Source organism: Panulirus ornatus, chromosome 29, assembly GCF_036320965.1.
Source record: "Panulirus ornatus isolate Po-2019 chromosome 29, ASM3632096v1, whole genome shotgun sequence".
Classification (NCBI taxonomy): domain Eukaryota; kingdom Metazoa; phylum Arthropoda; class Malacostraca; order Decapoda; family Palinuridae; genus Panulirus; species Panulirus ornatus.
The window spans coordinates 11501060-11572991 of NC_092252.1; the positions used below are offsets into that span (position 1 = coordinate 11501060).

At 43.2% G+C, this 71932-nt stretch overlaps 7 protein-coding genes and 2 pseudogenes across 11 annotated transcripts; all 9 read left to right on the forward strand.

The window, feature by feature from the left end:
• The first annotated feature begins 1114 nt into the window (after window positions 1-1114).
• On the forward strand, window positions 1115-6053 carry LOC139758104 (cuticle protein 19-like). The gene is made up of 4 exons (XM_071679192.1): window positions 1115-1178; window positions 1464-1553; window positions 2600-2737; window positions 5548-6053. Exons 1-4 carry the CDS (start codon window positions 1167-1169, stop codon window positions 5707-5709), a joined length of 402 nt encoding a protein of 133 aa, XP_071535293.1. The 5' UTR covers window positions 1115-1166; the 3' UTR covers window positions 5710-6053.
• A 4900-nt stretch (window positions 6054-10953) lies between these two features.
• On the forward strand, window positions 10954-13351 carry LOC139758106 (cuticle protein 8-like). The gene is made up of 4 exons (XM_071679194.1): window positions 10954-11029; window positions 11909-11992; window positions 12428-12565; window positions 12914-13351. Exons 1-4 carry the CDS (start codon window positions 11018-11020, stop codon window positions 12992-12994), a joined length of 315 nt encoding a protein of 104 aa, XP_071535295.1. The 5' UTR covers window positions 10954-11017; the 3' UTR covers window positions 12995-13351.
• Window positions 13352-17059: 3708 nt separating this feature from the next.
• LOC139758105 (pupal cuticle protein Edg-84A-like) lies at window positions 17060-20021 on the forward strand. The gene is made up of 4 exons (XM_071679193.1): window positions 17060-17145; window positions 17853-17924; window positions 18491-18628; window positions 19733-20021. The coding sequence occupies exons 1-4, from the start codon at window positions 17134-17136 to the stop codon at window positions 19859-19861; spliced, it is 351 nt and encodes a 116-aa protein (XP_071535294.1). The 5' UTR covers window positions 17060-17133; the 3' UTR covers window positions 19862-20021.
• A 4565-nt stretch (window positions 20022-24586) lies between these two features.
• LOC139757949 (pro-resilin-like) lies at window positions 24587-27697 on the forward strand. The gene is made up of 4 exons (XM_071678887.1): window positions 24587-24710; window positions 25311-25388; window positions 26841-26978; window positions 27392-27697. Exons 1-4 carry the CDS (start codon window positions 24699-24701, stop codon window positions 27518-27520), a joined length of 357 nt encoding a protein of 118 aa, XP_071534988.1. The 5' UTR covers window positions 24587-24698; the 3' UTR covers window positions 27521-27697.
• A 13940-nt stretch (window positions 27698-41637) lies between these two features.
• LOC139757951 (pupal cuticle protein Edg-84A-like) lies at window positions 41638-45800 on the forward strand (annotated as a pseudogene).
• Window positions 45801-49961: 4161 nt separating this feature from the next.
• Window positions 49962-51108, forward strand: LOC139757950 (cuticle protein 7-like; annotated as a pseudogene).
• A 2271-nt stretch (window positions 51109-53379) lies between these two features.
• Window positions 53380-54481, forward strand: LOC139757952 (cuticle protein 7-like). The gene is made up of 4 exons (XM_071678888.1): window positions 53380-53446; window positions 53828-53899; window positions 54012-54149; window positions 54263-54481. The coding sequence occupies exons 1-4, from the start codon at window positions 53438-53440 to the stop codon at window positions 54410-54412; spliced, it is 369 nt and encodes a 122-aa protein (XP_071534989.1). The 5' UTR covers window positions 53380-53437; the 3' UTR covers window positions 54413-54481.
• A 2224-nt stretch (window positions 54482-56705) lies between these two features.
• Window positions 56706-57788, forward strand: LOC139757953 (pupal cuticle protein Edg-84A-like). The gene is made up of 4 exons (XM_071678889.1): window positions 56706-56757; window positions 57127-57198; window positions 57320-57457; window positions 57570-57788. Exons 1-4 carry the CDS (start codon window positions 56746-56748, stop codon window positions 57717-57719), a joined length of 372 nt encoding a protein of 123 aa, XP_071534990.1. The 5' UTR covers window positions 56706-56745; the 3' UTR covers window positions 57720-57788.
• A 3046-nt stretch (window positions 57789-60834) lies between these two features.
• On the forward strand, window positions 60835-71087 carry LOC139758108 (pupal cuticle protein Edg-84A-like). Of its 5 annotated transcripts, none has more exons than XM_071679197.1 (4): window positions 60835-60900; window positions 61275-61346; window positions 61482-61619; window positions 61803-62021. In XM_071679197.1, exons 1-4 carry the CDS (start codon window positions 60889-60891, stop codon window positions 61950-61952), a joined length of 372 nt encoding a protein of 123 aa, XP_071535298.1. In that variant the 5' UTR covers window positions 60835-60888; the 3' UTR covers window positions 61953-62021. The 5 variants fall into 5 exon arrangements, with proteins under 5 accessions (XP_071535298.1, XP_071535302.1, XP_071535299.1 ...); XM_071679201.1 differs by lacking the exons at window positions 61275-61346; window positions 61482-61619; window positions 61803-62021 and adding exons at window positions 70429-70500; window positions 70632-70769; window positions 70882-71087 and having other exon boundaries at window positions 60840-60900; XM_071679198.1 differs by lacking the exons at window positions 60835-60900; window positions 61275-61346; window positions 61482-61619; window positions 61803-62021 and adding exons at window positions 66021-66083; window positions 66516-66587; window positions 67071-67208; window positions 67321-67487.
• The last annotated feature ends 845 nt before the right edge of the window (window positions 71088-71932 follow it).

Consider the following 71932-nt stretch of genomic DNA (forward strand, 5'->3'; position numbering starts at 1 on the left):
GCATCTTTAAGAGAAAATCTAAAACAACTAACAGAAGGCATCAACCGCTGAATTTTGGCACAGGAGTGCAATTACAGCAGCAGTTGCAATCCACTGGATTATCAAACTATATCATACGAGGCTCGAAGGAAAAAATCCGATTTAGGAATCAAATCCATAATATCGCATGCAAATTGGCAGGCTCACCGCAGTCATCTATAATAGCAAACACAATTCCAAATGTATCATTCAGCTCACGGTAATATATGCACGAGCTTTATCTATGTGAATAATTGGAAGAGACACGGACAAAATCCATCCCACCTAAACAACACAACAAAATCAGGTGTAATGCCGTTATCAGACACAACACAGTCTACCCTAATCAAGTCATCTACTTGAATCACTGTCATATTACTAAAAACGATTAAATAATGTTATTTATATATATATATATATATATATATATATATATATATATATATATATATATATATATATTTTATACTATTCGCCATTTCCCGCGATAGCGAGGTAGCGTTAAGAACAGAGGACTGGGCCTTTGAGGGAATACCCTCACCTGGCCCCCTTCTCTGTTCCTTCTTTTGGAAAATTAAAAAATGAAAATGAAACACGATAAGTTCCCAAGTGCACTTTCGTGCAATAATCACATCATCAAAGACAGCAGGGAGCCAGAACTGTGTCGGTGCTTCAGGACAGAGACGAACACTGGCCAGCGGGTCGTCGGTTCACGACCCCCTAGGATTGCCACACTGATCACCACCGAGCCTTCACGAAGCCCTTCATCACGCGGGTCAACACAGGCGAGACATAGATGAAGCATGAATTAACGAAGCCGGGGCTCCTCATTAGGAAAGAACTCGAGGTACTTTTTCTCGTATAGCATCATGGATGGGACGCATCATACACACCTCCGGCATTTGGCAAGTCTCTAGATACAATGAACGTGTTCATACTCTTTTCTATTATCATTCTTCTCCACACCGGTGATCCCGCCTTTCATCCTCAGTGTCTGGGCGCTTTCCCCCCCTCTTGTTGTTCTTGTGACGTCATGAACAAACAGGCGTTAAGGCAGGTGGTATATAAGGAGCGGCGGCGGCTGGAAGAAGACACCAGTAGTCCTTGGCCCTCCGCAGCAGCACGCTACTCCTCCATCCACCAGGATCATGAGCCCAAAGGTTCGTATCTCACCACCTCCTCCTCCCACTACACACAACACACACACACATCCCCTGAAGCAATAACGCGTGTAATCATCCCCCAAAACCCGCTCCATCAAGAACAACTGTTTGTTCACTCTGCTTGCACTGTGACTCGCTGATATCCTGAACATAGATGAAACATGAATTAACGAAGCCTAGCCGATATTTCAAGCGCGTGTGTTTTTGAGAGAGGAGGCGGGGGGGACGGACGACGTAACGTGGAAGCTTTTCAATCCATGTCCTACGTGTTGTGTGCACCAGGTCAGTGCTCTCGTAGCGGTGCTGGCGGTGGTGGGCGTGGCAGGGGCCCGGCCTGCAGATCCCTACGGAGTTCAGAACTCATACAAAGAGGTCAGTACAGGTGAATCTTCTCCCTAAGGCACCCACACCTAAAGAAAACAGTCCTTTCAGTGTGTGTGTGTGTATGTGTGTGTGTGTGTGTGTGTGCGTGCGTGCGTGCGTGCGTGCGTGCGTGCGTGCGTGCGTGCGTGCGTGCGTGCGTGTGTGTGTGTGTGTGTGCGTGTGTGTGCGCAACATCTTTAATCACACACCTGAGTTTGGGAGGATAATGAAGATTGTATATAACGCTTCCAAAGAAAAAAAAAATATTATCTAAGCTGTTTGTATCCCAAACAAAAACACTCCATAAAATTGCAGGTTTTTGTAGCGCACATGCACACTATACACAGCGCACACATAATCTATGTACCGCATATATATATGCTTTATGTAGCGCACACATACTTTATGTAGCGCACACATACTTTATGTAGCGCACACATACTTTATGTAGCGCACACATACTTTATGTAGCGCACACATACTTTATGTAGCGCACACATACTTTATGTAGCGCACACATACTTTATGTAGCGCACATATACTTTGAAGAAACATAATTGTTTATGGGACTGTGACTTTCGATTCGCTGGAGTGTCCTTTTAAATACACGTTACACATATTGTGAAAAATTGCCCGATGTTGACATCACGGAAGGTTTTTGCCTTACTTGGAAAAAAAAATATTTATATACACATCAAATCAAATATACATCATCAAGGATAATTTTACCTAACATTCGGCAATTATATACGGTTTTTGTACTCGCATTATCATCATTAACTCTTGAGCATTCGGCAGGGCATAAAATTCTGCCAGCTGTCACTCAGGGCAATTTTCCAAATCATGCTCAACATACGTACATTACTTCCATACACCCAGCCATCTAATCTTACACACACACACACACACACACACACACACACACACACACACAGAAACTAGATTTATTATTCATTTCTTTTTTTTTGGAAGAAATTCGTATGTTACGTAATGTGTTGAGTCACATCTCCACACGATGATCCAGTGGTGGTGCACCACGCTTCCTCCCCACACAGGCGGGGATGCCTTACGACTTCGCCTACGGCGTCAAGGACGACTACGCCGGCACCGACTTCGGGGCGGCGGAGCAGTCGGACGGGCAGACCGTCCGCGGCTCCTACACCGTCGCCCTCCCTGACGGCCGCAAGCAGACGGTAACTCTCACCTGTCCCCGTCCTTGTTATGCTCTCTGTCTCTCTCTCTCTCTCTCTCTCTCTCTCTCTCTCTCTCTCTCTGCACAATACGTGAGCACATCAAAGGGAGGCCAGGGTTTTTCTGTGGGGGGGGGGGGGGTGATCACCCCTGCTTCACAATTTTCTCGGAGCCAATATTGATCGGGGCATGGATTTGAAACAGGAGAAAGGGGTCAGGGGTTCAGGGGAAGGAGGAGGAGGTGGAGGGATTGGTGAGGGGAAGGGAGAGAGAGAGAGAGAGAGAGAGAGAGAGAGAGAGAGAGAGAGAGAGAGAGAGAGAGAGAGAGAGAGAGAGAGGAAGGAAGGAAAATGGAGTACGCGGGAAGAAACAGATAACGGGAGACCTGTTGATCTATACCTTCATCCCCTGAAAGGTTCCTACCTATTTGTTTCAGGGAAAATATATTCTTTTTTTCTTTTTCTTTTTAATCAGACATTATCGATATATTCAGAATGAACATCTAGTCCTCTTCGTTTGTTTGAAGTAGCGCTTTCGTGAACACTATCTTGGAGAAATACATCACAGCGTTCAGTAATTCTGTTAGCACAATGACTTCCCCTGACTTCCCTCTTGAATCTTTCTCCTTAAAATTTTAAATCCATTTACTTCCACTTACTCGTTGTTCTTGCGGCGGAGGTCTGTCTTCATAACTGAAGTGGTCAATTTTCTTTTAATGTTTTAAAATCCACACAGAGTTGCCCCTTAATCTCCGTTTTCTTTTTCTTTTAAATAAATTTAATGATGCGGGGTATTTCCTTGTATGGCTCCCTTCGCAACCATCCTCTGAACTTTTAAAAGCACTTCTTCCTCACTTTCTATACTTCGGAGACGGAAAAAAAAACAAACCAAAAAACGCATATTCGAGATGAAACCTGACCACTGCATTAAAGTCTTGCACACTGTTTCTGGGGTTCAGTACGTGGAATTTCCTGATTAACGAGTCCCACCCATCATTCTCTATGCTCGTATTTCGGCGTAGTTCTTATAGATCTGAATTCACGACTGATAACCAACGCAAGACGCTTCTCTCTACACCCAGCGATGACGGAGATTTACCAAACATTGCTTAATAATATTCATACGATGATCATATGTGTTACATTTTCCCCACATTAAGGTTCACCTGCCACGTCCCGTAATAAAATCATAATAATAAATAATAAATAATAAATAATAAATAATAAATAATAATAATAAATAATAATAATAAATAATAATAATAATAATACTAAATAATAATAACTTAAAGATCATTTTCTATCCATGTTTACAACTCGTCTTCGAGTGCCGTCTCTACCGCCGTAACTTCGTACCGTCGACAAACCTGGAGACTCTTCTGCTGGCCATGTTGTCTCTGGATCAGCGATAGAGACTAAAGGAAGGCTTCGGCTGAGTCCCGATCCCCGTGTTATATCGCAGGAGCCACTCGCTCGCTCGACATGCGCCTTTCCGTATGAGACAACCACACCTGTGTCTCGGCTGTAGTAGGCCAGTCACGAATCTAAAACGCTACAGTTACTTATTAGAGCCAAGGAACTGGACTTCTGGTAACAGATTTTCTGCGTAGTACCTCATTAGAGATTTTTTTGAAAGCCGATGGAAACCACATCACGGGTGGAATTAGAGTCCCAGTTCTTGTATATAGAATAAGGAAAAAACTAAGATGTTTGACGGTAAAGTCGTGTGTTGGTTATTCGCTATCAAATGCTGTTCCAAAACCACTATAATCTCATCCCGAATGATGGGTTTCATTAACGTTTTCCTATCACTGATGTGACGTTACCCAGCGGTTATGTAATGGTTGTCTTGAACATGTCCCTTTTTAAATACCAGTGAGACATTTCCACGCCTCTAGTCACTGGAAGGGAGAGAAGGAGGTAGGAGGAGATATGGAAGGGATAGAGTGTGTGGAAAGGAGCGAGGGTGTGCTTTCAAATCTTTCTTATTTGAGCTTTTCCTTTACACTCAGAATTTCTTTGAGAAAATCACAGGTGTCTGGGCCCCTCTGGCCATCCCTAATCCCTAAAATCTGGCTTCAGTACTATAGTTCCAAACCTCTGATATCAACAGTCTCAGTAAAGGCTTAATTAATAGCATCTGTTCTTACCTGGTCTCGTTAATGGCAACGGATAAGTACCCTCACGGGTCCACCAGGCTACACGCTTGCGCTTTTATCTGCTCTTACGCCCACACCTAAGAAATCAACCTGAGCTAACTCAAACTAACCAACTGTAACATTAGTATACGATGGCCTGACATGAACAGATCTTCATGCGTAGCCACATGCACGTAAATATGCACTCACCTGCATCCCCCTAATCAACGCTTCTGTATATCAATCATGTTTGAAACTGTCTTTGCGTGATACCCAATGGACACGGCCACTCAAGTTCAGCACTTGAAACATCTGCTCTACAACTAACCTTTCCAACAGAGGCAAGTTCCCTCATGGCTTACACACTTGGAAGACCAGTTTAGCGCGACTCTACGTCTGTAATCTGGGGGAATCCTCACCTGTAACATCGTACATGCTGGTATAACCACAACGACAACAACAAAAAAATGTTCCGGCCGTAAACCACACGATCAGCTAAACTCTAAGCTTTATTTCCACCTCGGAGTATGACTACAATGTGCGCTGAATACTTCAAGAGACGCTGAGCCAATTCAAAAACGCGTCACTATATAACATATCGACCGCGCAGTCGTGTATTGCGTCTCGTCCTACCGTCAGGCATTCATCTGTTCATCACTCCTCTCTTTCCGGCAGGTGAATTACGAGGCCGACCACCACAAGGGCTTCGTGGCGGACGTCCAGTACTACGGCGAGGCCCAGTACCCCAGCGACTACGGCCCGGCCATCACCTTCAAGCCAAAGAACACCTACCAGAACTCCGCTCCGGTGTACCAGCCACAGACCGGCTACCAGTAGTGTAGTCCCCAGACCCCCTGACCAGTACCGTGTCCTTCCCACCAGTGCTCATAGTCCAGCCATTCGTACTTTCAGTCCGGAAGCCAGTACATGTAGCTGGCATTCGGCCACCTAAAGTAAAAGCACGAGTACCACCTGCTTCAATGTTCCTGGCAGTACTCTCTCCATCAGCTTGCCTTACGTGTCGAGTCTAGCTATCGGTCGTGTGACTTCGACACACACCAGCCTGGCTACCAGCCTCTCTCTATTCGGTCACCATCACTCCCATGTTTGGCTAGTAGCCTAGTCGATTTCTGCCCCTCTACATGCAAGATGAATTTGTTTAAATTTGGTAAAAATAATAATAAATAAAAGGAACTGAGAAACAAGTTATCTTTATAATAAACAACAAATGGATCGTCTGTCCTTAAGTAAAGGTATGGAAGGTCCTAATTCATGGAAATTATATATGACAAAAAAAAAAACTTATCCAGCCTATGGTTATACTGCGAAGCTGTATCATCGTGGTGTGACGACAGGCAGTCCAATCTCCAAAGGAGTACATCATCTCCCTGCTACTGAGAGCAGCGCAGCCTTGGAACAGAGCTCCTGGATGTTGGGTACTGGGGCAATCATATATAAATAGTATAGCAAGGAAAATACACAGATTTTATGACATAAAAAAAAAAACCAGGCGGTCGTATTTCTTACCTACACCAGACTGTGGTACATTGAAGGCAAAAACCTGTGTCTTTAACCACTTCCTCCAAGTTCTTTTCAACTAGACATCCACCGTATTCGGCCTCGACTGTGTTACGGGCTGCTAACTCAAAACCTAGAAACCCTGTTACTGATGCGGATGCGTACAGCAACGAGTATGTTGATAACATCCCCCCTCCGTGTAACGCGTGTTCGTTGTCCTCGAATCGCTAAACGTTCTGCAAAGTGAAACAGCGTTAACTAAAGAAAATAACACACACACGACGCGTAACCCGCCTAGCCCTGCTTGTCAGTGATGGCACGTGCTCCGTTTAAGGGGATCAAAACACAATGCAAAAAGCAACATCAAAGGGGTAAATTATTCAACACTAATCGTTATGCAAGTGGTGGCACACACACACACACACACACACACACACACACATGGAATACGAATATGAAATACAAACACCCACTACGTTCACGATGCTCCGCAGACTTTGAATGATGGTGCCTTCCAGTGTCTCCATAACAGTGACGTGAAACAGTATCTCGCGAACGAACATCGCCGTGGTATCATACGTTCCATAACACGAACTTCAGTACCAAAGTAACTCACTCGCAACGGACGGCAGGGGTAAACTATCTTAAAGATCTACATTTCACCCGATTTCATGGAATGTGGGATGTCTGTCATCAAGACACATCGTTGAATGACACTAAACACAGATCCCACATCGCTTCCATAACCAACCACAGTCGACTCCATTCGATACCCTGAGTAGAATCACTCCATCAGTACAAAAGCCAATATCCATCGAGGCATTACATCCTTCCTCGTCGTCAAAAAGAAAAAAAAAAAAAATCAAGGCCAATATGCCAAAAAACAACGCAAGATACATTCCATCTTAAACCTGCAAAGAAGAAAAAACTATTAGACTCTCTCTCTCCCTGCCCCTTTGTCTTGAGAATAATTTCTTGAATTTCTTCTCAACGATGCACTACAGGGATATAACCTGATTAGGTGGGTGGGGTGAGGAGGGCTATGAAAATATAATTCACCAAAGCATGTTTCCCAACAAGAGAAATGCATTTCATAACATGCAAGATGATATTGAGTTATAATTTCTGGAGAACAAGACTTCAAGAAGCAGATGTTGAGAAGTATCACAGTAAGAGAACATGACCAGTATTAACGTGTTCCTTTTTTTTGCTACTAGAGCCCCAAACTCTTCCAAGTCTTGTGTTCTGGAAACGAATACACTAAAAATAATTCCACAACTTGGGTAAAAAAAAATAACGACATATTACGTCTGGTGACCAAGGGGAATTATAATACCGCAGTAACCCAGATTCATGTGACGACCCTTAAATGTTTTCAAAAATAAAATAATAAACCAGGCTACAGACACACTCACAGATGAAGCACAATCACATAAAAAGAGGCTAGATCTCTCTCTCTCACACACACACACACACACACACACACACACAATGAAGCAGGTTTTGCTGCCACACGACCTAAAGCTACAAAAAAAAAAAAAAAAAATGGGAGTTCCCACATGGCTGGAGGGGGAGGGTAAACCTCATGACCTGCTACACAGGCGGAGCCAGCAACACCAGCTTGGTAACAGAGGCATACCACACACACATACACCTACCACTTGAATACCTCATGCAACCTAAAAATGTCTGCTACTGGCAAATCAAACTGCGATCTACATGTAACGTGATCAGGAAAATACAGAAAGGACTTCAGCTAAATATGGGTGGAAGGTAAAATGACAAAACTTGGCGCAAGAAACATTGTCGTCAGTCGTTACCCAGGGCCTTCAACAAAGACCTGGTTGCTCAAAATTTCCTTGTCTCTTCTCCTTTCAATGCATCAAAAAAAATTTACCGGTACGCTGGAGTTACTGCTGCGAGTAAACTACGATTATTTTACACGGTAAAGTTTTAAGTAAAGGCCTACAATAGATTAACGAGCATGGAGCATGGTCTCCCATAGCAGTCAAACACAGAAAACGAAACTGATATCTTCACGGGTAACTAATACACTTTCCACCCGTTCGCAATAAAGAACCATTTTACCAATTCGTATACCTACTTACTGATACATTACTTATCAAAACCTATTCATTACTTGTGATAATTCAATTTGGATATATTGTGCACTGAGATGACATGGATATATATGTTCAGAGGCGCCAATAGAAGTATTTTCAAAGGGGAGGGGGGCAAAACACACACACACACACACACACACACACACATATATATATATATATATATATATATATATATATATATATATATATATATAACTGGAACGATGTGGTATACTGGGTCGATGTGCAGTCAATTGAATCAGCCAGGTCATGCAAGGCAGCCCGGGGTAAACAATGGAAAGGTTTGTGGGGCCTGGCTGTGGATAGGCAGCTGTGGTTTCAGTGCATTACACATGCCTGCTAGAGAATGGATGTGAACGGTTGTAACCTTTCTTTGTCTGTTCCTGGCGCTACCTAGACAACGCGGAAACGGCGATCATTTATGAAACAATATATATAGGAAACGAGTGTGTGTTATGTGTGCTTGAACGCAAACACAACCAACTGTACAATAATTCCTTTATTTCAAACTGAAATAATGCAAAATAATCACTGTATAAAGTGATTAAGTCTTCAAAACAACCAGCTGCACAGTAATCTTTTTCATACTTAAATAGGATGAAATAATCATTGTATATGTTTAAGACTTGCACTTACTTGTAGGGATAAGAATGTGCTACTAACATTTTTATGGCTAGCAATAGACAGATCTCAACCAAACTGTATTTTCATGTAATTCAGAGGCCACCATGAAAAATGTTTCCCACACGAGATGTTTGATCCAATCGTGTCAACGACATTTGGATATCCATGTCCACACACACACACACACATGTAATCAACTACGCCTATGATCATGCCATATGTGCATTGTTCTGTAAAACGTAAGAGACAAGGAATAGGGGCAAAAATATCCCCCCCCCTGCGCCCCCTTTTTCTCCTACCTGCAGAGCGCTATGCATGTGCTGGTAAATCCCCAACGCAACTGCTACGGGAACTATAATGAACCTGCTCCTTGGGTCTAGAATATGTGGGATTTCCAATATCCCAATCACCTAGGCCACTTCCCAGGCGTCTTCTGTGCCAATCGGGGTTCCCCGTGGAATGTGGTCGAATTATGATGCCATGCTGGTAATACAGATCGCCAAAGAATGCGAGGGTAAAAAATCATATATATATATATATATATATATATATATATATATATATATATATATATATATATATATATAATCATTTGTGATGGCCTTGAATAGGTCATTCAGTTGCCCATGCCGTCTCAGCCTTTATAAAAATTGATCTACGTATCTATCAGTATATATATATATATATATATATATATATATATATATATATATATATATATATGTACATACTGTTTTGGGAATGGAAGCATGTAATTCCAGTTCCTCGAAGACGACCTCTTTTTCTAGTTCATGATTCAACCGTTCCTGTTGTGAGGCCACTCAGGCAAGGTATCAGGCATACTGGGGCTTGGAAAAACTCCCCTTCCTCCGACTCCCGTGCAGCATTCACCACTGCCCGTAATCAATGCAAGTACATTAACCGTAGCGATAACCTCCCCTCGTCATCCACTGGTGGGTCTTTCTGGTCTTCAGTTATGGGCATCACTGACAACTTCTTTACCTTACCTTCACTTTTCCGTTCTGACGTTACTACAGCTACAGCTGTACCTCCCGTTGACAGAGCAACTCTCCATGGTTCACCGTTTCTATCCTAACTCTACATTGGATGACTAACTTTCCTTCGCCCCCCCCCCCCTGATGCTCCTCATCCTAATCCTATCCCCCCCTTCTCGCAATCTCTTTTCAAAAGGTCCGAAAAGCACTCCTTCTCTGGACACAACCAAGGCATGATTATGGTGGTCCTGATGGCTTCTATCCCCGTGTATGAAACGGCGTGCCTCTGGATTTGCACCTGCGCTTGCTCGTCTGTTACGTTTCCGGTTAACAACCAAAACTTTTCCTTTCTCCTAAGCACGCGTCGATACATCCCTATGAAGGAAGACCGTTCTATCCCCTGGATAACTTCACCAACTCTGGTGGCCATGAATCTATAAAAGTGTAACATCAAGCGGCGAAACTGCGGAGCAGCGTCAGCAAGTCTTAAGATCCACCCACACCCGATCAGGGAGGGAAGCGATGCAGTGTGGTTCCGCAAAGAACTGTGGAGATAAAGGACCTTACAACACCAGGGGATGGTAGACGTGAGAATATACACACAAAAACCGCACAGGCAGAACGCACGCGCGCACCCATACAGGATCCCGATGGGTTAAAAAAAAAAAAGTATTGCCGGTAATACCCACTTTTTGATCGAGTTTTTCTACACACGAACCGGCGAAGGCGACGCCAGGGTCTTCCCCGGGGTTCCTCAGGCGTCTAGCATGACGAAGGTAGTTTCCAGGACAGCCGTGTATATATATACAGGGCGACAACTACTAGCATCCACTGTCACTCGTCTCCTCTTCTCACAGGCAAGACATCACAAGACATTCCAGCATGTTCGTTAAGGTAAGTGAGTAAGGTAGAGTTATTTTCCCCTACTGATGGTATGGAAGGACTCGTCTTGTTTCACCACATGAGACCAACAGAACTTACAAGAATGAGCGACTGTTAGAAGTCTTCTGCTCTGCTGGGGTTCGAGCCCCAGCAAAGGCATATCCTCGTACTTTGACATATACCAAAACCCCTCTAACCATATTCCTTCACAAATGAGTGGAGCGCAATAGTATAAAACCATCGTCACTCAAGGCAGGTGAAATCGGCAAGTTAGATACCGTACGACGATCACTCATACTCCAAAACTGATCTGGCGAAAAATCAAAACTGCTCGAATAAGATCGAAATTAGATTCTTTTTTTTTAGAACGCAGATGGTAGAAATACATCGTGTGTTACACCGTCAGAAACTCCTGGTAGGTAAAGTCTCAGACCTAGACTCGATTTCCTGCTGGCACCACGGGCCACTGAGCTCAAAAGATGCAGCGAATACAGGATAAGTAAACAGTACATGCAGTCACCTGGCACCACCTAAATCGCAATCTGTTGTATCATATACACAGTGAACCGTCCAACTGAGATTTTCAATAATTCACTGAAGAAACGTATACAACTGAATCCGATTAGCCAAGCTCTGAGCTGCAAGCAGGTTTCGTCTTCAGACAATCTTCTCAATTAAGGAAGAACAGAGAAGCCTGATCTAATATTAAGCTGTGAAGGTAGACACAAACCCCCCAAAAATCAACTAAGGACACATTAAGTAAGGTACGGTACGGTCAGGTGAGCAACACATAGTTCTGGCGAGTCTTGATTTCATTTTCTATTCAATCATGGCATATACCCGATATGAGGGCACACTTCCCTGAAGCATTTACATGTGTTTTCCCCAAAGGTAGTGGTCGTGTTCCTGGTGATGGTGGGCGCAGCTCTAGCGTTCCCGCACGCTCCAGTCCAACAACCATACTACGAACAGCAGGTAACTGACTAGTACATGATCCAGAAAACACAGGTGCAGGAACAAGTACTACCGTTCTTTGTATCTTTCATTCCGAGGTTAGGTTTAGAACTTGCTCATCTCTAGTATGTCTGCTCAGCTGGTTCTTTGACGTTCAGTTTAAGATACTTATCATGTTTACGATGTTTTTTTTCTTTTCAAGTTCACTACAGATCACAACTGTTATAAATATATTCATACATCGTTCACAGTCAAATGACCCTTCTAAATGGCTACAAGCTGGCTAATAAGTAATCAAGATTCATTTCAGAGTGACGAGAAACACAAGGCTTTTTATGCAAAGTTGCAAAACAAATAATCAAACATCACTATAACTTGACTTCAGTAAGACCAGAACACTACAGCAGCATCTTGTATATCAACCTGATCAATAAACCCCTCCTCCTCCTCGCACAGCCGCTCATGCCCTACGAGTTCGGGTTTGGTGTTCAGGACAAGTACAGCGGCCAGAACTTCGGCCAGAGGGAGCGCTCCGACGGCAGGGCTGTCGTGGGGTCTTACAGCGTCGATCTCCCCGACGGCCGCAGGCAGACGGTACGTGTCTCCGTTCACTCTCTTACTGGCCAAAAGGCTTGGGTAACTCCCTCCCTCCAGGGTGACCCGCTGTGGCGGGGTTCACTCCTGCCGTCTGGTATCATCCACCCACTGTGGCCTTGCCATGTCTGTGATTGACGCGGATGGCGTCCACATTAAAATTCCATCCGATTCTCTCTCTCTCTCTCTCTCTCTCTCTCTCTCTCTCTCTCTCTCTCTCTCTCTCTCTCTCTCATACGCATCACCATTTGCCATCACTTAACCCGTTCCTTTGCATGTCGGTCGAAGAGCGGCTAAGTCCTCTCATAAAAATGCCAACCTCATAACGACTACTTCGCTCCTCTCTAGGTGAACTACAAGGCTGACAAATACCAAGGCTTCGTAGCCGACGTGAGCTACACCGGCCAGGCCCATCACCCCTACCACTGAACGCCTACATTCGTCTGATGGCCTTCCAGATCAGAACGCCCTCCTTGAACGTCTACAATACTCTCAAGTCCGCACTTTTCGAACGCCTACTCTCCTCCGATGCTCTGAATCCCCCACCCTCCGCCTCTGAACCACACTTCGTCTGTGATCATCTCACGGGTCCGCAATCCTGAACGGATCACATTTAGCCACAGAAAACCCAAGCTCTTCTTTGAACGCCAACGCCCTCTAAGTACACTCCACCTGCAGCGTCCTGACCACCGCACTAATTACATATTCTACAATTACCATTACTTATATTTTCACCTCTAGTATTTCTGTATTTGAAATAAAACTTTAATAAAAAAAGAATCTATATCATTTGCCATTAATTCCACCCAAGACCACAAAATCCCACATTTAATCTTCAATATCCATGACTCGTAAAAACAGGAGCAGCTTCCTAATTGGCAAAGTTTAGGGAACTTCACAGAGTGTGGCGTCTTCCTCTCTCATATACACAACTGAGGAACAGGTAAAAATACATGAAGTCCATTAGTCCAAATGCGATAACTTTTGGTCTCAGATGAGGCAATACACGAGTAACACCCAACCACACATTCATATATACAAACACGGAGACTCCGTCACTCTCTGAGATATATGAAGGCTCGAAACCCTTACCTGATACTATTCTTTCTGTCAACACTGCTCTTTCGAAGACAAGAAGGCACCCTCTCACGACCAACTACGGTGGCATGTTGTCTTTGAATATTGATCATAATAGAACATCCAGGTTCCTTTCCACCATCTCTCAGGAATGGGGGAAAAAAATGATTCGGGGTAAATCTATATAAGATGCAGAGTCGAAAATTTCGATCACTTAAGTAAAGGGATATTCTTACATAGTTCCAGTGCATGGCAGACTTTAATCAGTACTTCGTGTACACCTATACTGCTGTAACAACTGTATATTTGCCTGGTCTCTCTCTTCCAACATAACAGGACGGAGGGTGAAGTTGAGAACGATCTTGACAAATGAAGACAGGTTAACTGAGGGTAGGTAAAGATCCCGCGAACGTCATGCAACGCTGAATTATTTGCTGTGAGAAGAGATGGAAAAGACATGAGAAGGCAGGGAATGAGATTAGGAGGGAAACGTATCCTAAACCTGAACTCCCTTGGAATAGTTTTCGGGGGCTTTCTACCTCCACAGTCCGGGCTGGAGAAGCCAGAGCAGCGACAAATCTTTAACTACCCTAAACTTCCCAAACCTAAACAATTCGAAGTAAACTGTAACCTCTGGACAGCTGACACAAATAAGGAGCCCCACCAGGCAAGTTATGAACATGTCATACATATCATCGAATTCTTAAATGTCCCATACTAACCCGAGATCAACAAATATCATCAACCTACCCAGTTTTCTTCTTCTAGAAATCAAATCAGCAAGAACTGCACGTGAATCACGATCACAAATGGGCAACGAACGATAATAACAACGTCTATGTCCGTTTAAATGTGAGTCAAGACTTCTTGAGTCACGGACGTCTGATGGGTCGATGGAGGCCTTTCCCTCGCGCTGAAGAACACTTCCGCCAACCCACGCCTCACTGGACTATCGCAAAGAAAAACTCGATACGATGAAAAAAAAATAGAAAACAAATTCTTCGATGTGCGGACGGCGGGAACTCTAAGGATGGACTTGAGTTTCGGAGGAGTTTCCGGAAGCCGGGGAACGCCAGCGACAGGTCCGAGTTTCAGAAGAGTGGAAACCTGGAACTCAAGTTCAGATCTTAGTTCCAGAGTAGCGGAGGCCCGGTACCCAAACAACAGATCCGATATTCGAAGTACCATCGCACCGGAACGCAGAGCAAAACCACAAGTCATATCATTATATGAGATATCAGAAGATGAACTTACCTTTCCTTACGTAGACTTTATGAAAATTATCGATATACATTCACTTTAGTTTCTGTCTCTCTCGTAAATACTTGGTGGCCTTAACTTTATCGTAGAGGGATACAAAATAAAACCCAGGGGCCACTTTTGGATGATATTTGCAAAACACTTCAGTCACAACGAAGTAAATCAACTTGTCATCTACAGTACTGGGTGGCAAGTACCGCCCTGGAAAATCCAGCGACATCTCCTCTGGTGTTCCAGTCCAACATGCTTGGTTCTGTGCCGACTAACAAGGTAATGGAATACTGGAATGCACGATTTCAGTTGGGTGAAGATAATTGCCCCACCCAGTTCGCCGAGTGAACGACACCTCACGCATCCGCCACACTAATTGGACGACAGCTCCAGCACCTGCAAACTAACGAGGCGACAGCCCATGCATGCGTCACACCGACTGGACGCCAGCTCCACGCCTTCACACGGACTGGACGACCAGCTCCAGCACCTTCACACCGACTGGACGACCAGCTCCAGCACCTTCACACTAACTGGACGACCAGCTCCAGCACCTTTGCACTGACTGGACGACCAACTCCAGCATCTTCACACTGACTCGACGACCAACTCCAAGACCTTCACACTGACTGAACGACAGCTCCAACACCTTTTACACCGAATGAACGACGGATTGAGCATCTATCTATACACGACCTCTCTGCTCCTTCACACTGACTTGATGAGAATTGATACAAACGGAGCCCTTACCTTAAACCACTTGTTCTGCATTTTGCCTTTTCCTCACCTCACGATCATCTGTGTATGAACTCTCTTATCTACTTCACGAGCCAATGGTACACACGATCCCTTGATGTGAACTTTCAACTCAGGGAAAGAGTCGTCAGTCATTTTCTTATCGCTACCTAATGCTCTTCTTCAACTTCGCAACGTCGATAACAGCCACAGTTTACGATCAATCTCTTACGCCTCTAAGGACGAGTTTGCTTCCCCTCTGCTAAGTAACCAATGATCCTTTTATGAGGACCTAATGCTCGCTTTGTTCGTTGCTGTCGCGGGGGTTTAATACATCTCCTCCTCCTCAATGAAATGAAGTTTACTCAATGTCTACAGCTCCTCTTAGGTGAATATCTTCCAGACTGAGATATATTGACACATGGGGGCGATGTGAAAGTCAGTCCTGAACTTTTCTCTTTTGTGAAAGACTATGTTATTAAAGTCCCAAGATGTTTGTTGTCAGCTAGAACGCTGTTTCTTGATCCATTTTCACCGACGCTGAAAGGCAATATATACATTTCAGTATTACTTAATAGGGCTCGACCTAATGCATATCGAATCCAAGATTCAATGATCTTTACCAGTAAAATAATACGTCTTTCCTATTCTGCTACATGTTGATTTGCACGGGTCAGGGTGTCAATCTTGCACAAACTGTAGTCTGGATCCCACACCTCACTATCAAAGTACCCCATCATACGGGTGATGAAAGTGTGTTATAGTCAAACCGCACTGAAGGGAATGTCGTCAGCTATGTACGAGTGAAGTGCATTGCATTTGGATACGATCAAAGATACCACACAATGTAATGAGTGGCTGGGAAAGACTTTCTTTTTCTTCTTTTTTTGGCTCTATGCTCGGCTGTCGTACTGTGTGAATGATCGTATCGTGATCACATATGTTATCGTGTTTCATTTTCCCCGTGGACTCATAGGAATACCTTGATCACGCGCAAAATAGTGATCCTTTCAAATATGATATCAATGTATCAAAGAACTTGAATAATAATCATACTACAAAAATACAATGAGGCGTTTTGAGGTATAGGAAGTCCACGCATGACTAAAGATGAATGTAGCGAACTACAAGACCAAAACACACACACACACACACACACCCTTCGGTGTGCAACACGTCAAATGTCAGAAAACAAAACTAAACGCCTGGAATTACGTTACACCACACAAGGCAACCCCACATATCCAAACGCCATGAAGAATCACGTAAAAATAAAGTAAAAGTTGTTCGAGGGAATCAAACATGTTTCTACATCGCCATATGACCCGGTATGGCCACCGGCACGTCGGTCCATGATATATGAGCGAGAGGCCCAGCCGGGCGGACCAGGTTCACGCATCACGTGAAGTTTCCGTATATAAGGTGTTGGTGGAGCAGGGCCTGGCGTCAGTCATCTGCCAGTACCACAACCATCGACAAGCCAGCCAGCTCCCAACACCCGTACCATGTTCCTCAAGGTAATGGACAGAGCCACCGCCGACTTGGTAAAAATCAGCGAGGAAATGATGAAATTTGAGAGTCTGTTATCGACACGCAGGGGGAAAGGCAGTACAGTGGATACCTAACAGCCAAAAATGATGGAGTGATAATCCCTAAACAGGACTCGAAGATCACAGTCGCCACAGGGGAGGGGCGGCTTGCCACAAACACTACTACAGATCCACCTGACTGTTTTCGCCGTTAAAAAAACAAAAAACTCATTTCCTCTGAGCTCGGGAACCCCGAACCAAGAACTGCTCCACCAAACGCAGGAGTTGGCTGTGAAACAGCTCTGATGCAGCCTCAAGACGGAGAGGGGCACCTCATGATCTGCTGCTCCTCTGGAGATTTACTCTCGAGCTCCCGGGTGGTGGTGGTGGTGGTGAGGCGTGGGTGAGGGTGAGGCGGATAGAGGGGGGAAAGAGTGGCACGTCGTGTCAGGACGGAGGAAGGTCGTGAACGTCTCCCTAGAACAAAAGGTCATCTCTCTCCTCAGGCGCAGGTCACTGTACTGCCGGGGAGAGAGACGTATCGGGCATCATTTCCTCTTCACATATAAATAGAACAATACTTTCTTCTTCTTTTTTTCCGCCCATTTCCACACACTTAAATGCCTGCACACACCCCGTGCTACACACCCGACACAGACACAGTCGCTCGAGATATATATCCTCATTTTTTCCAGGTGGCAGTCGTGATGATGGTGGCGGGTGTCGCTCTTGCCTACCCTGATGTCTACGAACCCGTCTACAAGCCAGTGAGTATAGAGACAGCATGGCTAATGTACTGGCATTCTCAAGACTTCTGGGTATGAATGATATATATATTTATAATTTTCAGCTTTTCCACCGCAATAATCAATTCAACAGCGGTCCATCGTAGATTCAGAAATTACTGAGAATAATTTCGGTCCTTATCAATGCTGTAAGGTCTAGCCATGAAAATACATTGCTGCTTCCATCAATACAACAGATGTGTAAGCATATGTACGACACAGTATATTCGGTATCACGAAGATATGACCTCTACATACACAGACAGTATCCTTTCCTCAATAACTACATCATAAGGTAACTACAGACTGGAGGGGACTTGGACATGACATGTCATTGTTATGAAGAAATTTTTCCATCTGTCTGAAGTAACAGATGGATGACACATCAAGAACGCGATTGCAACTACCCTGATTGAATATAGGACTTTTGCATGATTATCACCACCGTATAACACACATATATCACATGTATGTCATGCACTGAGATATACGCACAAACCTCCCTTTGATACTTTAATAAGACTTGATGTTCGTCATGCCCTCCCTAGGAACCTCTGCCCTACTACTTCAACTACGACGTCTACGACGACTACAAGGGCGCCAACTTCGGCCAGAACGAGAAGTCTGACGGCAAAGCTGTGTACGGCTCCTACACCGTCGACCTCCCCGACGGTCGCAAGCAAAGGGTAAGGCAGTGAAAACCAAACTAGTGTTCCCTTCAGGGATATGTAGCGCCAGGAATCATTCTCCCTCAGTAGGTACAGCAGGCTATTCTAATTCGCCTGTCTCATTAACTCGTGTGTCTTAACTATTTGTGTGAAAAAGGGAGAAAGTATGAGACACACATGTAGCCTCGTCTCTTAACCTTGTATGTATGTCCCATGTCTCATACACATGCATACCCCAATTTACTGACCAGCCACCACGATGGGAGGACGAACAGCTGGGTTAGCTGTGGGCCAACTGTTGCGTTTGCGATTCCAACCCAGGCGGGCCTGTGCGTGAATCATAGTCAGAGACGATAATAACCATACCACGAAAGCCAAACTGTGTGCGTGTGTGTGTGTGTGTGTGTGTGTGTGTGTGTGTGTGTGTGTGTGTGTGTGTGTGTGTGTGTGCGCGCGCGCGAGTGTGTGTGTGCGTGTGTTTTAGTAAAAACTTGTACTGTACGGGGAGGAAGTTCTGAACCTGTGGGACCTCATCTCTTAAACTGAAGCCACATTCTCTCTCTCTCTCTCTCTCTCTCTCTCTCTCTCTCTCTCTCTCTCTCTCTCTCTCTCTCTCTCTCTCTCTCTCTCCCATGTATATGTTCGTGCGTGTGTAACGAGCGACACAGTAGGGCGTGTACGTGCCTGTGAATCAAAAAATTCAGGAACACCCTTAGTTAGCAGGCAGGCCGAGTCTTCCTCATGGTCCAGCAGCGCTCCATACCGTGTACACAAACGACACACGACGCACTCAGACGATACCATCACTCACTCATGACCCGCACTGGTCCACCTCTCCTCTCGCCTTAGCACAAGGGATTACTTCAGGAAGACTGACTAAAGCTACACATGTCCTCAAGACACACACACACACACACACACACAGAAAAAGTCTACGACAGTGAGTCTGATCTTCCGTTGCGACCACCTTCTGTGTACACTCCCATAAACACGATGTATCTCTCACACACATCCACGCGCATCACTCGCAACATCGTAACATACGAGTCTCACCCGTCTGTTGAAAGGGTACCAACCCGATGGAAATAAAAAAAGGGGTTTCTCCAATCATTCCTACCGCAGGTGGACTACACGGCTGACCACTACAAGGGTTACGTGGCCAAGGTCAGCTACTACGGCAAGGCCAAACACCCCAAGTACTACGGTCCACCCGTCACCTTCAAGCACAAGGGATACGGCTACGGCCACTGAAGAGGAGCTCTCCGACTCCCAGTCTCTCCTACACACCAAAGAGATGCGTGTCATGTAATGCCTAAGGGTCATACATACATCTCCTGCCACTAGCAATGTCTTGAGGATTGTGAAACCATTATTTACCGATACTTATTTGAATAAAACAGTACCCTCCATATTTTGTTCCTTTATTTACACTTAACTATCAAATAATGAGTTCTAAAACAGGTGTTAAGTTCAAATGCAATTTTGTTATAAATGGAGATTTATATAGTAATACATACGTGTGCGTGTGAGTGTATGTATATATATATATATATATATATATATATATATATATATATATATATATATATATATATATATATATCACACAATACCCTCCAACAACCAGGGGTGACAGGCGTGTCTATTCCTCGCTCTTCATGTCATACGGATAAGCTAGAAACACAGGCAATAACATGCCATTTTGATCTCATTTACTCTTCATACTGACAGACACATCATGGGTAAAACGTGCCCCAATCAAAAGGCCATCTCCGGTGTGGGGGATAAAGCGAGGACAAAATGCAAAAATTAATCAGAGGTCCTCAAATGTTTGAACACCGGACTCTTACAGGGAGAAAAGGTTGTAATATGAGGGAGAGACGAAAAGAAAGAAGGGAATTCCAGATCTCAGCTATTCCAGCAGAGAGAGAGAGAGAGAGAGAGAGAGAGAGAGAGAGAGAGAGAGAGAGAGAGAGAGAGACGAAGGAGGGGGAGGAGCAGATGTCACACCGGTCAATCCTCGAGTAGCTGGGTCTCCACAGGGAAACAATGTACCAATGTACAAAAAAGGAAAAAAAAAAAAAAAAAAAAAAAAAAAAAAAAATAATAAAAATAATAATAATAATAATAATAATAATAATAATAATAATAATAATAATAATGATAATAAGAGCAATCATTCCACATCTACCCAATCTTCGAGTCGAAAGGATACAAACCAGAACTAAAAAAAAAAGTGATCTGTCTTACAGACACATGGGCGGCTGGACCGCTCCCACTCCACATGTACGTGGAGAGTTCTCCAGCCGAACGGGCATGGTAACTCTTACCTTTAAAACACTATTTCAGTGGAAACCCGTCACATGCTACGGTAAACTCATCCCAAATGTGATGCCGGTCTGGCGGACGGTGCTTTGAGTGCTGAGCACCGGTAAGTGCTCCGGAGAGCATTACATCAATTAAAGAGAACTCATTTCATCTGGCCAACACCATAATTCGTAAAAAGGTTCTTTAAATAAGCTAAGTTAAATCCGTTTTCGTTCTAGGCAAAAGCTACATGGGTGACCAGTGTCCCACTAAATGAACTTGAGAATGTGATTGGTGACAGATATACACTGTCCGCATAAAACTCCCCATCCCCTATATTTTCAAAGGCGACACAAGGATACGATTTATTGTGACTAAAAACATGAGACACCCTTGTGGCGAAGTTACCGTATATCTGGTCGCTGACACTACTGTTTCTAACGGTGTAAGCACCAGCAAACCACCTCAGCGTACCTCAGGCTATCTTAAGGGAACGATGTTCTTTCTTTACTCTTCCTGGCTGGCACTTTATTCTGGAAATTTCGCTTCTGGGCGCTGTATTTCTTCCACCTGTGCCTCAAGACGGTTGCCTCTTACCTTTCTAAGGAGGAGAAAGATCGAATCTTCGCCTGGAAGCAAGAAAATACGGGTACACGTGAGATTTCTTAACGCACGGGGTGCTTTGACCTCACGATCAAGCGGCTGCTTTCTGCAACACCTCATCAGCGCCTCGCCTCATTCAGGAGATCATGACCCTATGGACCCAAAATTGAACATAAGACTACCTCAGGAACCTTGCTAATTTGCTAATTTCATGCCCAGGCGTCTGCAGGTGGCAGTTAAGGCTAAACGTGAGATGACAAAATACTAAAATTTAAGTCTGACATCGCGTTTGAAAAGTATGAAGGAGGCGGAAAAGCTTCTTTTGCGGACGATGTATATATGAATGCACGACTTCGGTGCGACAGCTGGCCCAAAGACGATGAAATCTATGATCTTACGAGAGTGCGATAACTCGTACCACACTGAGCTGCGAGTCTCAGATCCCGTCCTCTTTCACAAGCGACCTCGAGAGCACCTTACAGTCTGTCGCTATTTGAATTCCTTTGTGCTCTTCACTCGTATTCTGTCTGTCTGGCATGTCCAGTTCTATAGAGACTTAAGCCTTCCTGACCTTTGATCTTCAGCCAGCCTCTTCGAGTCAAAAGGAACTTTTTATCGATGTACAAAACCACCGACCACACGTATTCGCACACCGCCACCACATTCAGCACCCTGAGGGAGCTGGATCAATCGAAAAACAATGTCTAAAATCTTACACTGGCCCGCTGAGGTTCACTGATACAGATGCTGCCAAAATCACTCAAAAGTTCCCGTTATTACATTGAAAAGGAACTGAGCAGATCCTGTATGGATGGTCAGCCCGATAAAGGCGCCAGATCAAAGGCATGAGGAAGAAAGAGATAATTCTGTAAAATCCCTTTTACCAGCTCAGGAAACCGCTGAAAACGGGGGATACTAATACAGGCACAAATCCCGAGAAAATCCAGAATCTGAGGTTTTGAATCGAGCGCGATATGACGAACGGACGGGGGACCTCGCAGAGACCAGAAATAAAGTTGTTTCTCTGGATACCATCACACAAGGAAGATATTAGAATTACGCAAACTGAATATGAAACTAAAATTAAAACTGTACTTATCATAACAAAATGTAATACAAGTGTGTGTTCATTTCACAGTCGGGGCATCAGTTTGTGAATCACGAAAAACATACGAAGTCGTCATATAAGATACACACGCATACACCAGTATGTACCTTGCTGAGAGAATAGCACAGTAGATACAACGATGAATGCAGATCCTGCCACCTATGGACGTATGATGCAACCAGGAACATGCACGGAGATGAAGCTATGACTTGGAATGCCCCTTTTATCCCGCGAAGAAATCTGTAACGATGTATCAGCTAGAAAAGCAGCTCTATCAAGGTATATATATAAAAAAATAACACTCCAACATGGAACTTCTTTATTTTCAGACGACGAATTAAAGTCTTACCTATCCGAGTTCAGCGGGGAGGCAGCCACGTCTGGGTAACATATAAAGCATGTTGGAAGTAGAAGCAGACATTATGTACATGCTGAACCATGTGTTCCAGACTTTAATTCCAGTAGAACTAAACAATATAAACCTTCACAAAGGTATATAGATATATGCCACACATCAGACTCGCCTCCACGAAATGTTTGATGCTCCATAACCAGCTACGCACCCGAACGACTGTATCCCCAGACGAACTGATTCTCAACCCCATAACTGAAACAGATGCCTTCCACTAAGCCACATCTTTGTATCACCAGGTTTTCAGAGGTTGATTTGAACAATTACGTCGTCACATGGAAAGAGGAAAAAAACTCATCTAAATCAATCCACTTAAAAAATCTTTGCATCAAACCAAAGAAAAAGGAAGAGATCAGAGAGAGACTGTCTGGTAGCCTCACCTCTGACGAGCACAACAGAGTAACCTCTTCAAAGAAAATGAAAGGCTGGGCTGTGTAAACCTCCTTCGCAAGAAGATAATAATAACAAAAAAAAAAAAAAATTACCCTATATACTTACACCCTCCCTACAAGAGTCATGCTGGCGCAAAGGATGAAATCAAACTACAAGGATCGGAGGAACCTAAGAGGGTCCACTAGGCCTGATCTAGCCCAAAAAATATCGAGGGAGATGTGAGGAAAATGCACCATAACCAGGTCAGTGTCTCTGGAAAGCGACAGGAGAAAGAAATGCCACATAAATCACATTATAACTAGACACCGCAAACGAACGATCGGAGACACACCTTGAGACGAGTACAAGAATTGATAGGTTTGAGATAACGCAGGACCCATCCACAACACAGGAGGGGGGATGTCAGCCGGGTCATGAGAACCACTTTCCAGACCGTCTCCAGCTTCAACGGTAATAATTCCGACGACTTCGTCGAAATAAAGAGGATCGTTGGAGGACAAACAGATAGGTCTGCAAGGGTGTGGGGAAATGTTGATTTTGCTACAGGGCAGCAATGAGCTGGTTCAAGCTACGTGAAGAAAACCCACAGTGCTGAGTATCAAGAAATTCAAGGGCGTGTTTCATACATACACGAGATGGGAGTTAGACAAATGCACCACTCTCATCCCGGAAGCACAAAGATGATAACAGCTAAGGAATCCCCCCCCTCCACACATACACAAAAAAAACATATGCTCACGTATGTGTATGTTTAGGTGTGTCTAAACATCTTTCACTTCAGACATATGAAAACCAGACACAACACACTTCTGTGAATAATATATCCGGCAGTAACAGACGAATGCCAAGAGCAAGAGCAACGAGACTTACACCAGAAGAGTGATGAGCATGGGAAATAAGACAGCTTTATGTGCAACACGTTTCCCCGTAATGCAGGGAAAAACAAATTAGAATGCCTGGGTGACATACACATCAGCATTCACATCATGCGACCCAGTAAATCCAGCACCATGAACACTCACGTCTCGGGTAAAAGTTGTTAACGAGCATCAAGCGTGCCCTTACGCCACCATATACCACACGACCCGGTACGGCGGGCGACACGTGAGTCCATGATATATGAGCGAGAGGCCCAGCCGGGCGGACCAGGTTCACGCATCACCTGAAGTTTCCGTATATAAGGTGTTGGTGGAGCAGGGCCTGGCGTCAGTCATCTGCCAGTACCACAACCATCGACAAGCCAGCCAGCTCCCAACACCCGTACCATGTTCCTCAAGGTAATGGAACACAGCCCAAGCAAATCAGTGAGGAAATGTAGAACTCTCTGCAGGACGTCATTCAACCTGTGATCGCCACGATGGATATCGAACAGTAAAAAAAAAAAGTGCTATACCACGACTGGGAATCAGTGTTTCATATACGATACGACATTACATGTTAGGGAGCTATACATATGGGCGTATCATCATAATATGATACATGATACGAATGTGAAATATAACTGTTTCTTATGAGAAATAACTTAGCCTACATCAAGATGCTGGTCCAGGATACACGTCATACATGTACACGGGCTGAATTATAGCAGCTTTGTGGGAGTTCATCTTGCGTCCAATACTGGTAAACGTATCTGCAGAAGCAAGGATGATATACAATTCAAACCCAGTAGCTTTCAGATGATAACAGTAACACTACTTTCAACCAGAAGCCGACGTGCAAGTCGCTAAACTGCGCAGCAAACACCTACCGTCACTTCACATGTACATAGAACAAACCCTTTTATCACAGAGTTATAACTTAAGACTGAGCAACCAAACGTCGTCTCACGCAGCACACCTGCCGTGGGTCACACTATAAACAAACCTTCATTTTTCCAGGTGGCAGCCGTGATGGTGATGATGGCGGTGGGAGTCACACTTGCCTACCCTGACGTCTACGAGCCTGTCTACAAGCCTGTGAGTATAGCAATGTTGATGTACTGACACAGTCTCTCTACACTTAATCGTATAGCTATACTTCTCTTCGTCCCTCGTGTTCATATGGGACTCGGCTTGCTGGTGATAACACCGCCAGCGAGGAGTCACCTCTGTCGAGGTTGTGCCATCTTAAGCCGCGTCCCTCAAGGTTCTCCTGCGAATGGGATCCATACAGCGCGCGAAAACTAGCGGATTCGTTGTCCATGGTGAGGAAGACGCTTCTTGGACGCTTCAAAGCGGTTTTCCTCAGCGTCTTTGAAATCCTCTCCAACTTCCTTTGCCCAACCAACGTCTCGTCACAACTACCTCCACAAGCTCGGATTTGATCGATATGTCCCCAACCTCTTTAACGTCTCGGACTACCAATCTCTACTTTTCCCTTTCTCAAACTGCACAGAGCTTCACAGTCACGTTTAATGGGTCTGTGATATCACTCCGCACAGTAAACATGATGGATACCATCGTCACAATTAGTGTATCTTGGACACTCCATATTACACATATAGCAAAGTCTGCCTTAAAGAAACTGGAGACCTATACTGGTGCTGAAAATTCTTCGCTTCGGATCAGTCCATCGAGTCATACGAAGGAATCCTCCGTCCTTGTACTGCTCCCACATCAGAAGTCTTAGCTCTTGCAACTTATTCAACAGAGTCCATTGCAATAATACTCATGAACTCTCACAATCTAACCTTAAAGCTTACCCCATTTTGCTTTACATCGCAGCGATGCTTTCCTTTCCCTTTGTCGTAGATATCACTTCCGTTTTCGTTCTCTAAAGCTGGCTACTTTGAGTGAGTCCTGACTTTAGGTAACCCAAATAATACTAAGCAGTTTCTTATATCATTTGAATACAGCGTGGCCTCGTGGTGTGACCTCTGGAACACGAGGGTGGATAGCTGTGATGTCTCTTTCTTTCCCTATACCGTTATGTCTTGGAACTCTGTACCTTCCCATGTCTTTCTTAACAGCTACGACCTGACCCGTTCCAAAGGCACTTCTTTACGATTCCTCTTCCCTCTTTACTCTCTCTCTCTCTCTCTCTCTCTCTCTCTCTCTCTCTCTCTCTCTCTCTCTCTCTCTCTCTCTCTCTCTCTAATCATTTAATTATAACCTGGCCTTGACGAGAACTTCTGTCTCAAACTGAAGCCTATATCACCCATACGTGTTTTCAGTGTTCATTATCCATACATCGAGGCATCTGATGCATAGGCTGACTAAAGACTAGTGGCTGATGAACATCCCACGTCACTATTGTGACGTGACCTGAAGTCGAAGTATAAGAGGTGGTAAATAATTCTGATTATCTGACGTAGGGATTCTCATAGACGTTATAAACACTGCTTGCTTTACAATGTTTACCCAGAACTCAAACGATTTACATGTTTACACCTGGTTACTCAAACATGATGAAAATCATATTCTTACCAGGAACCTCTGCCTTACTACTTCAACTACAACGTCTACGACGACTACAAGGGCGCCAACTTCGGCCAGAACGAGAAGTCTGACGGTAAAGCTGTGTACGGCTCTTACACCGTCGACCTCCCCGACGGTCGCAAACAAAAGGTAAGACAAACAAAACAACCAGTTCTCTCCATTTCATTTTCCTTGTTTGTCCTTGATTTGTAGGTGTGAACCCCCTGCATTATCCTCTGCCCTTCTCATGCACAAAGGAGATAGCAATGACTGACCACTTCATCAATCTCTCTTCGCTCATCATCTCCATGCGTCTGACTCACTTTAGCCCAGAATCTCGACGAGATATATAAGATATTGATCAATTATCCTGCTAGGACTATTGATTTCTCCACCTTCAGGAACGTTTGCCGAATTCTCCAATGCCTACGATACATCTATACTATGTTTACATCTAACTGTCAACGTGCTTGTGTATGTATGTCTCATTACCTGCCACTATTCATGTCTTTGGACACACATCAACATAGCTGATACAACAGTAGAAACTCCTCCTTCCGCAGGTGGAATACTCGGCTGACCACTACAAGGGCTACGTGGCCAAGGTCAGCTACTACGGCAAGGCCAAACACCCCAAGTACTACGGTCCACCCGTCACCTTCAAGCACAAGGGATACGGCTACGGCCACTGAGGAGGAGCTCTCCACCTCCCAGTCTCTCCTACACACCCCAAAGAAAAGAGCTGCGACCTACCCATTATGATCTTATCTATACCCACGGCTCTTCTTGCCCACACACAATGTCTGGTTGTTTTTTAAACCATTACTTTATGATATAGTTTTATACAATATAATAAAATCATAAAATATTTTGCACCTTCACTGACATCTCCTAAGAAAAAAACACACCAAAATCATTGAAACAGTTGCTCTGTGCCAACAATGTAAATCAAGGCTCCCACTATACACATCGAGCTGACTATGATCAATTCGTAGTTACAGTACTAGTGATAATTAACATCTATAACAAGTTAGAGAAGTTAGGACCGTCATATTGCAGCCGTTAACGAAAGGTTTCTCCACAATTGTTTCAAACCTTCACAACTCGGTAGGACGAACGGCAGCAAAGGAGGCGATTGTAGAGACCGTGTTATCTACAGATGAAATTAAGTTACCGGAATCAGTCTTAAGCCAGCTCCCAGTCCTTTGAAATCAGATGGCATCCCTGCAGGATTAGAGAGAAGACAGAATAAGCCAAAGCAACGCTGAAGAAGGCAGGAGGAAGCTGGGTGACTTTCGTTTTGGTTCCCGTGGTCAAGTATATATATATATATATATATATATATATATATATATATATATATATATATATACATATACATTCAGGTTCTGATACATATCAGCACAGGTTTCTCCAAGGGTAGATTAAAAAAAAAAGAAAAAACACTGGAATTCGTTCTGGAGGTAAACGCCCATCACTGCATTAATAACACATATGATCATCCAACCCACAGACATCACACACACACACACACACACACACACACACACACACACACACACACGGGCAAATTTCTAACGAAAGACCTGAAGGTGTTGGATATGTTTTTCTTCCTCTTTTTTGCATGTGTGTAATTAGGAAACAGAGGAGGAGGAGGAGGAGGAGGAGGAGGAGGAGGAGGAGGAGCACGAGGAGGAGGAGGAGGAGGAGGAGGAGGAGGGTGGTGAGGGGTGCGGTGGGAAGGCCTCTCATCATCGAATGGGGGTGGGGGAGCCTAACGCACTTCAAAGATTTCGGTGATTCCACTAGTTTCAAAGTGAAGGGAGAGAGAGAGAGAGAGAGAGAGAGAGAGAGAGAGAGAGAGAGAGAGAGAGAGAGAGAGAGAGAGAGAGAGAGAGAGAGAGCTATATTTACCAATTACGTAATTGGGAGGATGCGGTGCTCAGTTATCTCTATGATTAAGACCCGATGCAGCAATAACTTCCGCGGCTCCTTGACCCCGTGTATGAAGTAACATACAAACCGCATCTGAAAAATGACACGGATGTATCAAACTAAAACCCGGTTATGATACGTTAACGGTCGGCTTCATTCCATCAGTCACGGGGAAAAATATACGAAGAAAAAAAAAATATCCAGCACTGAGAACAGCATACATATATAATTTCAGCGTTTGGTTAACCTACATATCAAGAGAGTAACTTAGAAAGGAAAAAAAAAAATGAAGGGCTATTGATTAACCACACGTCAGAGAGAAGAGAGAGAGAGAGAGAGAGAGAGAGAGAGAGAGAGAGAGAGAGAGAGAGAGAGAGAGAGAGAGAGAGAGAGAGAGAGAGAGAGAGAGAGAGAGAGAGAGGACGACTGGGTATAACACATCAACCTGAGCTTGCGCCCTGCTGGCATCAGATGAACCTTGCTTTATCACTGGTAACTGGGATTATCTCTAACCCCCTACACTCCGGCCGGTAATCGACTGCCACACTTTACTCCTATGGGTCACTTGGGTTGTGTCTGGCCGCAGGTTTGTGTACCCGGAGATCAGGTACGTGTTCCCATCCCAACGGTGGGTCGTCCCAGAAGACAGCCTTGAACCACGACCTTCAACTCATCTTTCCTGGTGTCAGCACGTCTTGGTTAGGTTAGTTTTGCGAGTGAATCTGTGTCTCTCTCTCTTGGGCGTAAGGGGGGTTCAAGTCCACCACAGTGCTTTGTCCCCCTTCCCCCGTATGCCAATTTGGTCCAGCTCATTCTATCAAGTATCTCTATAATCGCAATTTAATCCTCGAGCGCGACAGCACGACCTTTCGGCATGAGGGACGTGCTTTCGTGATCGAGGGTCGTACACTCCCGCGCTCATGGGTTAACCACAGTGGTGGTTGGAGAACGAGCCGTGCAGTGCATCATCTCCTTTAATTACCCGAGGCCTGAGCCTAGGATTACGCCTTTATTAAGCCCGCGGACCGTCACTGCCCAGATGAGTCTGTCGGAAAATGGTCCCTACCCCAGTGAGTGGGGCATCCATCAACAGTTTATGCTCAGCAGACACCGTCAAATAAAACGATTACTGTCCATCAGTCCGAATACCATATATGAGAGGGTTCACTCCCCAGTGGTATGGAGTTTTCATCAACTTGTCATGGGTGGGCCAATGTATATACTGAGAGCAAAATGTGGTCTTAGAATGATTTCTACCACGTGAGGGTGTTATTTATTTTGTTCTTTTTCAGCTGTTGGATATAGTTAGCCTGGCACTGACGGCCTCATTAACGACCCCCGGCCCCTTGATGGGCCCATTATAACAAACCAACCAACTAACCAATGCCGGTGGATGATGTCACCAATCGCTGCGTGGCTGAAGGTCTGTCTACAGTTTCCAAAGAGAGAATAAGTCACTGCTAAGTCGTGTGTGACGTCCACAGACGATTACAGCCCAGATGAACGGTAAGCTGGAGGGCGAATCAACGTCCGGCGGAGAGGTAAAGCTGGTGGACGATACACATTCAAGCTGAGAAGTAAGCTGGAGGTTGATCAATGCTCAACTGAGTATCTTAGAAAGCTGGAGGTTGATCAATGCTCAACTGAGTATCTTAGTAAGCTGGAGGTTGATCAATGCTCAACTGAGTATCTTTAGTAAGCTGGAGGTTGATCGATGCTCAACTGAGTATCTTTAGTAAGCTGGAGGTTGATCAATGCTCAACTGAGTATCTTTAGTAAGCTGGAGGTTGATCAATGCTCAACTGAGTATCTTTAGTAAGCTGGAGGTTGATCAATGCTCAACTGAGTATCTTTAGTAAGCTGGAGGTTGATCAATGCTCAACTGAGTATCTTTAATAAGCTGGAGGTTGATCAATGCTCAACTGAGTATCTTCAGTAAGCTGGAGGTTGATCAATGCTTAACTGAGTATCTTAGTGAGCTGGAGGTTGATCCATCTCCAACTGATTATCTTTAGTAAGCTGGAGGTTGATCAATGCTCAACTGAGTATCTTTATTAAGCTGGAGGTTGATCAATGCTCAACTGAGTATCTTTATTAAGCTGGAGGTTGATCCATCTCCAACTGAGAAGTAGCTTGGAGGACGTTTAATGTCCAGCTGGCGAGCGGTAAGGTGCATACGATCAATATCCAGCTCAGCTGTCAACCAGACACAGGTTTAAGTGTCCACCTCGATGAAATACCAGGGAACTCTCACTGGCCACGCGCGTACGGCCGCCACGGGAAGGTAAGGTCTCTCGCCCAGGTGAATGTCGTCTCGCTCAATGATATGTTTATGGCCATTACACAACCAAGGAAAGAGTCTCCACCAATGGACATTCAACGTCCTCATAATTCCTGCCTGCCAGAGGGCGACAGCGATCTCGTCACACGGTGTCGACGACTGATCGGAATCTCACTGAGTATGTTCTTCTGAAGGTCCCCTGCCGCCTTCCACGCCAGGGTGTAATAAGAAAAAAAAAAAAAAGTTCACCTCCAATTAGAACTTGCTCCTCGGGGGCTGGTTATTCATAAACTTGACCTTGCTGACGCCGGAACCACGTTAATCGTCATCGTTCGACCTGGGGTTATTAAAACAGAATACATTCCAATAAAATAAAAGTCAAAGTGCACAGCTGAGTTTTAACAAAAAGCCATTTAATATTTTCTTTTCTTCACGCTCCGTATGAAAAACTGTTTCTATCATAAATCTAATACTTTTTCTTATCTAAAATCAGCCTCTGTTCAGCGGAAACTTCGTGTTCAAATCCACCAGAAAAATGCCTCAATATCCGATAAATTCTCGACCACGAATTGCTGCTAGAGCTCAGGAATGGAAACTTTCAACTTTTAACAATAGACTTCAACTCTGAGACAGCAACGTCGACCAGCGTCCAGAAGGGCAACTGTCACAAACAACTTTTGTCTTGCGGGTCCCGACCCTGGTCATGCAGCCTACCGTCAGGCACGTCTTTCAGCTGCATGACCAACGATTTCTCTTATAACCCGGCGCAAACCTACGGCCGTCCACTGGGCACTGCATCACGATGTGCGGTGCGCTACTTAAAGTGTTACGTCAGAAATTTAAAGCGAGACCACATCGTGAACTTGGGTAGCCTTCGCTTGACGATGTCTCTCGCTCGCTAGTCCTTTTTCCACCTGCAGTTCACTGACCCCCATCCCAGCGGCATCCTGGTCCCTACTTTGCCCCCCGGGGCTGCCAAATAATTTCTTGTTTACTTACGCAAAGCTTTTCCGACGTACATTTTTTTTCTAATGCTTTCCCAGTTTCAGTTCTCTCCCTTCGCATCACAGCGCCATTTCTTCCCTCAAATGATCCCTTCATCAAATGTATCAGCTCCCTATCCTCCCAGTCTGTCCTCAACCCTCCCTCCTCCTCCTGCAGAAGGATCGGCATCACATCACACCTCGCAGTCCCACGGCATGACGAGCGAGCTGACACCGCCACCAGAGGGGTTCCAGAAGGCAGTGCCACCCACCCACCCCCAGTAAGGTCCACGCCCCTGACCCCCGGTATATAAACGCTCGCACGACCGCTGTCACTTCTCACTCCCTCTTCGTACTCCCTCCTGTCAACCACGACTCTCGCGAACGGCAATATGTTTCTAAAGGTCTATAATACTCAGTCTGAGGTTCACATTCAGTAATCACAAGAGCATAATGAAAATAATATCTATTTTCTTAATATCGTCTAAGTTCTATATCTAATCTAAGACTCGGATTATATATTCAACAAATAGTCGTAAAATCTTTTGATATTCGACACCCACAACAGTGATGAAGTTGGTTACACCCATTGATGGTCTCACACTCCCCTTTGCCTCCTCCTCCTTTGGTGTCTAGGTGCTGGTGTGGGTGTTGGCGACTGTGGTGACGGTCATGTCCAGACCTGGCGGCCACGGCGGGGCTATGGTGGCTACGGCGGCTACGGCGGCTACGGTGGCTATGGCGGCCATGGCGGCTACGGCGGCCATGGCGGCCACGGCGGCTACGGCGGCCATGGTGGCCACGGCGGCTATGGTGGCCACGGCGGCTACGGCTATCATCCGGTACGCGTACCTCCCTGAGTATCAGCACTGCTCACACCTTCTACAGGTCTCATGCGATGACGGCAGGGAAAGAGGTTGCTGATGATATGAAATCTGAGGGTGGCGAGCAGAGGGCTGATCACATCCCATCCATAACCACTGAAGTGTCCCCATCGATACTGAGTTTCACCTAATCTAGTGCATAACAATTAATAACTTCTTTCATAACCATTTTCATGTACAATCAAGAGCATAAGAAATCTATCATTTATCATAGCTTAAAACTTTTGCATTAGAAGAACCCTGAAAGCTTTACTTCATGAGGACTTTCTTACACGTTAATCAATCTAACAGATAATTGTATTAGTTATATTAGCTCAACGTGACCCTCTGGTCTGATGACAATCATCTGTCCAATATCACTCATTATGACACCGCACATGTCAGCAGGCGTCATGTGGCGCAAAGAACACTCGACACGCGAAGGCGACAATGCGTAGCCAGCCCCGGGTTGATACACACGTTCATTCTTCTAACGCCCAACCATGTCCATCCCCCCAACAGGCACCCATGCCCTACTACTTCGACTACAAGGTTCACGACCACTACGGCGGCACCCACTACCGCAGGGAGAAGTCGGACGGATACCACGCCCACGGGGAGTACAGCGTGTACTACGGCGACGGCTACTCCACCGCCCACAGGGTCTACTGAACACACGAACTCCACCACGGCCTCGAGTGGCGGCGCTCCCCAGGTGCTACTGCCACCTCACCCCAGTGTCTTGAACTTGAAAGAAAGATATCATCCCGCCGGCCGCCAACCACGAGAACACACACACACACACAACACACACCAGCCCAGGAATCACTGAGAACACGCCTGCCAGATAATGTCTACCTAAGTCCTGCGACTCAGGCACTCTCTGAAGCACCTAACTTACTATTCCTCACCTCAAGACAACCCACCTATTCACTGACGTATGGAAAACCACAACGTATGAACACATACGAAGTTAATTCGGTCTTATTCTAAGCTGCAGTTGAATTCTTCCACAGGTTAAACAAATATTCTCAACGAAATAAACGTAAATATATTACAACCACCGTGTTTTCATCCTTCTGTTTATGTTTCAAACAGTGAAAGACTATATTAGAGGTATCACTCTAAGGCCCTGAGGGAAAAAAGCACACTGATAACCTGTCATTTTCCAGACCACAAACATCAACAAGACAGAACTGTAACCACACAGACCAACAGATACAGAAAAGCACAGTGCTAAAGTACACAAGAACTGGAAACTCCCTCTCGAGAAGAAAATACGAAAAAAAATATATATATATGTATAAAGCAGTGGGAGAAAATTTACACCTTCATGGAAAATAGAAATAAAACTAACTTTCTGTATCGCGTCGTCTATCTCAGGAGACTCTAAAAAAGAGTTCCCTTGAGGAGGTGGAGGAAGGGGATGAAAAAAAAAAAAATAGGCTCTTTACATAAATCCCTCGATGAACTCCTGTCACCATAAATCGTCCAGGGAAGCACTGCCCTGGAGTATATATCTCTTTTTTTTTCCCCCTTCCACATCCACAACACCTGCCACGCCCGCAGAGACCCCCCCACACTGTCCTTCATGCGCTGCTAAATTTCCCCTCCCTCCTCTCTTCAATATCCAGTGTTCCTTCTTGATCCATTTCCCATTAATTTTTTTCATATATTCCTCGTTTACACTTGTCCCACTCCAGTACGTGAGCTATAGCTATAACTATACCTTGCTTCACAGCCTGGATAGGACCTTAATCTGTAAAAAGTGTCTATGTAAATAATTTCTATATGGCTGGGTCTTCTTGGACCCCAGGTCCGTGTGAAGCATCAGTCGGTATCCGTCTTAACCTGCGCGTACCGCACTCCACTGAATGCATCGGCCTGTGTGCACGATACACTCACGTAGGTGATTGTTAATACATCGTACACCTCACCTATCTCTCGCTGATACAAAAGAAAAATAAATCAAGGTGTTCTAAGAGAGGTTTCAAGAGGAGGAGGAACCCCTGATGTTTCGTCGTGAGTCTCATTAAACACATTACTGAAGTCTATTTGCGACTGATAAAGGAAGGGAAGGGGGCAGAATAGAAACCAGATAACACACACACACACACACACACACACACACACACACACACACACACACAAGGGCAGCCGCACTCAAACTTTTAAGTCCGCCTGACGGCTGGACGAGAACGCCCAATGAGAAAACGCGCCGATGTTTTCACTGTTACAATACTCTTGTTGTTGTTGTTGTTGTTGTTGTTGTTGTTCTTCCCTGCCTCTTGGGGATGTCCGAACTTGGTAAGAGGGAGGCGCTGCTGGGAAAACAAACCAACAAAGTTCCTTCCGGATTTTTAAAGAGAGGGGAAAAAAAAATCTCTAAAAATGAGACTCATAAGAAATCTTTCCACTTGAAATAATAATAATAAAAAAAAGACAATACAGCCATAAACGTTTACTATGACTAGTTATGAGGACCATGAAGTTATAACTTGAGAATTGTAGACCAGTTGTGTATCAGGTGGTAAATGGAAAATGTTAAGAATCACTACTTTCTATATATGTTCTTAACGCTACCTCGCTATCGCGGGAAATGGCGAATAGTATGAAAAAAAAGAAAAGAAATATATATATATATATATATATATATATATATATATATATACACACTAAGGGAGTGTCGTTCTCCACCGTGTTACGAAAAAGTTGAGGCTCAGGAGAAATGCTCCACTTTGGAAAAGGAAAATATTTCATAAACAGGAGACAGCTGCTACATGAACTCGTAAATAATTCCCAAAATATGGTATGTTTCCTGAAGTTATTACCAACACAAAGGAATAGCGTAGTTTTTTTTTTTTTCTTTGGTGTGAGACTAGTAAATCGTATAAAACACACACACACACACACACACACACACACACACACACACACACACACACACACACACACACACACACACACACACACACCTTGCCTATCCAAGTGTCACGCGATTATCAATTCGCCATTCCAGGTAAAAATTACTATTTTCAACCCATTCATGGCCTGCTCTTTTTTTTTTTCTTTTTTTACGGCATGAATTCCTTTCAACGTTCGAAAAGAAACTCTACATTAAACGTATTTCTGACCCTAAGGGCAACCACACATCAGACATCACACCACTGAAGCCAAACGCGTTCCTTATCTCTTTTTTCTCTTTCCTTTTTCTTTTTTGTTGCTTCGGTTATTGATGCGGAATTATCATAGTGACGCCCGAAGACAAAAAAAAAAAATACACATTCTCACTGCCATTACTTTCCCCTCGTGTGTGTGTGTGTGTGTATTCCAAACGTCACGTTCAGAAACCTTGAAGAAAGACAAGGACCAGATTGTTTCCTAACTGCCTCCCACCCCCACACACCTCCCAGCCAGCAGGTGTGCTCCCGTGTGTGTTTCCGCCCAACGATAAAAAAAAAAAAGAGAGAGAAAAATAAAAGAGAATCGACAAATGATTTCGACCCGACCAACCCTCTCCTTCCCCCGAACACTAGGTAAACTCTAATGACAATGGACCGGTGAAGTAGACGAAGAATTAAATGCCATGATATATATATATATATATATATATATATATATATATATATATATATATATATATATATATATATATACGCAGAACCTTCTCCGTGAAGGGATATAAGCAACAATCACCACTGGAGAGAGGAAATTAAAAACGGTGAATACTTCCGTTAATCACAACCTCAGGTGAGGATATTCCCTAAAAGGCCCAGTCCTCTATTCTTAACGCTACCTCGCTAATGCGGGAAATGGCGAATAGTTTGAAAGAAAGAAGATATATATATATATATATATATATATATATATATATATATATATATATATATATATATATATAACAGATTATGACCATTCTGAACGGAAAAAAAGGGGGCTTTATGTACCTACAGCGATACATGATAGCGAAAAAGCACTCACAGTGCCACAAACGTCAAGATGAACAAAAAAAGATAAATCCACTGATTGAGGTGGACATGTCAACGCGTCAGAGAGAGAGAGAGACATTCTCTGCACGTGGTGGTCATGTCAACTGCTTATACACGTGCAACGTGCCTTCTCCGGGAAGCACTAGCGAGTGCTGGGCGACGTTAGTGTGAGCATGTATGTGTCTACAGATGCCAATATATTGGCGCTCACGAAAGGAAGGAAGGAAGGAAGGACGGAAGGAAGGAGGGCAGGAAGGAGGGAAAAACATATCATCATCAGACACTAACCACGGAAAGAATACACCAAATATTTAAGTTCTACCGACTTTCAATCCCTTCAAATCGTTGATCTCAAACTTAACACACACACACACACACACACACACACACACACCGTCCCAGTGGTGGACGGAACACACGCCAAGATAAACCAGCATCGTCCACTCGAGACAGAACACAGGGACCATCGATTCTACCGATGTGCCAGGCTTCCCCGTACGTGTCCAGGTCACAGTGCCATTCCAGACCTCCTCATCCAGATCACACTGCCACCCTCGTGAATATATGGTGATTACGATCATAAAATTCATACAGCAAGAGCGATGATTACATTCCACAAAAAAGCAAATTGCAACCACATAAAAAAAAAAACACAACAAAATATTACAGTGACATAAGACTCAAGCAGACACTATAATGACAATACACGGAATGTTACTAAATATACCCCGGTAAAACGATATGGACATTTCGAAAACCGGGTATTTCATGTCACTCCTACGTACGTACTGGTAAAGACACGTTTAAAATTCACATGAAAGTAACTCACTTAAAACTCTTGCGCGTTGCTCTCCAATCACAGTCAGCCAGCAGCAAACACTTACCTGGAAAAGAGAAAATAAAATCATTTAACACACGATTGTCAACATCTTTAACATCGGAAATATCAACACAGAATTAACATCTCATATTTAACACTTTTATCTAAACATGGGATCAAATGCTTGAACTAGACTCCTTCTGGCTACTTGCCCCCCTCACCTATGCCTTGAATACGACACACGTACGAGAACAATAAGACTACGTAGGTGAAGAAACGAATGAAAGTTCGCCAATATTACAGACGGACGCGCATTATTCAATCACGTTAATCCATTGTACGATTACGCGTGACTCCTGGCCCCGTGTCATACGAGACGAGGCGACGCCCTCTTCCGGGAGGAGGCGAAGTCACACACACACACACACACACACACACACACACACACACAACACACCCACCCACACACCCACACACACACCCCCCCACCCACCCACACACACACACACACCCACCCACCCACCCACCCACACACACACACACACACACACACATATCCACCCGCACACAGACCTGTGGAAACCTTGTGTGGCGATACAACCAAAATGTCACCTGCATTATCTTCAAATCAGTCGACGTGCAGACATCGCACAAACATGTGACGAGGTATCTCATCTCAGATCTAAACCCTCAGGTACATATCAATCACAGGAGAAAGTCAATATATCCAGCACTAAAAAAAAAAATGAAAAAAAAAAAAAACCCAGTCGCAAGTAAATTACGCCACTGTGGTAGACGTTCTGAGCGATTCTGAGATGAAACTGATGAACGAGGCTGTTAACGGGGGGGGCCGCCAGGTGACGAGCGTAACGACACACATGTCTGATCCAACAGAAATACATCCCACTAACCTGAGGGAGCCGTACCAACTATCCTTGAAAGTGAGCACTATAGATAGATAGATAGATAGATAGATAGATAGATATAGACTGATAGAGAGATAGAGAGAGAGAGAGAGAGAGAGAGAGAGAGAGAGAGAGAGAGAGAGAGAGAGAGAGAGAGAGAGAGAGAGAGAGAGAGAGAGTATATCACTATTTTGATGTAGCACTTGCCATACACTTAGACAGTATTTCTCGCGGTTCCCTTCAGCCGCAGAAACCCTTCAGAAAAAAGAGACTGAAAAAAAAAAAAAAAACGTTCGACGATACATTCTTTTTTTTCTCTATCTGGAGAGAATGTAGTGTCACGCATGTTCGGGGTCTCTCAATATCGACCATGGCTACCGAGGGAGGCCGGGGTGGCGCTTGCTCGCTCCTAAGGCGTTCGTTGCGGTAGCATCTTAAACTACCGACACATACTCAGGATGATGATTGATGGGTGGATGCTGATGCCAGTGTCAACGGAAGATGTCATTGAGGAGAGATGACCCCGCGAGTTCTGTAACGCAGGCGAAGTCAGAACATCAGTCGGGTGGACATATGGTCTCACAGATCATGTCGAGGGGAAGGAATGTACAAATCCTGCTTTCCAGTCACCACACAAGGACCTACTTACGGTTTCTTTCGCCCTACAAGATAATGGTGTACTCCCAAGTTTCTCCATCAGACGACCTGGCGCTTTCGGGTGTCAATGTGAGCTTCAGGGGGGTGCAAGACTGAACCACCGGCCTCCATCCTCTCCACCAGGTGGAGAGGGATCCCCAAGCTCTCCACCAGGTGGAGGAGTATCCCTGACCTCTCCACCAGGTGGAGAAGGATCACGAACCTCTCCACCAGGTGGAGGAGTATCCCTGACCTCTCCACCAGGTGGAGGAGTATCCCTGACCTCTCCACCAGGTGGAGGAGTATCCCTGACCTCTCCACCAGGTGGAGGAATATCCCTGACCTCTCCACCAGGTGGAGGAGTATCCCTGACCTCTCCACCAGGTGGAGAAGGATCACGAACCTCTCCACCAGGTGGAGGAATATCCAGGACCTCTCCACCAGGTGGAGGAGTATCCCAGACCTCTCCACCAGGTGGAGGAGTATCCCTGACCTCCCCACCAGGTGGAGGAGTATCCATGACATCTCGATGTACACAAGTAATGACTGTACGACCTCGCTCCTTCTTCACCAAGTACGATCCCTCTCTCTCTCTCTGTCCCCGCTCCACACAGCCCTCAATGTTTACCACCGAGGCGTGCAACCCCTCCCCACGCCACCAATGCCTTCGTCAGGAGTCAGGAACTGGAACCCTGTCACGCCATCACCTGGAAAGACGAGAAGGCGGAGGAAGAATGTACTGAAAGGGAAATGGAGGAAGGAAGAATAGGAAGAGAAGATGAAAGAGAGAAAATGAAGGGTGAAGAGATAAAAGAAGAAGGGAAAAAGGGAAGGGGGGGGGGGGGTTAAGAATGTGGTCAAGGAGGAAGGCAGAAGTAAAAAAAAAAATGGGATGGGGGTTAACCCGTGTGTGTGTGTGTGTGTGTGTGTGTGTGTGTGTGTGTGTGTGTGTGTGTGTGTGTGTGTGTGACTTCTAGCGCGAACAAGGCGCTGGTACTTCAATGACCGGAAAATCCATAACCCGATACCGGTTAAAACTACTTCAAATATTCGCCCGGCTCTCTGTAATTTGGTTTCCTTCCGTCGGATCGGCGCGCGCGTATGACCGGCGTAAAAACGTAAAAATACTCGTCCAAGAACCTGAGAGAGAGAGTTAATGATCGGTAACCAACATGAGAAGGGTCATAACTCCTACGCTCCCCCCCCCAACCTTCCCCACGGGAGACAATGCCTAATTTCAAAAAACAGCTCGCGTCATGCAGGCGTGACTGCGAGGAAGGAAAAAGAAAGAAAGAAAAGAAATATTACCGAAGGTAAAGACTGTTGATGAAGGGACATCAGCAAGCCGTGTGGACGCACTCCATCTCCTCAGACAACATGGCCGTGATACACAAACACAAACACACGATGGAAAAAAAAAAAAAACAATCTTTGGCTTCAACATTCTATCCTATCTGTTGAGGTATCTGGGCTGATATTAAAGAGAGGTGGGGTTTAGAAAGTCAGAGCCATGAATGGCGGCGATTTCCGACCACATGAAAAACTACAAACACTCACACTATCGATTCCCCGTCTTCACCCAGTCAAGACGACAGAAACGGACGGAAACTACGAGTGGTATTCTGGGTTATCGTGCCAGCAAAACTCTAAAAATTTTCGAAGGTCTAAAGTGATAATGTACATAGGTCAAGCCACAGTTCCAGACGCCGCCTCAACAGAGCGCTGCGCATCCCTTACAATCCTTCCTTTCCCCAAGCGTTCAGATCCTTGTGTTTCGTAGGTATGAACCGAGGATTCACTAAAGACTGGGGAGAAAAGCAAGCATAAGAACACCAGAGCCAGAGAACATGGACGATCAAGGCTTAGACTGCCAAGCAGCAGGGAGACCACGAACAATATGTAGAACATCATCCACAAGTAGTTTAGATGAACGAACATCGAACTACGAAAACAAAAGAGGTGGACGCAGGGGAGACACGAACTGCTCGGATACGACACGAATTTCATAACTCCCCAAAGCAGAGCCACGGACGCTGAGAAGAGTACATGCAGAGCACCATGGATGACCTTGCCTCCCATGACGCTCCCTCCGCCCGCCCTCACACACCTCTCGCACCTGGCAGTGCCCCCGTAAACAAAGACCACCAGACTCCGACACGTTACTGCAGTACGTTAACTTTACGCCATGACGACGAACTGAAAAAAAAAAATGAAACGACGAACCACTTCATACAAGGCGTCACGTGCGTCCGCGAGGTGTGTGTGTGTGTGTGTGTGTGTGTGTGTGTGTGTGTGTGGTGGAGGAAGGGAGAGTGCTAGGGTGGGTGGGGTGAGCCCACCAATGTGACACCGTGTGAGAGGAGGCCCTGTGGCCCGCCAGCCTCGCCCACCGGAGATGGTAGCATCACCAGTATATAAGCCCGAGCCACAAGACCCTAAGCATCATTCCTCCTCATCCACTCCAACCTCTGCAACGACACCGACCCAGCAGCATGTTGAAGGCGAGTTCAAAGTTACTAGCGTTCGAGTCCCTCACACTGTCCCCCTGCGACGGCTCAAGCACCACAGTAAGACCCATGAGCGCGACGGTACTCTCCTCGAGTATGGTAATGCTTGGTCACCGACGTGACCCTTGCAAGGTCACGCCGGAGGTCATGCCAGCATACCCATGGGTCGTTCCGTCGTGCGCTAGACTTAAATGACCGGTTCGTTACAGCGACAGTCTGTGGCTCTTGACTAAACCCGTGCAATCTACACGCAGCGCAAGACGTAAAGTAAGTGGCATTGATGTTTCTTCAATAATGCGCTAGTGTCCGAGACTTAACAGTGCCTATCAACCCGTAGATCAACTTTTAGATCACAGAAAGAAAAGATTAATATTACATATAACTCCTGATAATCATTTTGCTCTCAATACTAGTAAAAACTAAACTACTAATCAACCACTTATGGCACCGCGCTGTGCCAACCACGGTAAAAATCACGTTAAAAACAGGAATATGGAACGGAACGTGAGATATCCTTACGTCACCAAGAAACAATCGTTATCGAATGTTACTCATTAAAGAGCATTCATATAAACGGTGCAGCGAGTCAAACAATTTCACTGAGACCAAACTGCTATTAACAAAACAAGACATAAAAAAATCACCTCTCATTTACTCTTTCCCGATATTCAGAGAGAAAATAGAAAATAAAACGCTTATTACATTAGAGGTTTAAAAGATTTATTCTTTTTTTTTTCCTCCCCAACTCAAATAAAAATACTTTCAAAAACTCTTGAATAAAAACTTTAATTCATGCTTACCAACAGAATGTGACGGTACAATGTGACGCAACTACATGTACAACATCGCTCACCGCGCTGATGCGAATTTTTCACAGGAACGATTACACAGAGGCCTGTCAGCCCAGATGGTTCATGTAGTGGACGACAACTTTGATAGAGGAGTTGGAACTGACAGATTAGTGTGGCGGTCTTTAACGAAGCTAAATTTCTTATATCTCAAGGAGTTCTACATGTAAATTCTTATATATATATATATATTACATATATATAAATTACATGTATATTCGGAGGTTGCCACTGGACTTACATATTGGCAGTTGCAAGTGCCTGTTTATGCTTAAGCTCAGTACTGGAAGCCACATCCAAGCGAGTCCCAGACTTTTCCCCACCTCCCTCCTGAGCTCATGCACCTCACCCAGGCTCTCGTCTCGTCTACCACACGTTTGAGTAGTGGTCGATTTCTATTCCGTAACGTGTCATTACGGCTCTAACGCAATGTATCATCACATAAACTATATATATATATATATATATATATATATATATATATATATATATATATATATATATATATATATATATATATATATGTGTGTGTATCTGAACCGCTATGGTCTTTCTGTTCCGAAGATCGACGCGCAAGGAGCAACACAGGCTGCTAACAATATACCAAGAGTATCGAAACTCATAGTTTGAGGCAGGGAAAACCATACAAAAATATTGAATACATTACACCTACAACGCACTGTTGACAAAGGCGACAAAAAGGAAAATCCATTAATGCCTTCTGCTGAAAAGAGGAACTTTGGCGAGTGCCGTAGCGATCGGTGCTGGCGCGCCAAGGTCACCGCAAGCGGTTATATAAAGCCATCAGACTTGGGCCAGTCAGTCAGTTGCTTGAGGAACAGCTCAGGCGTCACATACCTACCCAGTTACCTTAAGCATGTTGCATAAGGTGTGTCTTGCTACACGTCGCTTGTGACCTCTCCCCCAATCCCTGCTTACCTACGGAGTGATCACTCCATATAAACGAATATATATATATATATATATATATATATATATATATATATATATATATATATATATATATATATATATCACATACGTTCACATGAAGACGTCCACGCTCGTTCCAACGTCTGGCTTTACGTCTACTACGACAACGAGAAACATGACAGAAAACAACGTCTAAATATCGGCGAGGCCCAAAACCTAACAGTACATATCCTGTAGCCGCTGTAATGAGCGAATGCTCATAAGAGAAACGGGAGAAAGCCTGGACGAATGCCTCTATACCACACAAGCTCGTATGTGGGTGTTGTAGACTCAGCACCACGGCCGCCAAACACCTTGACTGGACAAAGATACAACAGACCAACTCTGTTCCACACCGACCAGCGAGTTGAGTAAGATCTCGCAACCCCATCGTGAGGTATACGATAAGGTCCTCCAAAGCCATCATGAGGTAAGGTAAGGTCCGGACTAAGTTATAGGGGTAAAGGACCTTCGATCCCACAGGCAAGATCCGTAAGGGTCCCAGACTAGCCTGTGTGGCCAAAAAAGATCGAGACCATCGCAAAAGTGTACGTATCGCGCGCCAATATTTGTACGAATCTGACGTCATCGAATTACAGACGAAAACAAGCGAATTCTGGACATAAGATCCACTGACAAAGTCACGTTGGAGAAGCAGCCTCGAAAATTTATGAGCCCAATAGAAGGGAACTTGGAGTTGAATAACTATAAATGACTCATTTAAATAATTCATTTATTACTTATTCAGTTACATTACTCTCACACGTCAAAGTTGGCAATATCAATGAAACAGAAGTATACATATCCCATAACCGTCCAACTCGGCAATACTAGAATGTATTTCTGTCCATCTCTCCACAATTCATGGTTAAGTCATAACCAAGATACAACTCTGTTTCTGGCGAACCAATTCCCATATTATTCAGCAACTAAATCCCATGTCATTCTCTTTATTCATAGTCACATTTTACTGATGGACCATTAACTTTGCTTTTCATCTCCCCAGGTGTGCCTTATCTTGGTGGTGGTTGGCGCAGTTATGGCAGACCCAGGTGGCTACCAACCAGTCTACAAATCGGTACGTTATGTGTAATTAACCTTTTGTTCCGTCTCGGTGGGGAGTCTTCTTAAGCTCGTGGTGCCCCCATCTCTTCAACATTCTCTGTGCTATCATATATCATTTCAAACTTCTCTATGCTGTCCACATTCACAGCTCCATCAATCAGTTCACATTCCAGCCATACATTACTCATGTAAGTACTTCACATCTCTCGCGAGTTTCTTGCTCAATACCAAGTCATGGCCTCTCGGTGTTCTATCCTTGTCTCTCTCCGTGAACTGTTAATCGTACACATCAAACAGGTTTAAAAACTTTAAAGGTCGTGATCATGTCACCCCTTACTCTTCTCTCATCGTTGATGGATTAGCATGAGGAAGAAAGAAATGATAAGGGGTGACCTGTTCACAATCATTAAGTCTTAAAAAGTTTGAAAGATGCAAAGACAGAACAACCAGAGGCCATACCAGGAAAATAAGCAGGAAACTTGCTAGAACAGAGACGTAGAAGTACTTTTACAAGACATTAGTAGTATATGAATGGACTAAACAATGATGGAAATGTGTGTGTGTGTGTGTGTGTGTGTGTGTGTGTGTGTGTGTGTGTGTGTGCTGATTACCAATAGCCAGTACTGGTGTATGCATCAGTGTGAATTTGGCATGAAACAACCTCTAAGGGATCATGTTACTATTCATACAGGAACCTCTACCTTACAACTACAACTACGGAGTGAGCGACCACTACAAAGGCCACCGACTTCGGCCAGCATGAGAACTCTGACGGTAAAAACGTTTGGGGCACCTACTGGGTCAACCTCCCTGACGGTCGCAAACAAAGGGTAAGTCAGCTTCTCCAGGTTTACACTCTAATAACGTCATTTACAATATTGTGCATCCCACAGCCTCAGTAAAGCTTTAGCGTTGATATCTTACACACTTATTTATCCATCCACAGGTGGACTACAAGGCTGACCACTACAAGGGCTACGTAGCCAAGGTCAGCTACTACGGCAAGGCTCACCACCCCAAGCACTACGGACCCGCCGCCACCTTCTTCCAAAACCACGGTCACGGTCACGGATACGGCGGCGGCTACGGACACTAAGAACTTTCGACAGCTAAACTGATATATATTTTTGTAGGGTAAATGTGGAGGAAGTAAAACGATAACCAACAACCTGTCTCTCATTTTCATCCAAATGACACTCAGTCTATCTGAATCACTTTCTTACACACCCTTACAGAGGTGGCGTTGTGAAAATATCAGAATGAACTCCATGTAGCTTTCAATATCTTAATTCATAAAATGCAATGAAAAATATGACTGTCCTTCTAGACTTCATACCCGGTAGCACATAAAGGTGACCCACTAAGATCAAGTATATCATTAAATATTACAGTTGGTGGAATACATGCAGCATCAAGACCTTTATATCATTAAATATTACAGTTGGTGGAGTACATACAGCACCAAGACCTGTCGATCCTTTTTGAAGCTGTTTGTGAAGAGGGTAAATACCTGGAGACATTATAAATGCCGGAGTACAAATATAATCAGTCGTGGACATGAAGTGGAGGTGACTCGTGTCTTTCTCATGTCTATAGTGCTGCTTTTAACAACTTTCACGGGTGAAATCACTCAAAATATCAACGAATAAGCCGAGGAAAAGAAAAGAGGCCAATGCCTAATTCGAAGTAAGACGTTTGTCTGTATGTTTTGTACCCAATGCTGGGTGCGAAATCACTGCTGTGCCTTTAAATGGCTGCTCCGATTAAGGCTGTCAAAGCCTTTGATTATACTGAGTACTCGCACCAAATCTACTCTCAACCTTCTCTTTCCATACCTAGAAAAAAAAAGTTTAGGTATTCTTGACGGCTATTGTACTTTCTTTCTCTTATCCCTCAGTCAGGGAATTATGAGGGTAGGTCGCCGAGGTAACTTTTTCCTTTCCATTTTCGTCTTCACTGAAGAGGGGTGACCAAAACGAAGCACAAGATTCAGGAACTGTAAAGTGTGTTCCGTTTAATCTACCGCCATGACGGCCTGTAAACGAATACTACTATCATTTACCAACAAAAGCTTAACTTTCATTTCTTACAAAAACGCAGTCGATATCATCATCAGCCACTACACATTTTTCAATAAAAGATTAAGGCAAACGAACTAATAGCAAGACACCTGCTACACTTGTTGCCTCCATCACTAGCCAAAGGTGTACCTTTTAACCGCACATTCTGGGAGGCAATCACCATCTTTAATACCTAACTACGAATCAAAGTCAGCCAGCACTTAATACACGACTTTCTTCGAAGGCGATGGTCACGATTTTGGAAATCTGTTTCGTATGGCGGGAGCACTTACACACAAACATTCAAACGAACGATAATGGTAGCGAGAAGCACTGACGGAGGGGAACGGTTCTCTTCCACGCGGGGTGAGTTTTCAGGCCAAAGCAGAGAGGAGCACATGAGCAGACCCTCACTGAGGAAGTTGACAAAATTGGCACCAACTACATCGTTCTGCCTCAGCCTATGCCTTCCCAAAGATGTTAGGCCACATAGGTGGTTGGTTCATGGAGGGGCGAAGAAAGTAACTATGTTAAAATTCAAGTTTCATTCGGAATGTTACGAACAAACAATACTGTCTTAACAAAATGACACAATGTCCCCATATGAAAAAAAAAAGATTATTAACGAACATACTCCAAGGCTGTAGTACACCTGTAACGATCATATGAATACATACACAAGTATTTCTGTTCGGTGAAGTTCTCCACCGAGTTTTCTGCACGAGTGATCATGTGGCACCGTAACGTGTACTGTCCACGCCTACCTTGTAACAACCACAAGCCACGTACAACTGGTTCTCATGTCCTCCATAATCAACCGGTACATGTGTAAACCACCCACAACTACCTCTCCACACTGGAGGGAGGGAGATAGACGCCGTGATAATCCTGTACACATGAGCCTTCCTGTGGCACTGTAGTCGTGGAATATCTTTACTGTCGTGCTGTGTTGTGGGCACAGGGCATGTCCCGTGTGCAAAATCCTGCTTGACGATGGGTGACGCACTTCGAAGCTGCTGGTCTAAACGTTCCTCAGATGTAACTTCCTCCTCTGTGCACCTGCTTCACGTAGTCAGGAAGTGGCTCGCCGTCAACTGGCTCTCGTTTCATACCATCACAATTCTATTTCTTCTACCGCAAACCTAAATACCAAAACAGTCCCTCTGAAGAAGAAATAAATACATGCAAAATCTTTGGCCATAAAGGGCAAAAGAAGTCTCGAGCCGGACTCACAGGAAATATATACATATATATATATATATATATATATATATATATATATATATATATATATATATACACAAAGTCGTCATCAGAATCATGAGATCATCGATATAAACACAGCAGCCAGTAACCAAATTTGAAAATAATTCAACGTGAATTTTGTCCACTGTGTCGGCACCCAGCTACATTATCATCATTACTATCATCAACATACAAAGTCAAAAACTCAATTTGGGTGATCCTGCTACTTCGAGACTACAATTACTATTATCATTGCTATTATCAGTACTATTATCAAACTCAGGACTCCTATCGCGGGTATAGCAATGTAGTACTCGAAAGTAACTACTATGGATACTATTTTTTTTTTTTTTTCATGTACAGCTGAGATGGCAAAGGCAAGAAGGTAATTCTAAGCAGCTAATGAAGAAAACCTTGTAATCCTAAAATTTCAAAAGAGTAGCAAATGGATCCACGGCTTATGGGAATTTTATGAAGCCCGTCACGTTGAACACTGAACACATATGGTACCAATATCATCTAAGAACCTTCTTTACAATTTAGCATGTAATGCTGCTTAAGACAATCAAAGTTCGTATCGAAATTTCGCGCAGAATTAGGACGCAATTTTTTTCCGCCAACATCTATAATGAATACTTATACGATCCACTGGGCGTAACTATACAGTCATGACACAATATGAGACACACTCCGTCCAAAAAAAAAAACCTCACCCACATCTAACATTTATACTTCAAAATTAACTCCTTTTGGCTTCGGCAATCCATGAACTACGCTCACTTTAGAACAGGACTTCAGGATCATCAACATCTCATATCGTCTGCAATTGTTTACGAGAATCTGTAACGTCTTCCAGAGTGTTCGTGCCTATCTGTTCTAAGGATCTCCTTTACCTTATGTAAAATCAACAAGCGAATTTTTACAACGCGTTTGAAGCGCGCTGTCATAAGTACCTTATTACGATATTCTTTTACATATATCCTTCACTAACGCACTAATACAGCGGAACGTAAGGACTGCAGCTTGAAAATCAATCATAAAAACAAAGGAAAGTCAAGAAATCTAAAGTGGAAATAAGAAAACAGAGCTCAATATGGAAATTATCCAAGGTACCTCTTCCCTCTAAACACGACTGAAAAATCCTCAAATCGGAAGAGAGAAAAACAGTGACGTGTTAAGTCACTTTCAGCCAGATGGTAACCAGGCCCCTTGGGGCTCTTGTTGGCACACACTGCCGAAACCCAGAGAATACCTTCAGAGCCACCAACAATAACTGTTTAAACTTTTAATACAATATGATAAAAACGGCAGGAAAGGATATCAATTTACATGAGACAAATATGTCAATACGTAGTCCACTGGGTTATCCGTTCTAATCATAACTACCAGAAACTTCTCCGTCAACATGAAGCACGGGTCACTGGCACAGTGGGAATGAATGTGGCCCCCAGAAATTTCCCTCAAGACCAGAAAGAATCGCTGAAATATCTTCCGGTTGGTTGGTGTAGCTTAGCCTGACGACCACGGCCTCTGAATGACCCCTGGCAATTGAGAGTCTGACGCCCAAACAACCAACACGAGGCAGATGATGATGAAGAAGAAAAAAATAATAATGGGTACGGTAAAGTAAAATCGTCACCCTCGATAATATGAAATTCATACGGTTCAGAGTGACCCATCTAGGGCTAGGACGGTACACATAACCCCCGCAACAGTGCATCAAATCAAAAGTGATTCTGAAAGTGATATTAGTATGGTCGCCGATTCAAAAATTAACATATAACCGCCACTAACTTGTTGCATGGGGAGACAATGTCTATCAAGCATTAAGAATATATATATATATATATATATATATATATATATATATATATATATATATATATATATATATATATATATATATATACATATATATATATAAGTGATAGGGAAGTTGGGGTTGGAGAGCCAGGGTCAGCAGCAGAGAGCATCAGCACCAGCGCGTATATAAAGCCAGGCAGCTCGGTCTCACAGTCAGTCACTGGACCTGCAGCTTCGGCATAACCCTACTCAGTCATACAGACATGATACACAAGGTGCGCCTTACACTATCTTTGTTACAGACTGCTGCAGACCTGGCTATAATCTCTCCTGGCAAGAACACACGAATCATTTCGTATGTCAGCTTCTAATTCAAATTTTTGCATCAATTTCGTGTAAATGCAGAGAGATTCCTCATTAATCAATAGCATCATCTTTTCAACATGCAATATCCACTTACACTCAATAACAAAGATATTCATCAATCGATTTCAAATTCATATCACAGAAAAATCCAAGAATGACAAAGTAGATAACCCTTAATTAGCACTACCATAGATCGTAACGAACCTCACTTAGGACTTACGTACTTCCTAACTACCTTCACTCACCACAACACTAGGTCAGTCCTCCCCTTATACTCCATCACCGTGACTTATCAGGCATCATCTCCCCAGGTGTGCCTTGTCCTGGTGGTGGTGGGCGCGGCTCTGGCAGACCCGGGTGACTACCAACCAGTCTACAAATCGGTACGTTGTGTGTGCGTGTGTGTGTGTGTGTGTGTGTGTGTGTGTGTGTGTGTTGATTACTAGTATGCAATATAGTTCTACATGAACGTAGGTGCAAGTTCGACACCAAACAAACATTACAAGTGATTATATTCATCATGCAGGAGCCTCTGCCCTACAAGTACGACTACGGAGTGAGCGACCACTACAAAGGCCACCAACTTCGGCCAGCATGAGAACTCTGACGGTAAAAACGTGTACGGCTCCTACTGGCTCGACCTCCCTGACGGTCGCAGACAAAGGGTAAGTCAGCTTCTCCAGGTTTACGCTTTCATAACGTAATTTGCTATATTGTATATCCCACAGCCATCGTAATACATTGGCATTAATTCCTCACAAACTTACCTTTCCTACCGCAGGTGGACTACACAGCTGACCACTACAGGGGCTACGTAGCCAAGGTCAGCTACTACGGCAAGGCTCACCACCCCAAGCACTACGGACCCGCCGCCACCTTCTTCCAAAATCACGGTCACGGTCACGGATACGGCGGCGGCTACGGACACTGAGAACTTTCTTCATCTAAACTCGTATAATTTTTTGTAGGGTAAATGTGGAGGGGAATAAACGATAGCTAATACAGTGCCTCTTATTCTCAATCATGGTGAACATTTGTATGCCTTGGCTACCTTGCAAAGGCCGGGACAACAAATCTTCAAAATAATGGAATGAACTCTACACATTTTAAGGTTTCTTTGTACATCATCAGTACGTAAGAACACCAACATTATTACAGACCTTATATCTCCAAGCACATGAACGTTACTTGTTCCTGATACGCACAGGAATGAAAACAGAAGCAGATATTTAGGTCCTTTCGAGGCTGTATGCGAGAAGAAACAAAAATATACCTGAAAACTTTATACCCACAGAGGCGCTGATCAAGTTAGTCGTGGACTTGAAGCGAAATAAAAGCCATTGTGTTTTTACAAAATGTATCAATGGTACTGTTTACCAGTAATATTACTGGGAAATCATTCCATGTGTTCACAATCCTGGTGAAGTACTATGCCTCACTCGAAATGAAATGTTTGCCCAATAGTTAGTTTACATCAATACCTAAGAGTGAAAATAAGTCTCATCTAGCGTTAGGTACTAGCTAGAGTTAGACCGTCAAAGCCTTTGATAACTGTGAATACTTATTACAAAACCTCTTCTTAACTTTATCTTTTCTAAACTCATCAGGTTCAAGTATTCTCGGCCTCTCTCATAGGATTTATTTTTTTCTGGGTCTGGGAATCATTTACGTAGCTCCCTGCTGTACTCTCTCCATTCTGTCTTTTCTTGGGTAAGTTGATCAAAACTGAACACAATATTTAGGACGCACAGAGCGGGGATTAGATTTTGAACCTGAATTCAAATGCACTTATATGAAACCTAGATTATTTCTTTTTTTTTTTATTTTCGATTACCTACTTATAACTTTGGTATTCAGAGACTATTTACACCTCATTCTCTTTTATCTTTTACATTGTAAGTCAACTGAATTCACTTTAAGCCACAGTGCATGTTTGCCTATGTCTACTTGTAACTCTTATGTAGCTTCATTTTCCAGTTTAAGAATAATCTGCCAATTCTACCTTGCACCATAGCCCAATGTCACTGTCCTAGGCATAGTACACAAACAGAACTGGTTCCAAGTTTATTACGACAAACCAATCTGCCTGATAATCAACAACAACAACAACAACAACTTGTTTATGGCCAGCCAATCAGTTTTCTGACCACCAGAGTACATTTGCATCGCGGGAATTCATATATAAAATACTTATATAAACTTATCACGATCTGCCGTTTTATTTACTTTAATGCCTTTTAAAGATGACACAATATCAATCTACTAATCTAACATGTAACCTTTCAGTTTTTCTGTGTGGGTGGGTGAGTGGGGGCGCTATCACTGTAAATGGATCCATATCGTTTCAATTTACTACGTCATCTCAATCTATCATTTTAGAAACAATACGATCACTGAAATTTGCGTGCCAAAATTCTGTTAATTTTTCGCGTGTCGCAGCGACCAACATTAAACGAAACATTGATAGCCACATTAAAGGTAATCTATTCAAGAACAATTGTACCAAACTGTTCTCCAACCAAGATATCATCTACAGTACAAGTAACTTTGCAAACAAAATATCATACATATAGTTTTTCCCGTCACAAAGATCTCCTCATCTTCATCCAACTCCAACAAACCAGCCCCTTTGGACTTCCTGAAGCGAACATACAAGGAATCTGATACAATGCAGTTCACTGTACTTCTATCTTACTACCAATCATAGATTCCATTGTTCACCAGACGTCTGCAAAACCTCCGCGTAATTGTCTAACACCAACTATGTCCAGATCTTAGTAAAATGTAAGTTTTGATAATGCGTCACTACTACAACGTAGCAAAGAATTCGGTCGTTATGCCGCGAGGAATGTAAAGTCTAGTCTATGGATCCATTCCTGGACTTGTGCAAATCATAAATCTTCCATTTACGATCCACAGTTAAGAGTCTTAAGTAATTTCAGTCTTCTCGGCGAGCGCGAGATGAAAAACGATCTCTGCTTACTTTGTACCACAGGAAATATTATTACACACACACAATAGATAGATAGATAGATAGATAGATAGAGATAGAGAGAGAGAGAGAGAGAGAGAGAGAGAGAGAGAGAGAGAGAGTATTTCATCTACAATTGCCCCAGGGCCCTATTTTGAAAGGTTCATTTTAGATACTGCAGGAACCCCTTTTCCAAGAGTTCCTGCAGCTCCAAGGTTGTGTGACGGTGTGTGTGTGTGTGTGTGTGCACAAGGGGTCAGCAACGCCAGCGGGTATATAAAGCCAGGCGGCTCGGCCAACTCAGTCATTCCCTCGACCCGCAGCTCCAGCGTAACATCCTAACGCAGTCATACAGACATTATGTTCAAGGTAGCGACTTTCACTGTGTCTTTGTTATTGAAAGCATAACTTGCCTTCAGTATTTCACTGCAATACATATAACCTCGCGGTCTAATCGAATTCTTACACTGTTTTTACGCCAATACCGAAAACTTCATTCATTATCAAATCTTTTGGCAAAACGTAACTACCAAAACTCATAGCCACCAAAAATAATCAATACTCAATTCTAAATTCATATCCATCCAAAAAAAAAGTGGAAGAAAATGGACCCAAGTCAAGACAACACTGATCCAGAACTAAAAAGAACCGTAACTACCTATGATTGTCTTGCTTCCTAACTACTTTCATTAATCACGAAACTAAGCTAGTGATTATTCTACCGTCATTCACCAGGAATCATCTCCCCAGGTATGCCTTGTCCTGGTGGTGGTGGGCGCAGCTCTAGCAGATCCGGGAGACTATCAACCAGTCTACAAATCGGTACGTTGTGTGCGCCTTACGCGTGTGTTGATTAGCATGCCATATAGTTCTACATGAACCGGGTGTCATTCGGGCACCAAACGAGAATTAAGACATTAAATTTTTCATGCAGGAACCTCTGCCCTACAAGTATGACTACGGAGTGAGCGACCACTACAAGGCCACCGACTTCGGCCAGCATGAGAACTCTGACGGTAAAAACGTTTGGGGCACCTACTGGGTCAACCTCCCTGACGGTCGCAAACAAAGGGTAAGTCTAGCTTCTCTGTGTTGACACTTTAATAACTTCATGTATATAGGAAAGTCCACGGCTATCGTAAAACATTATCGTTAATTCCTTACAACTTCTTTCTCTTACCGCAGGTGGACTACACAGCTGACCACTACAGGGGCTACGTAGCCAAGGTCAGCTACTACGGCAAGGCTCACCACCCCAAGCACTACGGACCCGCCGCCACCTTCTTCCAAAATCACGGTCACGGTCACGGATACGGCGGCGGCTACGGACACTAAGAACTTTCTTCAACCAAACCGATATATTTTTGTAGGGTAAATGTGGAGGGAAATAAATGATAACCAACATCCTGGCTCTCATTCTCGTCCAAATGACATTCAGCAGGACGTAGTTACTTGGTTAACCACATCTTACAAAAGTGGTGAAAACAGATCATGGATAAAATGAAGTCTACTTCACACACACACACACACACACACATATATATATATATATATATATATATATATATATATATATATATATATATATATATATATATATCTTCTTTCAAACTATTCGCCATTTCCCGCATTAGCGAGGTAGCGTTAAGAACAGAGGACTGGGCCTTTGAGGGAATACCCTCACCTGGCCCAATTCTTTGTTCCTTCTTTTGGAAAATTAAAAAAAAACGAGAGGGGAGGATTTCCAGCCCCCCGCTCCCTCCCCTTTTAGTCGCCTTCTACAACACGCAGGGAATACGTGTAAAGTATTCTTTCTCCCCTATCCCCAGGGATAATATATATATATATATATATATATATATATATATATATATATATATATATATATATATATATATATATATATATATTGGATAAAATCACAATTGAGCGTGTGATCAAGTATATTCCTATGAGTCCAAGGGGAAACGAAACACGAGAAGTTCCCAAGAGCACCTTCGCGTAATAATCACATCATAAGGGGAGACACAAGAAAGAAATATAACTCAGTTGATATACAACGAAGAGACGTAGCTAGGACGCCATTTGGTAAACAAGTGACTACCCGAATGGAGGTCGGGTAATTTCGAATCTGGCATCAAGCGTTTCATAAACTTTTTATGTGGACAAGAAGGGGAACTGCTTTCAAATTCTATCAACAATAAAACTATCCAATTTGTATAAACTTTACTAATATCAATGCTTTAATTCTATTACCAAATACACACAGAATTGGCACCTCGACTTATGTACTTTATCACTAAGGCTGACCAATACTAAACACACTAATTAGGATACACTAGCGAACTGCAAAGGTTGAGGATGGTTTCCAAGAAGAATTCGAATGCCTTACCTATAAAGCCTACAGTAGATTCCGCTAGCCTTTTTTTATACTTTACTACTGCTTATCTGACTTTTCTTGGAGCCTACAACATCAAAGTCATATTATCAAAATCCGGTATAGTATCTTATGAACCCTTCTTTACAACGCATGCAACGCCTGCATGACTGGTTACGGCAGGGACATTGGAATTCAGTATCTGACCTGAAATTAAAGAAGCATCTCTTCTTTTCCTCGAGTATATGAAATGAACATCCACAGCATCCAGGACAAGTAACTATCCAATCGTCCACGAAAGCATAGTCAAAGCAGTTTACAAGAACTCTAAGGAATCATACATCCAAATACAGATCAAAACTGTTTTAAACATGTCAGCCAAACCACAGTGTAGTATTCTGACACCAAAATATATATACATCGTAGCGACAGATTACCAAAGTTGCTTCGGAAGGAATGTAAAATATGGTCCATGCCCTTCCTGGATTTGTGGAAATCCTATACTGAAGGTTTTGTAATCCCAGCGGTGTTTTATGGTTGCGAGACATACATAGGGTATAGAAGAAATGAAATGAAATGTTTGAGGGCATTATGAGATGTGAGGAAGGTTGATCAAATATGTGAGGAAGGTTGATCAAATAAGTCACGATAAAATTAATGAGAGGCGTGGAAATAGGAAGAGTATGGCTAAGACAGCTGGAGTTGTGCTGAAATGGTTTAGATATCTAGAGAGAATAAGTGAGGAAAGGCTGACAAACATAAATCTATGTGTCAGAAGTGTAGGGGAAAAGAAGAAGGGGGAGACCAAATTGGATATGGAAACACGAAATCAACAAGAGTCTCAGTACTCGGGGCCAGGACTTGCAAGAGGGTGATAAGCGTGCAAGGGACAGATTGAACTGGAGCGATGTGCAATACACGTCAAATGGGTTGAACCACGGCATAAAAGGCAGTCGGAGGAAACCGTGGAAAAGTCTATGGGGCCTGATTGTGGATGGAGAAATAGGGTTTCAATCCATTACGCATGAGAGTTTGAGAATAGGTGTGAGTGCATGAGGACTTTTCTTCGTCTGTTCCTGGCGCTACCCAACCAACACAGGATATGGCGAAAATCATAAAACAATGAAAGAAATATACACGCACTAATGTGACGAGGAGATTGGTGCTAGTGCGTCAGGGTCAGCAGAGAACGTCAACGACAGCGGGTATAAAAAAGCCAAGCGACTTGTCCCCTCAGTCAGTCAGCTGGACACGCAGCTCCAGCACAGCAACCCTGCACAGTCACACAGACATGATACACAAGGTGTGTCTTTCATTCTGTCTTTGTTGCTCACTGCACAGCTTACTGTAAGAATGCAATATCATATTCATGGTAGATTTCCTTATTAATCATTGTATTCTTTTTCTGTGAATACCGTACACTTATTCATTAATGACAATATTTCACAACCCATAACCATCAACACTCATAACCAGAAAATTAACTAATGCTTGCTTACGAATCTATATAGTTTCATAAAACAAATAATAATAATGGTGGATCCAGTTCAAGATAACCAGGATTCAGCACTACAGTGAATCGTAACTACCCTTACTAGGCGCTGGCTTCCATCCTTGATATCTTCTCTCCTTATATTCCATCACCGTGACTCATCAGGAATCATCTCCCCAGGTGTGCCTTGTCCTGGTGGTGGTGGGCGCGGCTCTGGCAGACCCGGGTGACTACCAACCAGTCTACAAATCGGTACGTTGTGTGTGCGTGCGTGTGTGTGTTGATTAACAGCATGCGATATTGTTCTATGCCATTCCGGTGTAATCTGGGCAACAAAAGTTTTAAACATTAAAGCATTACATCTTTCATGCAGGAGCCTCTGCCCTACAAGTTTGACTACGGAGTGAGCGACCACTACAAAGCCACCGACTTCGGCCAGCATGAGAACTCTGACGGTAAAAATGTTTGGGGCACCTACTGGGTCAACCTCCCTGACGGTCGCAAACAAAGGGTAAGTCAATTTCTCCAGGTTTACACTTTGACAACGTTTTTTGTTAAGTAAATCCCACAGCCACCGTAAAATTCTATCGTTAATTCCTTACACCTTCTCTCTCTTACCGCAGGTGGATTACACTGTTGACCACTACAAGGGCTACGTAGCCAAGGTCAGCTACTACGGCAAGGCTCACCACCCCAAGCACTACGGACCTGCCGCCACTTTCTTCCAAAATCACGGTCACGGTCACGGATACGGCGGCGGCTACGGACACTGAGGAGTTTCCACATCTAAACTGTTATATTTTTGTAGGGTAAATGTGGAGGAAGTAAATAATAACCAACAACTCGCCTCTCATTCTCTTCTAAATGGCATTCAGTAGGACTTTGTTACTTGGTTGAACAAACTCTGGAAAAGATTGATTCAACTTCACACACATATATATATTATCCATCATCACAATCGTGGTAAACAGGTTGGTATAGAAACAAACCACTTAGAGCTGAGACAGACATCAATTTTTCGACAGTTCATCGGTCTTCCTCAGGAGATACTGATTCCAGCATTTGGCAGGATCATAATCCCCAGCAAGTGATGGTTCATCCAATCGGACGCCTTAGCGTATCGCTCTGATTGATTCACTCGTCCGACTGCCTCCACTCGTTCACAGCGATCTCCGCTACCTGACGTGACCAGCAGATGAACCCAGACCTTGCGTTAACGTTGTCTTTGGTGACGATGTAAGCCGCTTCTAATGTCTTTCTTATCTGTTTGCTTAGGCCCTCGTGAAGCACTCTCGCCCCGTCCCATTTGGGTAGTTATCCACGTTCGTCCGAATGTACTACAAGAGAACTGGATATCCTGAATTTTCTTTTACGGCAGCTTTATGCTGATCGATCCTTTTCTTTATTCCTTTCCCTGTCTCTCCATAACTACGCGCGTTCACAACCACCAAAGGGAATCTTGTACACAACACTTTCCTCAGTGCTGTGTCGCATGTCTGGTTTATATCTTACTATTTCACAAATCTATATGCAGAAGCTTCACTTAACCGTGAAGAGAGATATGCACAATCACCACTGGAAAAAGAAAATAAAAACATCGAGTACTTTCTTCCTGAGGATGTAACATACGAAAGTACTCTGTTCTTATTTTCTCTTTCCAGTGGTGACTGGGCATATATATATATATATATATATATATATATATATATATATATATATATATATATATATATATATATGTTTACGATGAAATTTAGGATTCTTATAGACTGTACCTCCATATACATATAAGTTATTTCTAGTATGATCAAGACATTTCATCACATGATACATTTCCCTCAAATATAAAACAATGAAGGCAAAAAAGCAACGCACGTTTGGGTCTTTACGAGCTTTTTGTAATAGACAAAATCAGAAACAGGAGAAATACCTGGGAACTTTATAAGTACGGTGGGGCAAATAAGTCAGTTGTGCAACTTGAAGCTTCGGAAGTGTCAGTCACTGTCTATGATAAAAAGGTGTCAATGGTGCTGTTCTCCACTGTCATTATTGGTAAATCATTCCGTTCATCAAGAATACAGCTCAAAGAAACGTACTATTCCTCCCCGGAAACAAAACGTTTGCCCCAAGTGTTTGCCTGCAGCCAATGCAGCGAGCCAAATCAGATGGATCTAACTTCAACTGCTGCTTATGTCACGAACGTCCAAAACTTTTCAAAATTTATGTACCCAAAATGAAATCTAAATGTTTTCTAAGTTCAATGGGTTCAGGGCTTCTAAATGGCTAGCAAGGGGCTTTGTTACTCTGTCCGGAAATCATTTTGGCAGTTCGATGGTGTACTCTTCCATCCTATATCTGTACTCTCTCATCAAGGCTGACCTATACTAAACATAGTAATCAGGGCACACCAGCTGACTGCAGAGGCTGAGGATCGTTTCTGAGACGAATTCGAATGCCTTACTTATGAAACCGACAGTAGGTTACGCTAGCCTTTTTTTTCATTCCTTACTACTCACATGCACTGCTTACCTGACTTTTCTTGGAGACTACAACATCAAAGTCATGTCATCAAAATCCAGTACAGTATTCTATGAACCCTTCTTTACAACGCATCTAACGCCTGCACTACTTAGTTAAGGCAGAGACACTGGACTTCGATACCTGGGTTGAAATTAAAGAAGCATCTCTTCTTTTCTTTTCCCCTCGAGTATATGAAATGAACATCCACAGCATCCACAGTACAGGTAACTACCCCAGCGAAACATAATACAAGGAAGGTGTCTCGTCCAAAAGCTCGTCTTGCCCTCATGCAACAACATTCACAATCAGCATCTCTGGACTTTCTGAACAAAAACGTCCACGAAAGCAGAGAGTCAAGAGCAGTCCACGGGAACTCTTAAGGAATCTTACATCCAAAGAAACATGTCAGCCAAACTACAGTGTAGTATTCTAAAAACAACACCAACAGTCAAAATCTTTCATATAATAAGTCCTTATGAGTCAGTATATATATATATATATATATATATATATATATATATATATATATATATATATATACACACACTGCAGCAACAGATAAGCAATGTTATGTCGGAAGGAATGTAAAATAAGGTCCATGCCCTTCCTGGATTTGTGGAAATCCTGTACTAAAGGTACTGTAATCCCAGCGGTGTTATATGGGAGCAAGGCATACATATGGTATGGATGAGAATGTAAGGAAGAAGGTAAATGTCTTCGAAATGAAATGTCTGAGGGCAATATGAGATGTGAGGAAGGTTGACCGAGTAAGTCACGATAGAATTAATGAGAGGCGTGGAAATAAGAAGAGTATGGCTAAGACAGCTGGAGGTGTGCTGAAGCGATTCAAACATCTATAGAGATTGTGGCAAGGAGAGGTTGACAAATAAAAGTATGTGTGTCAGAAGTGGAGGGGACAAGGAGAAGGGGGAGACCAAATTGGATATGGAAAGATGGAATGAATAAGATTTAAGCGTTCGAGGCCTGTACATGCAAGAGGGTGAAAGGCGTGCACTGGATACAGTGAACTAGAGCGGATGTGCTGTACACACCATCAATGGACTGAACCACAGCATACAATGTAGTCTGGGGCAAACGTGGAAAAGCATTTGATCTTTGATTGTGGATGGGAAACTATGGTTTCAATCCAATACGCATAACAGTTACAGAAGGGACGTGAGCGCATGAGGACTTTTCTTCGTCTGTTCCTGGCGCTACCCAACCAACACAGGATATGGCGAAAATCATGAAACAATGAAAGAAATATACACGCACTAATGCAGCGAGGAGATTGGTATTAGTGCGTCAGGGTCAGCAGAGAGCGTCAACGACAACAGGTATAAAAAAGCCAAGCGACTTGTCCACTCAGTCAGTCACTGGACACGCAGCTCCAGCACAGCAACCCTGCACAGTCACACAGACATGATACACAAGGTGTGTCTTTCATTCTGTCTTTGTTGCCCACCGCACACCTTACTATAACATTGCAATTCTATTTCATGGTAGATTTCCTACTTGAATTACCGCACTTTTTCTGTGAATACCGTAAACTTCCTAATTCGTTAATAGTATAATTTCGCAACCCATTGCTTTCAACGCTCATAACCACAAAAAATAATAAATACTTGATTCTGAATGAATATCGTTTCAAAAACAAAAAATAATAATAATGGTGGATCCATTTCAAGATAACAAGGATTCAGCACTATAATGAATCGTAACTACCCTTACTTGACACTGGCTTCCATCCTTGATATCTCATCCCCTTATATTCCATCACCGTGACTCATCAAGAATCATCTCCCCAGGTATGCCTTGTCCTGGTGGTGGTGGGCGCGGCTCTGGCAGACCCGGGTGACTACCAACCAGTCTACAAATCGGTACGTTGTGTGTGTGTGTGTGTGTGTGTGTGTGTGTGTGTGTTGATTGCATGCAGGCAATATTGTTCTAAGTGATTTTGGTGCAATTATGGCACTAAACGTCTTCAATATTAAAGCATCATATCTTTCATGCAGGAACCTCTGCCCTACAAGTTCAACTACGGAGTGAGCGACCACTACAAGGCCACCGACTTCGGCCAGCATGAGAACTCTGACGGTAAAAACGTTTGGGGCACCTACTGGGTCAACCTCCCTGACGGTCGCAAACAAAGGGTAAGTTAGTTTCTCCATATATACAATTTGTGTTTTCTTTTTTTCTTTTGTTACGTAAATCCCACAAAGGGTAAGTCAGCTTCTACCATGTTTACGCTTAGACAACGTTTTTCGTTAAGTAAATCCCACAGCCACCGTAAAACTCTATCGTTAATTCCTTACACCTTCTCTCTCTTACCGCAGGTGGATTACACTGTTGACCACTACAAGGGCTACGTAGCCAAGGTCAGCTACTACGGCAAGGCTCACCACCCCAAGCACTACGGACCCGCCGCCACCTTCTTCCAAAACCACGGTCACGGTCACGGATACGGCGGCGGCTACGGACACTGAGAACTTTCTTCATCTAAACTGACATATTTTTGTAGGGTAAATGTGGAGGGAGTAAATGATCGCCAACAACCTGCCTCTCATTCTCTTCCAAATGGCATTCATTACGGCTAAGTTACTTGCTTCAACACACCTTGCGTTGGTGGTGACCAATAAAGCCTCAAAATGCTGGAATTAACTTCGTCCATCATGTGTGTATGTAAGAATGTACTTCTTTTTGTTTTCTTTTGAGAGACTGTACCTCCAAACGCATAAATGTGATTTCCTGTTGAGATAAAGTATTTCATTACATGATACGTGGAAGTAGACGAGACCAGAAACAGGAGAACTTGTACCATAAAAACTTGACACGCAAACAAAATAAGTCGTTCGCTTGGAGCCAACTCATTTGTCCATGTCTTCTATAAAATGTACCAATGGTGTTGTCTTCCTTTAGAAGTACTGGTAAAATCATTCCACGGGGTAAGAATCCTCCTGAAGGAAAAGTAATTTGCTTCCCTCGAAGCTGCAAACGTGTGCCCACGAAATAGTTTGTAACCACATGATACGACCGACAACACTGATCTGGCCTTAAATGCTACTACATCATGACTGTCAAAGCCTAGGATAATTCTGTATACTGATATCAAATGTCCTCATAATCTTTTCTTTTCCAAAGTCATTGGGTTTCTGTCCTCCAGACGACGGCTTTCATAGTACTTGTTTCTTAGTCCAGGAATCAATTTTCGCCGTTCTTCGCTATGCTCGCTCCATTCTATACGTCTTTTCTCGGCTGGGGTTACCAGAGCTGAAGACGATATTCAGGACACACCAGCGGCCTGCAAAGGATGCGGGTTAATTTTTTGAACCCGAATTCGAATGCACCTCTCTTCAATCCTAGGTTTTGTACGCCTAACTTGTACTGACTCTCGCACTGCTTTATCAACTTAGTCCCCGAAAACTAATGAATACCTAATGAAGTCTACGGTGATCTTCACCCCCAACAGCCAGGGCTGGGTCCAGCTGGTGGATTGGGTCGTTGGTCGACCACGCTGTCAAAACCTTCCCTCACATACTTTATGTACATCTACAGAATTCACAATGTACCATTTCGTTTCCAATGCCCATTTGTAAAATTCTGCACTTAACTGTACTTCATCTGCCACTTATGAATCCAGTCCATCAGGTTAGGAAGGCCTGCAACCGTAGACTTCCCATCGCAGTGTCGTCTGTGAATTTTCACACCACTGAAGTATCGCCCGTTATCATCGAAGTCAATGATAATGAACCAGAAACAGAATGGGTCGCAAGACACATCCCAGGGGCACACCACTTGTCACGTCCTGCTGAACATTGTGCATGACCTTTATCTACCATGGAATTTACGACCTGTAAATCAACGTCCTAACCTCCTAAGCACATCACCGCGTATATCAGTCATGTGACATAACTTTTGCTGCTGATTTTGACACTGGCCTTCACCGAACGCTCGCAACAGAACATCTACATAAATAATACCAACTGCCTCACTTTCATCGTGCGTGTTCATTGTATCAGAAAAGAAAAAAAAAAATACTTCAAGATAAGTCAAGCATGAGCGACTGGGTAGAAAGGCTTTGCCGGTAACTACGTAATGATTGTCAAAATTTCTCACAATCTCCTTTCGTGAAGAGCTCCCAAAATTTAGCTTTGAAAAAAAAAACACTTGGATAAAACTTATCAGGATCTTCTGTTTTCTTTACTCTCTCCCTCTAGTCATGACATAATATCTTGATCTGTCATGTCATGTTCCAACACTTTTCCTTCTTTTTTTTTTTCTTTTGTTACGAATGTGACTGGATGTAGAAAACGCGACGTGTCCTCAACGGTTAATACGGATGAAAGAAAATCATTACGATCTCTGCTGCAATAACTTCACACTGCTTAACCAAGTCGCCGTTTTCTACTGAATTATGTTTACCAAGTCGCCGTTTTCTAGTGAATTATGGACTTACTGATTGAGAAATGATTCTCTTGCTCCTAAGAATACACTAATTTTGAATTATTTTTTCCCTGATGTCATAAATATACGCTTCATACTGTCATACTTCATACTGGCCTATAAAGCCCTTCAGCATTTCTATTCATATTCATTTTCATGTTGGCCACTACTCCCAATGAGCTTATTCGGTGTTATTTTCTCCTGGGCATAATGAAGTTTTAAATTCTGCTTGGCTTCCACTTCGTCTTACTTCGGGCAAAGAAGCGTCTGCTGCAGTGAACTGGCACTTCCACCCTCACTGTCTTCCCATAACGTTTCCGTATTACATCATTTTCATTAAAGATGTCACACAAGTTTATTCTGGCAGGGACAATAAGATCAATAATATCTGACACTCTAATATCTGGAGATCAATAATATCTGACAGTCTAATACCTAATTACCTTTTTTTTTTTTTTTTTTTACACGCGTCACACGCACAGACCAATATCAACGGTAACCCAAGAGAGCTACTTTTTTAAAACTGACGCCTCAGCAATCACTGACACCCATCTTTCCTCCACATCGTGGGCGAGATCCTCGCTTGCTGGTCCGGATCGTTTTCATCACACATGTCTGCCAAGTGGTCATAAAAAAAAAAAAGGAAAAAAAAAAATCATCTTCCACCGCCGAAGTCTGCCAAGTGGTCATAAAAAAAAAATTCTTTTCTCATCTTCCGCTGACGTCTGCGTAGGGATGGACGACGTGAAATAATCTATCACTGTCACTTTCTAGCGAAGACCATCTTTCCATCTCCACAAATATCGATCCGGTATCACCAGCATCCACAACATGGTCCACTACATGACACATAATCAATATAATCCGTGTATGTGACAGTCCACCCTAGTATTTCTCCCTTTTTGGACAGCCTGCATACATTATAATCCCACAGACGAGGTATCATCACTCGGGAAACACTCATTTCCCGTCGTATGCAATGGTCTGTATGCCTCTTGGACGCGACCTCTTAGAGACTAAGTCCGTGTATAAAAAATGTCTACACAAGTCGCTCCCCTGATCTCACGCGAGTTAATAACTCAAGTACCTCAACAAAGTTTGTTGAAAGCGCACCACAATATCAAGTCGTCACATCATGAACTTTCCTTAAATTTCTTCACTCCTGCAATATCAAAGTTCAATGTACAAACTTTTACACTCAGAAGCGACGACAAGAGCCGATGAAAGTTGATAAACTCAAAGTGGAAATAATGAAAAGAAAAAAAAAGAAAAAAATGAAACACACATATCCCGTAGCGTACCACAAACTCGCGCTTTACGTGAAAAATATCAAAGTTTCCGGTTCTGTCTAGTGGGAAAAAAAAAAAAGAAAAAAGAAAATGAAATTTAGAAGAACAATCAAAACAGTAGCGTATTAGTCACTCAAGTTAGGTCACAACCAGGCAGGGTTGTCGTGCGCCGCTGGATAACATACCACTCAAACCTAAGGAACACTCATCACGTTCACCAATATTCTTCTAACGTAAAGAATATGACCAAACTACGCCAATAGGGACCGATACTTATCCACATGCGAGAGAAGTGTTTCAGTACATTGGGTTTATCAGATCCAAAAAAAAAGCAAAGTAAGGGGAAAGAATAGTGATGATAAGTAACATCGTCGAATCTGGATCACCATACGAGATTAAGGTTTTGTGGACTCGCTCGCTTAAGTCTGGCATTACTTGGGTCAACATGATACTGACATACCCAATGAAAGTGTCTTTAACCGTAATGATTTATAAGTGTACTACCTCAGTACTCACAACAGACATAAAAACTAACATCAAATGTTTTTATCATCAGCTCTATGGAATAATATCAGTGAAACTTCAAAAAAGGTCATTGCCATAAAACCTTGGAAGTGACTATGTAATCTAACTTGAATAGAAGTGTATTTTCTTATTGAGCAAACATGAATCTAATATTTTATATAAAAGGAATATGTAGTAATCTCGGTGTGTGTGTGTGTGTGTGTGTGTGTGTGTGTGTGTGAAGGGGACCAGAGTTAGCAGGGGGCGTTAGCACCAGCGGGTATATAAAGCCAGGTGGCTGGGTGACGGAGTCAGTCAGTCATCGACCCCCGCACCTTCAGCATAACATCCCTAAACATTCACAGAGACATGACATACAAGGTGCGTCTCCCACTGTGTCTTTTGCAACGTGGCTGCACGGCACAATGTCTCATCGGATGAAAACACGATCTATTCCATACGCCTATGTACAGAATCCATCGTAAAACACAAACACGGTCACATAAATTCTCGGATTTCGAATTCACGTTCTTACATTCTATACTACCGGGTATAAAACCATAAATATTATTTCGTAACTACAAAAACTCTACCAACATAAATTCTAATCTATATCTAATAACTTGTTAATAATTCTCCAGGGCAGTCTTATCTTTGCTCTAGTTCAAGATAAGCCTGAATCAGCGTCATCATGCACTCCTAACTACCTTAGATAGGCTGTTTCATAACTACCTGCACTGACTACTATGTTGTCACCGTCAGTCCTCCCCTCATTCTCCAATCACCGTGACTCATCAGGCATCATCTCCCCAGGTGTGCCTTGTCCTGGTGGTGGTGGGCGCGGCTCTGGCAGACCCGGGTGACTATCAACCAGTCTACAAATCGGTACGTTTTTCTTTCGTTACTGCTAGGTATCAGTACTCAATATGCAACGGGCAGGGTTTTACCCCTCGTGCTGCCCCATCTCAAACATGAATATATGTATCGGGTATTTTATCTAAAAACACTCACCCCAGCCACATGTCAGTGTGTGTAAATACCTTTCTAGAATTATCTATTTGCAATGTACGTAGGAAGGAGCTTTACACACATTTCTACAAATCACGTTACATCTAAAACATCTGTTTATTGTCCGTATTTACTATATATATCTATATCCTCATGCCGTTTAATCAATTCATTTCCCAAACTTATACTACAAGAGTAATTATTTACAGTTTTATGACAAGTTTTATCCTCAAATGTGTGTATATATGTGTGTGTGTGTAAAATCAATCATGACATATATATATATATATCATAAATAATGAAAATGTTCTGGCAAGAAATGCATAAAATGCGATTTATAGAATCATATCCATCATGCAGGAGCCTCTGCCCTACAAGTTCAACTACGGAGTGAGCGACCACTACAAGGCCACCAACTTCGGCCAGCATGAGAACTCTGACGGTAAAAACGTGTACGGCTCCTACTGGCTCGACCTCCCTGACGGTCGCAGACAAAGGGTAGGTCAACTTCTCCATGTTTACACTATCATAACGTTGTTTATATGGCACATCTCACATCCTCCATGAAACTTGATGTTAATACCTTACAAATTTACCTCTCCTTCCGCAGGTGGATTACTGGGTTGACCACTACAAGGGCTACGTAGCCAAGGTCAGCTACTACGGCAAGGCTCACCACCCCAAGCACTACGGACCCGCCGCCACCTTCTTCCAAAATCACGGTCACGGTCACGGATACGGCGGCGGCTACGGACACTGAGAACTTTCTTCATCTAAACTGACAAATCTATGTAGGGCAAATGTGGAAGAATAAACGATAACCGATAACCTGCTTCTATGTCTTTATCCAAACTACACTAAATGTGCAGAGTTACTGCATAGTCATATATGTGCCAGACTAAGGAAGCGTCCGTTATTGGATTACCCAGTAACATCCACAGATCATGCATAATTATTCTATAAATTGCCATTTATATATATATATATATATATATATATATATATATATATATATATATATATATATATATATATATAACCATCTTCCTGCTTAATTCAGTTTTCCTACGCAAGTCGAGGAACATCTTTGCCGTTGTACTACCGCTGTGTGTAACAGACCAGCTTACGTATGACAAACAAAACACAGATGGTAAGTCTTCTTTACCATAAATGAATATGACAACACCTGCAAGTGATCGGTATATACCTAAAATTGAAGAAAATTAAAGCCTGACTGGCTTATGGTCTTCCTATTTTACTGATAGATAATAATAAGAATAATAAAAATAATAATAATAATAATAATAATAATAATAATAATAATAATAATAATAATAATAATAATAACGGAAAATAACTCTGAACAGGATATATACAAGAAATAAATGCAATAAACATTAAGCCTACACACTGGCTTAAACGACTCCAACATGAAACACAGACATCACACTACCATTATTTTTTCATGGCGACTGTTTTCAGAAAAGAAGGTTATAGAACGTCAGCCTAAATTAGAAAAAAAAATAACGGTCAGTCCTAAGTAGTCTGAAGCATGAAAAGTTTTCGACATGAATCTTGCTCACTAAAATAACGTCAGTTGCATGTTTGAAACAAGTGAAGCATCGGAGGTTGTAGGTGCTGGTATAAAAACAATTAAATCGGTCATTTCTAAGTATTATACTTGTTACGCTTGTTGAGTGATTGATTGTGGCCGAGCCATCTGGCCTATTATACGTATCCGTTGATGTTCCCTGCTAAACATGGCTCACCGACCCAAACCTCCTGTCACACACACACACATACACACACACACACACACACACACACACACACACACACACACATATATATATATATATATATATATATATATATATATATATATATATATATATATATATATATATAAAATATGTATAGTGCGTATGTGGGCCTGACGGGATCTAACCGGCGTAAACCCTGCTGCTCATGGGCGTGAGACGAAGGGTATTTCATTACTAGTAATCGAATAGTCGTTTCCCCTTCAAGGGCAACATGGGCGAGTGGTCTGCGTACTCGGCTACCACGCAAATGGTACGAGGTTCGCATCCTTCTTGCTGGAGGATATTGTGTGACATATATATATATAAACGACAAACCTAGTCTTCAATTCTGGGTATAACACTTCATTCGGGGCCTTGTGTGCGTGAGGGAGGGGTGACAGAAATTACATCACACGAAAGCCACAGATTCTGTAGAATGACCAGCTGGCCACTGACATTTGGAATTGGACTGCACTGACCGTAAACGGCGGTTGACACTATTCAGCGGTACAACCACTCTCTTACGTCACTTTTTCTTTTCATATCTCCATGTCGTCGGCACAGCAATCCTGCTCAGAACAACACATTTTCTCCAAAACATCGCATTCCAGCAGCCAGCAATTTCTATCCTTCCATGAAAAGGGACGAATCATTGGCACTGTGTATGGGAATTAATCATCGTGCGATTGGCAATTTTGTCGGCTTGTCAACAGGTCCTCTTTACTTTTGCAGTACACAAGAGACATGACTAACGTCTGTGTATCATCTTTTATGTCTGCTGATTATCCCTGGCGGGCAATTCGTTATATTTTCAGGGTTAGTAACAGCAATCACATAATAATAATAATAATAAAAACACTAGGAAAATAATGCCAAATGTTCAAGACGAAAACGATAAACAGGTATCAACCCTCGTATTGTACCTGAGACTCCGGTAAGCATGGAAAACTTCCCAAACGTTGCAGGTTAACAGAACATCCAAATTACCACAGGCATTAGTTTAGGCAATTAATAGAAAAGATATGATAAAACTGTGTCAATAAGGACAGATACAAATTCAAAGAAAACGAGTCACTTCTCTTTCAAACTCCCTAACAATGTGAAATGAAAAATAGGAAATAAAAAATCAAATCGTGCAACCCTAACAAGATAATTTCCTTGGAATCCTAAAATAAAGGGTTAGGTTGGTCACATGGGCCAGTGCGACAGGCATAAAATCCTCATCCAAGTGTTTAAAACATAATCTCACTTTATAAGTGTCTGTCATCTTACTCTCTCGCGGACATGAAAATCAACATAAATGTGGCTATCAATTTCTCTCGTGGAATAGGAATGTGACGGAAGGTTTGGGCTGGTACAACCTGAGTCAGCAGAGAGCGTCAAAACCAGCAGGTATATAAAGGCCAGGTGTTTCAGCCACTCACAGTCAGTCAGCCGACCTGAAGCCCCCAGCATAACATCCATCCCCACTCAGTCATACAGACATGATATACACGGTGCGTCTCTCACTGTGTCTTTGTTAGTGACGGTAGAACTCATTGTGAAACCCCCATTGAATGAAAAATATGCGAATCATTTCCAACTTTTGCGTATGTGAAACAATCACGATTACATAAAAAAAAAAACTCGGATTCCTTACTCATATTATTACTTTCATTTCTGGAAAAAGAACGAAAAAAAATTATCTTTTAGTGACTACATAAACTTTATCAACCACAAAAAATAATCAGTGCTTAATGACATGCTAATGACCCTCCAAAATGATCCATATTAGAACCACTTGAAGATAACCATGATTCAGCACCACCATGAATCTTACCTACTACCACAAGACTGCTTCTTAACTACCCTCATTCATAAAGTCAGTCCTCACCTTAATTTCCATCACCGTGACTCATCAAGAATCATCTCCCCAGGTGTGCCTTGTCCTGGTGGTGGTGGGCGCGGCTCTGGCAGACCCGGGTGACTACCAACCAGTCTACAAATCGGTACGTTACGTGTGTGTGTGTGTGTGTGTGTGTGTGTAATATAGATACTGATATATATAATACACCCTGGACATTTTTTGGCAAGAAACATATAAACATAATCTATGGGTACATATCTATCCATCATGCAGGAGCCTCTGCCCTACAAGTACGACTACGGAGTGAGCGATCACTACAAGGCCACCAACTTCGGCCAGCATGAGAACTCTGACGGTAAAAACGTGTACGGCTCCTACTGGCTCGACCTCCCTGACGGTCGCAGACAAAGGGTAGGTCAACTTCTCCATGTTTACACTATCATAACGTTGTTTATATGGCACATCTCACATCCACCATGAAACTTGATGTTAATACCTTACAAATTTACCTCTCCTTCCGCAGGTGGATTACTGGGTTGACCACTACAAGGGCTACGTAGCCAAGGTCAGCTACTACGGCAAGGCTCACCACCCCAAGCACTACGGACCCGCCGCCACCTTCTTCCAAAATCACGGTCACGGTCACGGATACGGCGGCGGCTACGGGCACTGAGAACTTTCTTCATCTAAACTGACAAATCTATGTAGGGCGACTGTGGAAGAATAAACGATAACCGATAACCTGCTTCTATGTCTTTATCCAAACTACACTAAATGTGCAGAGTTACTGCATAGTCATATATGTGCCAGACTAAGGAAGCGTCCGTTATTGGATTACCCAGTAACATCCACAGATCATGTACAATTATTCTATGAATTGCCATATATATATATATATACATATATATATATATATATATATATATATATATATATATATATATATATATATATATATAAAAACCATCTTCCTACTTAATTCAGTTTCCCTGCGCATGTCGTGGAACATCTTTGCCGTTGTACTACCGCTGTGTGTAACAGACCAGCTTACGTAAGACAAACAAAACACAGATGGTAAGTCTTCTTTACCATAAATGAATATGACAACACCTGCAAGTGATCGGTATATACCTAAAATGAAGAAAACTAAAGTCTGACTGACTTATGGTCTTTCAATTTCACTGATAAATATAATAATAATAATAGTAATAATAATAAAGGAAAACTCTGAACAGGATATGTACAAGAAATGAATGCAATGAACATTAAGCCTATACACTGGCTTCAACGATTCCAACATGAAACAGACATCACACTACCATTATTTTTTCACGGCGACTGTTGTCAAAAGAAGGTTATAGAACGTCAGCCTAAATTAGAAAAAAAAAAAAAAACGGTCAGTCCTCAGTATTCTGAAACATGAAAAGTTTTCGACATGAATCTTGCTCACTATAATAACGTCAGCTGCATGTTTGAAGCAAGTGAAGCATCGGAGGTTGTATGTTTTGGTATAAAAACAATTAAATCGGTCATTTCTAAGTATTATAATTGTTACGGTTGAGTGATTGATTGTG

Bases quoted from the DNA above. Each gene is read 5' to 3' on its own strand.
- LOC139758104 (XM_071679192.1), top strand. The intron at 1,554-2,599 runs GTCAGTACAGGT...CTCCCCACACAG, and splicing joins TTCAGAACTCATACAAAGAG to GCGGGGATGCCTTACGACTT. The intron at 2,738-5,547 runs GTAACTCTCACC...TCTTTCCGGCAG, and splicing joins CTGACGGCCGCAAGCAGACG to GTGAATTACGAGGCCGACCA.
- LOC139758106 (XM_071679194.1), top strand. The intron at 11,993-12,427 runs GTAACTGACTAG...CTCCTCGCACAG, and splicing joins AACCATACTACGAACAGCAG to CCGCTCATGCCCTACGAGTT. The intron at 12,566-12,913 runs GTACGTGTCTCC...GCTCCTCTCTAG, and splicing joins CCGACGGCCGCAGGCAGACG to GTGAACTACAAGGCTGACAA.
- LOC139758105 (XM_071679193.1), top strand. The intron at 17,925-18,490 runs GTGAGTATAGAG...TGCCCTCCCTAG, and splicing joins ACGAACCCGTCTACAAGCCA to GAACCTCTGCCCTACTACTT. The intron at 18,629-19,732 runs GTAAGGCAGTGA...TTCCTACCGCAG, and splicing joins CCGACGGTCGCAAGCAAAGG to GTGGACTACACGGCTGACCA.
- LOC139757949 (XM_071678887.1), top strand. The intron at 25,389-26,840 runs GTGAGTATAGCA...TATTCTTACCAG, and splicing joins ACGAGCCTGTCTACAAGCCT to GAACCTCTGCCTTACTACTT. The intron at 26,979-27,391 runs GTAAGACAAACA...CTCCTTCCGCAG, and splicing joins CCGACGGTCGCAAACAAAAG to GTGGAATACTCGGCTGACCA.
- LOC139757952 (XM_071678888.1), top strand. The intron at 53,900-54,011 runs GTACGTTGTGTG...TTTTTCATGCAG, and splicing joins ATCAACCAGTCTACAAATCG to GAACCTCTGCCCTACAAGTA. The intron at 54,150-54,262 runs GTAAGTCTAGCT...CTCTTACCGCAG, and splicing joins CTGACGGTCGCAAACAAAGG to GTGGACTACACAGCTGACCA.
- LOC139757953 (XM_071678889.1), top strand. The intron at 57,199-57,319 runs GTACGTTGTGTG...TCTTTCATGCAG, and splicing joins ACCAACCAGTCTACAAATCG to GAGCCTCTGCCCTACAAGTT. The intron at 57,458-57,569 runs GTAAGTCAATTT...CTCTTACCGCAG, and splicing joins CTGACGGTCGCAAACAAAGG to GTGGATTACACTGTTGACCA.
- LOC139758108 (XM_071679197.1), top strand. The intron at 61,347-61,481 runs GTACGTTGTGTG...TCTTTCATGCAG, and splicing joins ACCAACCAGTCTACAAATCG to GAACCTCTGCCCTACAAGTT. The intron at 61,620-61,802 runs GTAAGTTAGTTT...CTCTTACCGCAG, and splicing joins CTGACGGTCGCAAACAAAGG to GTGGATTACACTGTTGACCA.